The sequence below is a fragment of the Bidens hawaiensis genome, unplaced genomic scaffold, assembly GCF_021521415.1.
Source record: "Bidens hawaiensis isolate Kalapana, Puna unplaced genomic scaffold, B.hawaiensis_p1.1 tig00002602_1, whole genome shotgun sequence".
NCBI classification, from domain to species: Eukaryota; Viridiplantae; Streptophyta; class Magnoliopsida; order Asterales; family Asteraceae; genus Bidens; species Bidens hawaiensis.
Window position 1 is genome coordinate 1382283 of NW_027491141.1, and position 72089 is coordinate 1454371.

General features: G+C 34.5%; 1 protein-coding gene across 1 annotated transcript; it reads left to right on the forward strand.

The window, feature by feature from the left end:
• The first annotated feature begins 29176 nt into the window (after positions 1-29176).
• On the forward strand, positions 29177-37929 carry LOC143620547 (putative 1-phosphatidylinositol-3-phosphate 5-kinase FAB1D). Its single transcript, XM_077092222.1, has 13 exons — positions 29177-29265; positions 29636-29802; positions 29875-29908; positions 29986-30465; positions 30553-30697; positions 31473-31814; positions 32196-32927; positions 33551-33885; positions 34279-34402; positions 34533-34667; positions 34752-35939; positions 36500-36754; positions 37578-37929. The coding sequence occupies exons 2-13, from the start codon at positions 29712-29714 to the stop codon at positions 37896-37898; spliced, it is 4182 nt and encodes a 1393-aa protein (XP_076948337.1). The 5' UTR covers positions 29177-29265; positions 29636-29711; the 3' UTR covers positions 37899-37929.
• Positions 37930-72089: the final 34160 nt, after the last annotated feature.

Consider the following 72089-nt stretch of genomic DNA (forward strand, 5'->3'; position numbering starts at 1 on the left):
AGAATTAAAGTTAAGGATTTTTAGAGAGAATTGAATACCTTAGGGCTTAGACTTAACTTATTTAGGTCACATACCATAATGGTATTTCCCTTACATATATTATTATTATTATTATTATAATTATTATTAGCTTTTATATAGCTGTTAAACTGTGATCTTATTATTAATATTATTATAAGTAGTAGTAGTTTTTATATAACTGTTAAACTTTGATTTCCATTATTTTGCTTCATACACATGTTCTTAGAGCCGAGGGTCTCTCTGGAAGCCACCTCTTTATTCCTTTGGATAGAGGTACGGTGTGCCTACATCCCACCCTCCCCAGACCCTACTTATAGCTTTGCTGTCGGTGGGATTTTACTGGGCATGATTGATATAATTGGTTGTAATCAAATTGTTTTAAATCTTATAGTTGTTTGGAGTTCAAAAATAAATCATGTTTAAATTTAATGAATTGTTTTGTAAGTTGAGAATTTATGTTGAGAACTTCAAGTTAAGATAGTTAGGCTATGTGTAATGGAGAGGCTATAATTGGGTTGTGACACGTGGCGCTCAGTCAGCAATAAGTGGAAATTTGTTTTTGGGGTGTAATGGTGTAGGGGCTACAAGTTGGGCCCACAGTGTGTTATTTTATTATTTTCTTTTTATAACTAAACTAATTAAATAAAAACCAATTTATTTAGATAATTAAATAAAAATGCATTAAATTTAAAAAGAAATACAAAAAAATTAAAAAACATAACTAATAATGCATTAAAATTAAAAAAAAAAATACATAACTAAAAATATTAAAAAACATAACTAGATAACATACTAATATTCATAATATTTGCGTATTTTTTCAAATCGTTGTCGTTGCAATAATGCAGCATCTTCGTGTAACCCGGCCACTTTGAGGGATTCGTATTTTTCACTCAATTCCCGCAATTCCAACATTTGGTCAATCTTTTGGTGTTGTTTGCTAGTTTCTTTCATGACATTGTTGAGTTCCTCGACACATTTTTTTTGTTTTTTTGATGATTTCTCTCATGGTAGCGGCGACTTCCACGAGTGTCGGTTGGTTCGGGTTGTTTGTAGGATACATTTTGCTAATTTTTTTGAAGAATTTGGGGTATGAATTGTGTATGAAATGGAGAAGAAGGTGTATGTTTATATATATATATATAGTTTAAATTTTTTTTATATATATAGCCGTTACCCCCAACGGTAACATTATTATTATTATTATTATTATTATTATTATTATTATTATTATATTATTATAATTCAAGCGAGCAGGCGACAAATTATTCCCGCCCCCGCCCCTTTTCGCCTAGTTATCGCCCGGGGGGCGGTGTTCATCCCCTTTATCGCCCCAAATTCGTCCAAATTCTCGCCCAGTAGGTTTGGCCTTATGTAATGATCAAACAGGTCATTTTGTCAAAAATATGAATATGACTCTATGAGCAATACACATGGGTTATAAGTTGTTTAAATCTCTAATTTAAATCATATATAAGAGGGTATTTGAGATTGTCTTGTAAAACCATCACTATGTTTACATGTTAAAAGGTAAGTTTTAATGGACTCACAAATTTTAGGTAATATTAATAAAATAAATAAGGTCTTTCAATAAAACTTCAATGTATTGTACACATCAACATCAATTAACATGATGTTAATTAAATAAACCAATTTCTTATTTTTTAATTCTTTATAAACAATGAAGATAATAAGTTTGAATAGTCTCTAATACTTATAATTATTATACATATTAGTATTAGATGAATTCATATGTGAAAACTCTTTTCGCTATAGAATATGACATAGTAAATATTTTACAAGTTTCTGTCGCCAGAAAAATCGATTAATCGACTAATATGAGTTAAGTAACTTTAATTGGAAAATAAATAAAATGTAGGAGTTAGTACAACTTAGCGTGACTCGATTTTACTTGCTTGCTCATCGACTAATAAGGTAAGGTTTCTGGTTTCTTTCACTCATAGTATAATTATATTCCGTTACCTCGTAGTAGGGTTTCTGTTTTCTTCAACTCATAGTATTGACTCTAATCCGTTACTTTGTAGTACAGATTTTTGTTACGTGTCAGTTATATTTGAGTTCAGTTATCTATATAATATATTTTTGTAGCATGCAATAGTTTATTTATTTTGTATTATTTATTGCATGTTTCGGTTTGAATATGTTTACTTACATGGTTTTAGCTTTAGTACTCTGTTACCCGAGCATTTTCTGACTTGTCGTTGGGGCGTCAACGACATGGCACTTGTCGTGACTGTGCGTAATTAAATATCACGACGTCTCTAACTAGTACTTGTGTAGTATTAGGGCCACTTAGGGACGTATGGATCGATCCTAGTTTTGTTTTGATTTCTGACTTCTGATTTGTGGGGGATGGAACAATACGTGTATGCCACACGTACCATCTCATTGGTGCCTAGATTAGCTAACTGTGTACCCTCTGTTTCTGGCTCTAGGTTCTTATGTGTACACGACTTATTTTGTGGATATATCATAGTCGTGTAGTTTGATATATGTTTCTGCATCTGTTTCTGTATTCGCTTATTATTATTGTTTTGTATCCGATTCTATTATATAGTAGATTGGGTTATATCAGCATCTGTATTAGTATTACATTTAGTATATGTATTAGTTTCAGTTAGTTCGGTTATGGTCTAGTGCCAGTTCTATTTCTTTTGTTTTTTCGTAAGTTCGTCTTTACATGTACTATTGTTCTATCCGTTACTGGGCAATTTTTGGCTCAGCCGTGTTTTCTTTGTCTGTGTTTTCTTATTTGTTCACAGGTAATCCAGGAAATCAGGGAAATCGGTGATGAGAGTAAAATGAAGTTCAAGAATAAAGACTTTAATTTATTTTGTTTATTTCAGGATTTAATAAATTTGACTTAGGAATTTCTTTTGGTGGTTTTTAACTTGCTGGTTGTCCTTGGATTTTATTTCTTTCTTTTAAATGGATTATGTTTGGTTTATGATATTTGTAATGGTAACACGCCAGCCTGTTCCGGGCTGGGGTGTTACATTAGGTCTGCCTCTACTCCACATCCCCTCCACAATGAGGGTTTCTACTACTCTAACTATCACAATCTTCCCTCTTTTATCTAATCTGATATCCTATCCACCCCTAGCCTTTCTCTAAAATCCTCATTTTTTATTCGGTCTAACTTTGTATGCCCACACATCCACCTCAACATCATCATCTTTACTACCTCCATTTTTCGCACGTGTGTCTTCTACAAGGCCCAACAATCAATCCCATGTAGCATAGACGGTCGATCCGTAACCCCATAAAACTTCCCTTTTAGTTTAGCTAGGAAATTCTTGTCACATAGCACCCCCGAGGCCACCCTCCACCTACTCCAGCCTGCTTGAATCGATGTGATACATCACTATCTGTATCCCCGTCACTCTGAAGAAAGGATCCTAGATACTTGAATTTTGTTGGTCGGGGGATCACATACCCTCAATGATGATTTGGGTATCCTCCTCTCCAACAGCATCCCTAAATAAGAGTGAAGATACTTCGTCTTGGAATGGCTAATCCTTAGGCCATTGCCTTCCAAAGCCTCCCGCCACTCTTCTAATTTCTCATTTAGGCTATGTTTGCTCTTTGCTATTAACATAATATCATTGGAAAAGAGCATGCACCACGGAACTACATCCTGGACCGACTTTGACAACTCGTACATCAGAAGTGTGAAAAGAAATGGGCTTAAAGCAGTCGGTATCCCCAGTCGGCGCATGCACACTTGTTACCGCCCCTATCATACATATCCCTAAATAAATGTATATATTTTTTCGGAATCCCTCTACTTCCTAAACTATCCCAAATCAATCTACGTGGCACATTGTTGTGCGCCTTTTCTAAGTCAATAAACACCATATGCAGGTCTCGCTTCTTTATTTACAAAATATATAGAGTAGGGATCTTTAGAGAACAACCAGGAAATTGTAAAAATCAAGAACTATTTTAGACTTTTTTTTGAACGATCAACAAACAGAGAATTGCCTAGGTACTTCTTACGGGGTGACCCAATGACAAAAGGCTCAACCAAGCTATATGGAGCCCTTAAGCGCCTCTAATTTATCCCTGGTTCTGGGAAAAATCTACCCGCCCGAAGGCCACCAGTGGTAAAACTCGGATGCCCTCACGATCTCCGGAGATTACAATGATCTCATTGTTCCTTCATTGAGCCACCCAAGCCTTCCTAAAATGTTCACTGTGGGCTTCAAACCTGGGTCTCCATTGAGAAACCCATACTCTATTCAAGCAAATTTTAATTTATTTTACTTTATATTTTTATAAAAATAAACATTTTTGAGAAGTTATTTTTTATTAATATTATTCATTTAAATTTATACACGTGTATAAAGAACATGCTTGTACACACCAAATAATAAGAATGATTATATACAATTAAAAGAATGATAATATATGTATATATACAACTAGCTTTTAACTCGCGTGTTACGCGGGTTACTTTTAGTGTTTTTTTAATAATGATTATTTTTTAATTATTATTTATATATATTTTTCATGCAGGATGTGTTTAGGTATTAAACTTAAAGGTTACATGAACTTATAAAATATGTTATATTTATAAGTTGTAGTTAAAGTATAGTTTGTTTTGTTTTTTGTTTATATCTCAATTGGGTCTCATTGGTCTAGTAGTTAACGTGACTCAACATTTTGTTATTTAAGATGCGAATTGTTCGTCTTAATATACATGAATGCATAAAGAAATTTATATGGTTTGTGTTATTTTCGTTTTATTGAGTTGTTACGGTTCGTTGGTGATGTAGAACGTATATAATGTTTAATGGATCACCAAAAATGGACTCTCATGTGTCTGTCAATTAATGTAGCCCAACATTTTGTTTTTCATTGTTTAAAATATGTATTTTTTTCTTGATAGTGAATTATGCTTTTAAAAAAATTGATTTATTTGAATTTCTATAGGACAATTTTATTTCCACGTCTATCTGAAATGGGTGCTTCATGTGTTATCATTTCATTTTTGGGTGAGTTATTTATTTATGACATTTTTTCTAGTATGATGTTTAGTTTGTGATTTTCTTATTATTTTGTATGTATTTGTTGTATTTATAGATTTTGTTAATTAGTTTTTAATGTTATCAAATATAATAGAAGTTATATTAGTTTATGAATTATATTAACGAAAATTTTATGATCATATGTAAAAACTAAGTTTTAAAAAAATTATTTTTTATCAATAATGTATACGTTTTTAATATTTTATACATAAACTTTTGTATTATGAAGTTTGTAGATTTATTTATTTTTTATGTTTTAAAATGGGTAATAACTGGAAGCCATCATTTGAAAGTGACGCTATAATGATAATAAACCGTCTTGAGAAACTCTCTTCTCGCCTTCTTTATCAATCCTTCGTTTCATCTGAAACTGCAAGACCTCACGAATTAAAGCCACATCGATAATAATCGTCTTGGATTCCACCTTAGCCTCAATGTGATTCTCTTATGGAACATACTTAGCAGTATTCCAGAAGGCTTTGATGATACTAAAGTATATAGGAACACCGGATGAAATGGAAAAGTTGATCCTTGAACGCCGTAGGAAAGAAATAACATCTCCGAACATCGGTCGTCAAATGAAATCTTTTGTCAAGAACTCACAAATGTTGTGCTTCTTGTTGTATAGCAACTCAACTATCTGAGCCTCCTCCTCTACTTGAACAGTAGGTTTCTCCTAAGCCGGAGCATCAACGTTCATTCCATCATCCATAACTGTAAACACTGAACATTAGTTTTGGTTTTATACATTAAAATCCTAAAATTCCAAGACTTGGAAAATTTTTAGATTCTGATCAAAATGTCCTCTCATTCGTTAATATAATCTACTCATTCGTTAAAATTATCAACGAATGGCCTCATTTGTTAAAAGTAAACTAAACAAATGACCATATTCGTTAATATGTTTTAAAAGAATGAACACATTCGTTAACAATTAAGTCTCATTCGTTACAGAAATTAACGAATGACACTTATTCGTTACATATCACAACTAATATGTTGACATTCGTTATCAGTAACACGAATGAAGTATTAATTCGTTACCGAGTACGCATGTAACCCAATGAATGGTCTCTTTGACTTTAATTAGTAAAAAGTCAAAAATACCAAGTACACTTTAAAGTCAAACATGCATTTTGAATTTGCAATTCATTCCAAACATTATGTATATATATTAAAATTAATATCAACAACATTGATATGATATTGATAACAACCCCTATATATCTAATTGATTAAAATGATTGGTTATACTGGTCCATTATCCAAGTTTGTATACGTTATGGGCTTTGTCCAATTATTCCTTCCATATTGGATCAAAAATCAAAACAAAACTATAAAAAGACTCGCCCTTACCTTATAATCAATGTTAAATCGATCACTCAAACAAGGTTAAATCGATGTTAGGATGTCTGAGTAAAATCGGCGATAGTTTCTCTCTGTATTCTCGAGTCTCAATGTAAACAATTGTGAACGAATGAGAGTCCGTTCGTTCACCTAGGATTTATATACCCCGTACAACTTGGCACAAACCCATAGGCAACAAATAACCTCATTCTTTACAAATATTTAAACGAATGTCCCATCATTCATTTGTTCATTCGTTAACACAGTTAAGAGATTCTCATACGTTAAGAATAACGAATAGCCTTTTATTCGTTACTCATTCGTTAAAACATTTTAACGAATAAACACTCATTCGTTATCAGATAGTGGAAGCGAATGTGAATGGGTCACGAATGTAATACGCTCGTTATTTACTTTAACAAATGGGTGTCCATTCATACACTATAGTAACGAATGGTGTAATACCATTCAAAATGGAAATTTTACCATTTCAAAACAATAAATAACCGTAAAAACCAAAGTTTTAATATATTTACTTTAAAAAAATACATTGAAAATTTTACCTAAAGGTAAAAAATTTACGTTAAAAATGCTTACTTTAACAAACTTAACTTATAATCGTGGGAAAATCTTTTTCTTTTCAAATCTATTATCCACTTAGTTCGGTAATTGTCACACCCCCAACCTACGGTGGAAATGTTGGGGCGTGAACTGATTGACACAGCTCTCAAGGTATTATTATGCAATATTATAAGTTTCAATATCTATTAAATAAATTTCAAATGAAACAAATATTCATACAATACCAAACTAAACAAAAGTGCATCAACAATCAAAGATCATAAATAATATTGTCTCGTTAATTTTTCTTCTAGCATAAATTCTTAAGTAATCTTCTAACTTCAATTACTTTACATCAAACGATAACCTGCATATGTGTTGAAAATAAAATAGTTTTGTCAAAACAAGGTTGAGTGAGCAACACACCAGTTTAAATGTACATATAGTATATATAAAAATAAGTAGTGCAACAAGTCATATGAGAATAACAAATTAACCAAATGAGCAAATATAACTGAAATGTCGAGAAGCACAAAGTCTATAAAGACTGGCGTATGATCATACTATTCTGAGATTATGTTGAACCTCTCCGAATGCGGTTCATGTAAAGCATATAAGCACATAAACAAGTAAGGTATAAATTGTTAACACATAGACAATAGTTGCAGTTTTTTGTATAAGTATATATGAGAAATATAATTTACACATATGTCCCCAAAACGTAGAAAACAAGTAAAATATGGGGAATGTGGTACTCACCTGATCGAATACGCAATGCGAGAAAGATTCAGTAAGGAAGCAATAAATCAAGCTCTTCGAGAATTACCGACGAGAAATTTCTAAGTAACAATAATTACGAAATAAATAACTATGATCTCAATAAGGAATCTAAGGCTAGGTAGGCGTTCGATATTTGATGACTGAGTATAATCTTACGAAAGTCGAGTATCCATTATAAAAGTTTTATCGTAAATAACATAAATTAATTATAATAAATACATAAAAAGACTTAAATAATTATTTATAAAACTTTTTAGTTTATATAAAGAGATTAGTTTATTTAAAATCTAAAAATACATTTAATATATATATATATATATATCATTAATAAAGATTTATTTTAAATACTTATTGCAAATACTAGAAACTAAATAATAAATCATATTACTTATATAAAATATGGTTTATTTATACAGTACTTGTAACTAAATCTTAATACATTAATTAACAAGATTAAACTTAAACATATATTTTATATTAAAACCCTTTAACATTTTAATACTAAAACACATATACATATATATATACACACATTTATAATATAGGGAAAAGATCAAGAGGGAACTCCTAGTTAGGGAGAGAACTAGAGAACTTCTAAAAGGAGGGGTGTAATTGTCAATTTGTTTCCCAATATATCTCTTACGTCTGGCTTCCTCCCCTGTGCGATAGAATCCCAAAAACCAATTGACGCTTATGAACCCTAGTTATTGAGACAACACTTAGAAATTGAGACAAATCAATGATTTAGAACACTAATTGTCGAGTATATTGAAGATCGATTCCCTATTTGACGCCATCTATTCAATTACAGGAAATAAATGATGATTATGAAGTCCGATTCATGTAATTAGATTGAAAATTGAAGATCAATTCCTTATAGAAATCGTGCAAGTAAGTATTAAAGGCTCCTCTTCCTACTTCTAATTGAGTTTATGAATCACAATTTATGATAGACATGATTAGGACATAATTGATTTTTTTATTTATCAATTTTGGGATAATATATGTGGAGGCCTCCATATCCGTATCAGTATTATTGTTTATAAGAATAGGGTGTGATTACTTAATCCATACACATGTAGTGGCTTGTTGAGTTATTGTTGCTTTGGCATTCATATAACTCATGATTTTGCATGGGTTTGTAGATGATGTCATGGATATTCCTTGGAGAGATTTAGTTTTTAGAAATTAGTTTCTTGGTAATCATGTGCTAGGTCTTTAATTGCTTTAAAATTGGTCATGAAGGCAAGGAACTAGTATTGCCATCAATTGCTGCTCTCTTTCTTTGATGGCTAATGTCGGGCATATAACCATTATGATACCAAATCCTCTTGTTGAATATGTTGAATCAAAATCTTGGATCTCGGTATGTATTAAATTCTTCCCTTGAGTGATTGTTTAAATAAAGCTTATCATATTTTTCTTTTAATAAAATCCTTGCATATTTATGTCACATTAATAAGAATTTATTTTTTGGACAAAGTGATCGGGCACAACAAAATTAATTGTTTAAAGGAAAGCTAAAATTACTTATATTTAACTTCTTGCTTTCTCTACTTATATTACCGTTTTATCTCTGCATTTTTCAATGGTAATATAAAAGAAGTAATGTGCAGATGTTAGGTGTTATTAATATTTGGATGAATTTAATGAAAAAACTCGGATAATTCAGTGACCGGACATACATCAGCTCATAAATCAATGTTGACTTTTAATGGTAATGTGCAGATTTAGTATTACATACATGTAATAATACTACTAAGATTGCATAATTTTAGTAATAAAAAAACATACTAACATGTAATGTATGTATTACATATACGTAATAATATATATATATATATGCAGGTTGTTGACTTTTTAAACATTGTATTATGCAGTTTTGAAGTTGACTTATGATCCTACTGGTTGATATGTGGTATGTCGTATGCTGTTTGAGCTTTATACGGTAAAGGTTTGTTCCCGGTACACAAAGTAACCGTTACCATCACACCTTTAGCCGAAGTACTACACAACAATACAAATTCCACACAATCAAGTTATGAATGTACAAATAAATCAATCGTTAAAGCAAGCATATTACTTTGATGAGATGAGCAAGAGATATAGGTGTTGCATTGTTTACGAGGACTACCTTTTTGTTTAAATATTTGTAATAGAAAAACACAATTGTTATGAGTCCTCATTTTCATTTCCCAACTTTTTTTCTTGGTTACTTTAATGTCTAATATTCGTCATCGGTTATAAGTTAAAGTGAACAATTAGTGTTTATATATAATACATATATGTAATATTGTAGTAGTACATTTATGTAATACAATAGTATTGCATATATGAAATCCACTAACACTACGTATGTGTTATACATTTAATATAAACATATAATAGTGTTATAAAATATATACGTGATGGAAACATGGTAATATTGTAGTAGTGTTACATTCTGAGTATTACACACGTGTAATATTGTTATTACGTATATGTAATAATAAAAAAGAAATACATATACATATACGCAATAGTAGCATTATTACAAAAACGCAGTACTCAGTATTACGCATGTGTAATACATTAGTATTGCATATTTGTAGTCTATCAACATTATATATCCACATTGTACATAATCACTGCATAATTTTCACACAATTTTGTTTTATATATCAATTAAAACCACCACGTAAATATACCATAATATTCATATTCAAATTCCATCACGTGATCTAACCACCAACCAATACACAATTTCACCCTATACAATAACAAGATAAAATCAACTTTTAATATCCACAAACTACAAATAAGACACCCTTTAACTAGTCTCATTGCTGGATCTTCCATTTATGTTATTTTTTTTCATCTTCAATCGCCCCGTTGCCTGAATACATCGACATATAAAAACATAGTCTAGTGGTATAGAATATTCATAATCTTTAACTATCCAATCGTCCTAATATCTTCATCGCTGAAACAACAATCACCCATTGCTTGGATTCTTCATCCGTATACGTACTACAATAGTACTAGATTTATGCAGCATGCCTAAAAAATGTATTAACAGTAACATCACAATTTTCTAATATATATAGTACATATATGCAACATTAATAAATATGTGTGGTTACAATAATATTACTAGATTCAAACATATTACATATATATTGTATAAAAAGACATGAGCAATCACACATGTGTATTGCATATATCTAATACGCCACAACCGCATAGACATGTAATACATTAGTAATGCATATACGCAATACATCAGTAGTGCATATACGTAATACATCTGTATTGCATATATGTAATACATATGTATTGCGTATATGTAATAAATGTGTACTATGTGATGTGGTGTAAAACACACATGTTTTCCTAATAGTTTTTATGTTATTTTGTGCTTAAACGTTAACGATTATTTTGTTATTCTTGCATTAAATTACATGTTTGTGTATGTGATAGGTCCCATGTTTAAGAGAGCGAGAAAACGAGTCAAATGAAAAAAGAATCAGCTAGAACGGAGCTCGGATGAAGCCGGTACGCAAAAACGAAGATAAACGAGCTGAAAGTCAAAAAACGTCAGAAAATTTCATGTTCGAGCTACGCGACTAGGTCATACCATTCAAGAAGCATGTGGTAGATTCCAACATGTACCAAGGCAACCAAGAATGTTCAAGAATCAGCTACCACGTCTATTTTGTCTTCTAGTGGGCCTAGTGGGCTTGTTTTAACCTATTTTATATTAGGAAGGAGGTGATTAAACATATATATAAACCCTAAAACCCTATGAACGAAATTATTCAAGTTTCCAGCCATCCCACACCTTCTCTAGAGGAGAAACCAAGGAGGACAAGCTTACGGTTCTATCTTTTATCCTTCGGTTGTCGGTTTTTGACTATTTTAACGTTTGTGAGTTCGTTTTTGGTTTTTAAGCATTCAAACCTTTTGTAATCAGATTTATATGAACATGTTTATCATTTATATCTATTTCATCTATTGTTCATTGATTATGATTGGATAAACTTATTTGTTCTACCTAGGTTAGATGATTATTGTTAGGTTTTAGTGAGTTTTATGGATTGTTTGATTATCATAACTTGAATTGTTAATGAAAAGTTTGGTTTAATATTGAATTAGGTTGTGTTTAGTGGCTGTGAATTTATTAATTACACTCATATACCTCTTGCTTTGATAAATTGAATACGTTTTGATTGATTGTTGCTTGTTAGAACTCTTTACTTGGTGTTTAGGGTTTGTTTGCAGGGTGATCAACCGTAGGGTTTAAGTGAGTGTTTTAATTGAATATAATCAGCGGGTGAACATCTTCTTAGAGACCGAGAGGTGATAGGAAGTAAGGTCGTCTCATAGCTTTTACTTGTTAGGATTAGGACCACGCGAGAGCGTGTTCGGTTCTTGTCGGGTTTGGGTTTTTGAGCGATTAGTTGATCTAATTTAAGTTAAACTAAATTGTTTCTCTATCCTTGGTTGCGTAGTATTCGTCTCCATTGGGGTAGTGTGTCGGTGAGACCGAGAGGAGAGTCGACATTAGAGCACTTTAACAATTCGTTTCCCGGTTTGTTCTTAAAATCAACTAAGTGTAAGTTAGAGTTTGTTTGTGAGACGAGAGGTGATCTAGCTTCCTTGAGTGAACCTTAGTTGTGTCATCCTTAGGAAGCGGTATCGTGAGATTCTTCAATCCATTAGCTTGTTATACCCTCAATATGATTCTTACCTAGGTAGACGTTTTCTCCGATTGCAGTTAAGTTTCTAAGTTTCAAGTGTTCAGTTAAGTTAAGTTAAGTCTAGCTAATTAATTTAGTTAAAGTAAGTTAGGTTAAGTAGTTAATTATTAAAAATCATTTAAATATTGTTAGGAGAGTCTTGGTAAGGGTTAAGTATCATCAACGTTTTCAAGTGTCCTTGTGTTCGATACCCGGACTTCCTTAGTGCTATACTATTAGTGATCGGTACACTTGCCGGTTTTGTGTGGTTTCTTTAGGATTTTCGTTTAATAAATTGTGAGAGCATCATTATACACACATCACTATGCATACATGTAATACACCTAAACCGTGTATATGTGTAATGCATCTGTAACACGTATATCTGAAATAGATCAGCAATGCATACACGTATAGTACATCAACAATACGTATATGTAAGGCTTGGAAAATCGTGTAAAGTGCAAAAACGAATCAACATGTGCATAATTTATAGCTTCACTTATAATCGATATATTACTTAATGTTCATCAATGTTATACGATTATTTAATGAAACAAAAAAGGAACAAAAACAGAGCCAACTAAACATGATAAATCTGTTTGTGCTTGATTGGGTGCATAATAAGCCTAAACGACGAGATAATGAGTGAGATTTAACATCACAGTCGTTTACCTATTATTTTTCTTCAGATTTATGTTCTGTTTCGCACCAGATTTGAACAAACTAGACGATTGAAATAGCGTTTCTTAAAGATCTAATCGTCATTCCTTGCTCACACTTTCCCCTGTATTGGTGTCAATCTGCATAATATTATCCAAAAATATACCACATGTCTACTATACCTAAATAAATGTTGTAACATTATCATCACAACTGAATTGCTCGTAATCGACACTTATAATACGCATAATAAACACTTAAAATATGCCTAATCCATACTAAATGCACAAATCGTTCAGAATCGAAGCAATATACACCTAATCGACACTTATTATACAAATAATCGATAATACATATACAGCCCGCTCGGAATCAATGTGATATACTCCAAATCGGAACTCATAGAATATGAAAACAACTATTGCGATCGTTTACCTGCTAATAATCTTCTGTCTCGTTCTTGATTTTACCACCGATTGTTGGATTTTTGAAAACCCTAAATGTCCATTGGAGTTGGAGAAAATTGCAGAGTAAGAAGAGTGTGAACGAGGAAACCTTTTCTGATTTTATTTTTTTCTAATTCCAAGTTTACCCTTTTTATTTCAAGACCCCGCCTCTTTTATTTTTATTCACTTTTAGTATTTGAGCCTTATATCAATTGAATCTAATGTGTTTATAGGAGTTCTCTCATTAAGAGGAGTTCTCTCTCGATCCCACCCCTATATATATATATATATACACATATATGATTTATAACCATGAATCGGAAAACGTGATTAGTTAACAAGTCGTTTTAAGAAAATAATAATTAATTACAAGTTTCATAATATTTATAATATTTAATTAGGTGAATTAACATATTAATATAGTTATTAAAACAAGTTTAAAAAAAATCAATAGAGATAAAAACGGGGATGTGGGGGTTTGAACCTGTGCCCCCAGGGCCAAACCTTTAACACAAACACAACCAGCCACCTGAACTAGCTGAGCAATTTGTTTATATCTCAGAAACATGAATACATATCCAGAAGACTAAACACCTAGATAGAAACATGAACCCTAACAATTCAATCGATCGATTCGTTATATTTTAGTTTAGTCAATCATAGGGTTAATACTAAGTGATGAAAGGCGATTAGTAATACGTAATTTGTTGGGTTTTAACAAGATTACCAAAGTCATATAAACCCATTTATATGAAAAATGCCGCGGAAAAATAAGTTTTAAATCTTGTTAATTTGATGAATATATAAAACCGATTTTATATGCAAAACCCAAACCACGGATCCATATACGAATTTGCATGCTTACCAATATAAACAACCGTAGGGTGTTCATAGCATACTACCTTCAAGAGACCAAGAAAATGAAGGAGATGGTGATATGAAGGGCGAGTCTCCAAGATAGAAGAACCTCAAGCTTGTATACCCTTCAAGCTTCCAACAAACACCTTGATTTTGCTAGGATTTACACTTGGAAAACTCTTCCTTGATATTTCTTTCCTTGGCCGAAATCTAGAGAGAAAAACCAGAAAGTTTACTTGCAACTTGTGTATGTATGTAAGAGAGAGTCATAGTTGTGAGTTACCAATGCACTATTTAATCAACCAACCACCACTAATGCATGTCTTCGAATAAATAAAACAATTAAGTGAGGAGAGAGCAGGGGGGAAAATTTGCAGCCAAAGATTCCTACCAAATTCAAACTCAAGTAATCTATTTTATTTATTTAAGTTATAACATAACTTAACATGCAAATCCAGTATGCATTGCATATTTTTATTTAACCAACTTAAATAACTTCATATATGCAAAGTGCAAAAGCGGTAGGTTTTGCATATTGTTATTTAACCCATTTAAATAACATCGTATATGAAAAATGCAAAAACAGTATGTTTTGCATATTGTTATTTAACCCATTTAAATAACATCGTATATGCAAAATGCAAAATCTCTCATAACATAAATTATCCATATAATTTATTTAGTACACAAGTGCAAATATTTAGAAATTCAATTTCCAAATATTCTAAGTATTGATATTTATTTGTTAGATCATATCTTAAATAAATATCGTGGTGTTTGTCTAGCTTGTTATTGGGAATGACCCGACTTGGATCATAACGTACTAGCCACATAACTCTTTATAATATTTAAATGAAATATCTGAGCCACCAGATAGCATCTAATGACTATAACTCCAATCTTCTATTCCTTCTTGCTTGTTTGTTCTAACCTTTCTTGTTTCCCTGTAACATGGGTGGGAAAATAGGTCAGCACAAAGCTGGTGAATAACGCTGACTCTAAAAATATCTTTTGAATACCTTTGTGAAACCAACAATAATACCTTTGTGACTACTCATTAGGCACCCAACTAAATTGGGATCAAATTACCCTAAGTACCTTATACAATTAATTATATACACAATATCATTTCTCTGAACAGTCCCGTAGACCTTTAGAGGCATGTTGATGATATGCATGGCCTCGGGGAAATGCCGAGTCACCATGTATGAATGGATCCAGTCACATGTATACTCTTAATCAGAGTGTCCGTTTCTTATTATTGTAACACAAAGTTTTAAGGATTCGTAAATCCTATGCAAACATTTTGACTCAATATAAAAGGTTTGGGGCGTATTCACCTTTTCTGTTTATAATCAGTTTCTGTTACCGATTCCTGTTTTCTGAATCTGCTTCTTGTTTTGTCACCTCGGACCTATAGTACGAGAATAACATTTTGTATAAATAACTAGATCATCGATCTAGCTTCAGACCTTTAGTCCGTTTTGTATAGCTTTAACCTTGATAAAATCATTTGTTTATATAAAACATTTGGACCTTTAGTACCTTTCTTTAGTTACCAATTATATGCTACGTTTCTTCTTCAGGAAGAAACGTCTATACTGAGTTTCTTCTTCAAGAAGAACCATTGATTTCTTAACTATAATTCCTTGTATAAATATTATATTTCTTAAAGAAATACTATTTTAACTATAACCTTCGCTTAATAAAAGCTATATTATTCTTAATCGTAAATCAAGGTTCGGGCTATACCCCCGACTATGGTCTAAGCCATTTATAATAATAAAATAATAACTTAGGCAGAACCCCTACCTCGCATGGGTATTTGGAGTTAGATATTCCTAAGTTTATACGGGCAGCACTTCTACTCTATATGCATGTTTATCGAGGCGTTCTTGATCAACTCTTCTTGGCACGCAAATCGAGACGATGTTCAGATGTCGCCGGGTCGTGCACGTACTTCGAGGCAGAATGTCGGATTATTTGGGTGGCACGCACTTCGAGGAAACGTCGGTATTTGGCATGGATTACGAGGTAATATTGTCGGGTCGGTGGCACGCAAACCGAGGTAGAGAGAGTAATTTTCTAGAGAGAGAGTGAATGTGGGTGTGAGGGAATGAGCTGTGAGGCTCCCCTTTTATAGCCAAAATCTGGTCCCGATGGGCCCCTAATTCAACACCGCCGCGTATCGCGACGGGTACCTTTCTGAGATCGTGCCACGTGTCGCCACGTTGCCTGAAACGTCTTTCCACGTGTCGCCACGTGGTCTGACACGTCTGCCACGTGTCATGACCTGCTGTCATGTGTCACCCGGACGTGTCACGTGTCCCTGAGTCATCACGGGTCATCGCGGTAAGCGATGCCCGTCTTCTTGGACTCATCGCGTAGCGCGATGGGTCCCTGGATATTATTTTTCAGTTGTAGTCCATTATCTTTAGTAGCTTGTCACTTCTGGTCTAATTTTCGTTGTCCAAAATACTAAGGCGGCTTGCGATGATGCGAGCGTGCGAAGTGAAAAGTGCGCCATCAAGCGCCACATTGCGCCCAACGCCCTTTGCCGACGCCGTCGCCTTCGCCATCGTCCTCGTCGTGCGCCATCGAAGCGCCACATTGCGCCCAACACCCTTCACCGTTGCCTTCGCCATCGTCCTCGTCCTCGTCCGAGCCCGAGCGCGTGCGCGTCGGGTGCTACGCACCCTCCGCTAGGACCACTTGGTGCATGATATTCATAAAAGAATATTACTATGGAAAATCTCTTCCTTATAAAGAGCTTCCATTTCTTCACCACTTTCCATGTGGGATGGGATTTATATTCCTTATTTATACCCAAGTAAAGTGCTTCCACTTTATTACATCTTTCCATGTGGGATGGAGTTTCCTTATTTCTTTCTTATGGAAATACTTAACTTAGGAAATATTTTTATTTCCTTATTTTACTTATATTTCTTTATTTAATATTTTCTCATGACTTGTCTTGATATTATTTTTGATCCCTCAACTTTCCTAAGTTGTTAAATTTAGATCGAAAATTTGGAGATGTTACAGATTTAAACATGCTAAAATGGAACATAACTCAAGAACATGACCGTAACCAAAACCATATGATTGAGTTAAAATAAAATTGTTCCGATATCCAAATACAAATTTTTGATCAAATCCAATCACTAGAATATCGAATTCCTAAGGCACAAGTATGACCCTCATGCTTCGGCCTTTCAAGGATCTTCGTGAGTGGATCCGCAATGTTTTGATCAGTGTGAACTTTGCGAATACATATATTTCCCTTTTCAACTTCATCCCTTATGTAGTTGAATCTCCGCTCAATGTTCCTAGTCTTTGGATGTGCACGGGGTTCCTTGATTTGAGCAATCGCACCCTCGTTGTCACAAAAGATTTCTAGAGGGTCCTGAATGGTACGGACTACCCCTAGATCGGCCACGAACTTTCTGATCCATGCAGCTTCTTGAGCTGCCAATGAGGCGGCGATGTATTCAGATTCAGTGGTGGACAATGCTACCACATCTTGTTTTGCACTCTTCCAAGAGACAGCACCACCATTTAGAACGAAGACATATCCCGATTGTGATCGAGAATCATCACGATCAGTTTGGAAACTCGTATCAGTGTAACCCTTTACAACGAGTTCCTCCTCACCAGAGCCATATATCAGAAACATATCCTTAGTCCTCCTAAGGTATTTCAATATGCCCTTAACCTCCATCCAATGGCTGGTTCCCGGATTTTGCTGGTATCTACTTGTCATGCTCAAAGCGCATGACACATCTGGTCTGGTGCAAATCATGGCATACATAATGGATCCTACAGCATATATGGGATTCCATTAATTTTGTCTTGCTCATCCTTTGAGTTTGGACATTGAGAAGCACTCAATATTGTTCCTCTTTGAATAGGTATGAAACCTTTCTTAGAGTTGTCCATCTTGAACCTTTTCAAGATTTTGTCAATGTATGCACTTTGATTCAAACCTATCAACCGCCTTGATATTTCCCAATAGATCCTTATTCCCAGAATATAAGCGGCCTCACCAAGATCCTTAATGGAAAAACAGCTTCCAAGCCAGGCTTTTACACCTTCCAAGGTTGGAATGTCATTTACAAACAGTAATATGTCATCGACATATAGCACTAGAAAGGTAATGATGCTCCCACTAGATTTCTTATACACACAAGCTTCATCAGCGTTTTTGATGAATCCAAATTTCTTAACTTGTCATCAAAACAGTGATTCTAACTTCTAGATGCTTGTTTCAATCCATAGATTGATTTCTTCAACTTGCATACTTTATTAGGATGTTGTGGATCGACAAAACCTTCAGGCTGAACCATATAGACATCTTCTTCAAGATGCCCATTTAGAAAAGCAGTTTTGACATCCATTTGCCATATCTCATAGTCATAATATGCGGCTATGGCAAATAATATCCTTATAGACTTTAGCATTGCCACGGGCGAGAAAGTTTCATCATAATCAACCCCTTGAGTTTTAGTGAAACCTTTTTTTACAAGTCTAGCTTTATAAGTATCCAAGTTTCCATGCATATCAGTTTTCTTCTTGAAAACCCACTTACTTCCAACCAGTTTGGAATTAAGAGGTGGTATAACCAAGTCCCATACTTGGTTATCATGCATGGATTGCATCTCAACGTTCATGGATTCCAGCCATTTATCACAATCAAATTGCGACATTGCATATCGGTATGTGGTGGGTTCATTCGAATCTACCATGTAGCATCCATCCATGAAAAATTCATATCTTTCAGGTGGGGTGCTAATTCTACCAGACTTGCGAACGCTTTGTGTGTTTTGATCAACCATTTGATCATCATCAACAACCTTTTGTTGATTGCTAGTATCAACCAAACGTGTATCGGCTTGTGGTTCTCGATCCTCTTCGAGTTCCACAGTTCTATTAGCTCCTTCCCTAAGGAACTTTCTTTCCAAGAACACAGCCTTTCGAGAAATAAACACTTTATGCTCGTTTGGATTGTAGAAATAATATCCCATCGAATCTCTGGGATATCCTACAAAAATGCACATAGTGGATTGGCATTCCAGTTTGTTTCGGGTGTGGTTCTTAACATAAGACTCACAACCCCATACCTTTAAATATGATAATGATGGAACTCTTCCATGCCATATTTCAAAAGGTGTTTATTCCACTTTCTTGGTTGGAGCCATATTTAGAACACGGGCTGCGGAGATCAATGCGAAGCCCCATAATGATAGAAGTAATGTGCTTCTAGCCATCATGGATCGAACCATATCCAATAGAGTTCGATTTCTCCTTTCAAACACACCATTATGTTGTGGTGTTCCAGGTGGAGTAAGTTGTGAGACAATCCCACAACTCCTAAGATGTTCTAGACACGCATCATTGAGGTACTCACCTCCTCTATCGGATCGTAGTACTTTGATTGTCTTGTTGAGTTGATTTTGTACTTCATTTTGGAAGACTTTGAACATTTCAAAGGCTTCATCTTTGTGTCTTAACAAGAACACATACCCATAGCGACTATAATCGTTGGTAAAGGTAATGAAGTTCTTTCACCATTCCTTGTCATTGTCTTAAAAGGACATCATACATCCGAATGTATGATACCTAATAAGTCTTTCGCCCTTTCATTAGTTCCATTAAAGGGCTCCTTGGTTATCTTTCCCAATAAACAAGATTCGCACTCATCAAATGAATCATCATTTGATTTCAAAAGACCATTCTTTTGAAGTGTATGTTTATGTGACCAAGGCGACAGTGCCAAAGAAAAGTTTTACTCAAATCCAATTTGAGTTTTTTTTTTGTTAGCTTGGTACAACGAGTTATCAATGGATATATTATCATGAACCAATTCATAAATGCCATTAAACGACATTGCTATAAAATAAAAGACATCATTCATGAAAACATAACACCCATTGTCTACAAACTTGAAATCATAACCAAATTGTCTTAATACAGAAACAGAGATAATATTCCTAGTCAAACTAGGAGAATACAGAATCTTTTTCAAAAGAACTTCCAAACCATTTGGAAGCTTCAAAACATAATCTCCTCGGGTTTGGACGTCAACCTTTGCTCATTGCCCATGAAGAGACTTATATCTCCTTTCTTGTAATCACTTTTTAATTTGAACCCCTGCAATGAATTGCATATATGAGTTCCACATCCGGTATCCAATTCCCATGTGTTAGTAGAAATAATATTAAGATCAATATGGATCATGAAAGTTGTACATGATGTTTGCCCCGCATCCCTCTTAGCTTTCAACTCCTTGAGATAGGTCGGACAATTTCTCATTCAGTGACCTATCTCCCCACAACCAAAGCACGGATCCTCAGCGCTAACCTTTAGCTTCTTGAGTTTGGTTTCCGCATTTGCCTTTCCTTTGAACCCTTTCTTGACTTGACCCTTACCAACGGCAACCTTTGCCTTTGGTTCCGGGTGATGCCTCTTTTTCAAGCCACCCTCATTGATCGTGATAACGGGTATAACCTTTTTACCCATTCCGCTTCGGCTGTTTTAAGCGTTGCGTGAAGCTCACCAATGCTTTTGTCCCATCCGTTCATGTTGTAGTTCATAAAGAATGTCTCAGACCTTTTAGTTAAGCCGTTTAGGATCAAATCCGTGGCTAACTCTTTTGAGACGGGACAGTTAAGACGTTCAAGCCGATCAATGTGGCTTTTCATCTTAAGTACATAAGATGAGACAGATTGGGTTTCTTCCATATGACATGCATGAAGTGCTCGAACCGTTTCGAAACGCTCCACCCTTGCTTGAGTAAGGAACATTTCCTTAAGCTGGGTTATCATGTCATACGTCCCATGATTCTCGAAATCCTTTTGGATCTCGGGAATCATTATTCCCAACATGAGGCAAGAAACTTGCACCGAATCCTCGGTGTATTTTAACCAATTTGCATAGGCATCCAAGTCATTTACATCGGGTTCATCAGGAATAGAGTCGTCTAAAATGTATGACTTCTTCTCTTGCTTGAGAACAATTCTCAAGTTTCGATACCAGTCAATGAAATTGTTAAAATTTAGACGATCCTTGTCCAGAATGGATCTCAGTGATAGATTATGCACATGAGGGATAATTGTGTTCGGTGGGTTGTTTGCGGCCATCTATAAAAGAATTTAACAAAATTCAATTTAGTATTTTCGATATAAATAAATTTTAATCGTTAATACCCTTTAATGTCTCAAAGACAATTAATGATTAAAATCTAGAATCCAACGTTTCATTCAAATAGTAGTTAGGTGACCTTTATCCCACTATTCAAATTAACAAGGTAGTCAACGTTTGACAATTGCAACCTTTGCAACTTCTAGTTTTATGGGATCGGTTAAACATCATATGTTTAGTTGGCACGTTTAATCCCATCAACACCTTTGTATGCCATGTTTCGGTGACCCTATAACCATGGTTTCTAAATCAAGTTGTCCTACTTACACACACGTGTGAGTTTACACATACAAGTGGTTAAGTGACCCTCATCCCACAAGTATTGCAAAACCACCTCAAGATCACAAGTTTTCTTAAATGTGGTTAGGTGACCCTTACCCCACATCAAGTCTACAAGTGACTTAAGTGTCGTATAAAAGGATGGTGTTCAACTTGTTTTTAAAAGGGATTTTTGTTTTCTAAATGCTAGATTGGAAAACAATTTGCATACCTTCATTTTCATGCATTCAAATGCATGGTACTTTGTTTGAAACAACCAATTTTCAAAGTTCCTTTAATAAAACCCATTTTATTGTGAAACCATTGACCTTTATTAAAACCAATTTTGTTACCTAATGATTTCTAAGGAACCAATTTTGTGCAAGTTGTTGATTTTAAGTTTAACAATCCATATGCAAAACATAATACAACCAAACATGCATAAATAAAACAACCACAAGTTCATAACCATAGCCACCTAAACTTGGCTACACTTGTTGACCGAAACAAGTGTGCCAAAAGGTCTCTCCTAAGGGATGAGAATGACACAAGTCATGTGTCGGTGAACTCCCACTTGACCCCACATCCAAATGCTTCATGTAACAACTCGGGTTTTCGTATATATATATTTTTTATATTAAACACCCGACTCGGTTTGATGTTCGAGTTTCTTTTTTAAATATTTCGTTTATCGAGAAGATTAATTACTAATATATTATTATTATAAAATATAATTATGACTTTCTTAATATTACAATTTTAACCAAAACTTAAACTTTTATCTTATATTATACCCACCTTCAAACTCCCATGGTCCCTTTTGTAACTTATGTTATAACCCATTTATCAAACCGGGTTGTCAAGACCCGTACCCAAATCCAAACCCAAATCATTAACCCGATCACGACCTAGAATACTTGGACCTTAATTCTCGGAATCAATATGGAAATCAAATAATGTATTTTGTTAATCTTTCCTATTATGGCAAACCGACACTATGAATTGAGAAATTAGATTATATATCATAGGTATTGCTAATTTTATACGAGCCGGCCGTAACCTAAACATGTTATACAAGATAGGTATCGTAATAATGCAATTAAAATCATTCACATCTCTACAGAAGCCAGCGATCAAAACCCCTATAATCGATTTAATTGAAACAGCCTTCAAGTGCCTGTTCGTGATCACCTTTGGCCGACGCTGCTCTTGCCTAATTAACCCTCGTTTAATCATCAATACAGTTAATTAATTATACTGTCTTACTCGTCATTATATGTCGTTCAATAGCCCTAAGGTTAATTGGTCGTTCAATGATCGGATTGAGCGATTGTTAATCTAGGGTTCATAAGATTTCTGGGTTGCGTATGTGTTGTTTATAGTTATTTTGTTTGCGTGTTTAAAACGAGTTACAGGTCAGTCTAGTTGGTTGGTGAGCCTGTTAATCTTGGGTGGCTGGGGTTCGAACCCCCCAGCCCGTGTTTTTAGTTGTTTTTTTGTTAATAACACATATATTTATTTTATCAACATATTTAATTATTTAAACTTTAATAAAAATATTTTCAGAATACAATATTTTACAAAACCGACATTTAGCCGATTAACTTTTCCGAAACTTGGTTAAAACCATATATACACACATACCTATATAAATGAATTTATATATATATTATTTATTAAAAACTAATAAAGGTTTTTATAAAAAAGGGATACGAAGGTTTTGTTTATTTAAAATACATAATTAAAATATATAATATATCATATTATTTTATATAATTATTTGGCCAAATATTTTATAAGCCAGATGTATTTTTATATATAAAATATAAATAAAAAGGTAAATAAATCATTATTTACAATATTAATAAGTAAACTTTAAATAAATCATTTGTAACTCAAACAGCCGTTAAATCTCATATCTCTTTTTGTAACCATCCAAAATTTTATAAATATTTATTTGAGTATTTAGTTATAATTATAATTTTTCAGAGTTAAAATATATTAATTAATAATGAAATACTAAATAGCCTTTGTAAGAATACCCGATCCTCATCGAATCCCGAACCTCATCGAATCTCGAACGTCTTTGACTAGCATTTATATTTTAAGTGCATAGTTACTTATCGTCATCACTCGTGCTTAGGATTTTCCGTTGGACAATCTCGAAAGAAGTGACGTTTTGTATCCTTGTTTATCACGTTTGATTTCTAAACCAGTTGAGTAGCATATTCCCCTATTTTACTTGTTTTTCACGTTTTGGGGACATATGCGTAAATATATTTCTCACATATACTTATACTCAAAACTGCAACTTTGTCGTATGTGTTAACAACTTATACCTTACTTGTTTATGTGCTTATTTGCTTTATATGCTTCCGCATTCGAGAGGTCCAACATAATCTCAGTCTAGTATGATCATACGCCAGTCGTTATAGCCTTTGTGCTTCTCGACATCTCAGTTATACTTGCTCATTTGGTTATTTTGTTATTCTCATATGACTTGTTGCAGCTACATATTTTTGTTATATATACTATATATACAACTAAACTGGTGTGTTGCTCACTCAACATGTGTTGTTGACAAAAATTCTATTTTATACGCATATGCAGGTTATCGCTTGAATTAGTTGCAAGACTTTGTGAAGATTTAGTGAATAATTATGTTAGAAAAGATAAAATCAAGAATTAAATTTGTGTTTATTGTTTGTTTAATGAGTTGTATTTTGTATTTGATTTATTTGGAAATTGAATAAAATTAATAGATATTGTCATATAAATATTGCATGATAGTACCTTGAGAGCCGTGGCAATCAGTTCGCGCCCCGGCATTTCCGCCGTAGGTTGGGGTGTGACACTTCAAGTGTCCACCTTGTGTTGTGACTCTTCTACTTTATTTGGGCTCCAACTTTAGCTCCTAGCTTTCTTGGGCCTCCATGTTTGGGTTTTGGCCTTTGGGCTAAAATCCCATCTTGGACTATGAGGTCCATTAAGGCCCAAAACCAAAACCGTAACTTTGTTGCATCTTCTTTTACAAAAAAATATATCCTAATACATTATCTTCTAGTAAAAGAAATACAACTAATCTACTTATTATTTCAAACCAATAAATAAATAGGTTACAAACCCAAATAAATGAATATTACAACCATATTGAATAATTGAATGAATCACAACACAAACACACATTCAAACACAAGGTCATGGCTAGGTTATGAACATGCAAATGCATATCCGAATATGCAAACTGTGTAAATCCAAAATGGTTTCCCTTTTAACCCTTAAAGTTTTTGGCCAGGGTTAAGCAAACCGAAAACTTTGGGTTTTTTGTCCAAACAAAATAATCAGTCATCCAAATGATTTAATTCTTCAAGATTACCACATGCATGTAAAGTATAATCTTGAAAAACCAAGGGGTAACCAAAAGCCCCAAAACTGTCGACCATATGGTGAACCACACTATAAAACCCGAAAACTTTTAGATCTGTTGAAGCATGTATCCGTATAAGCGGCTCTTGATGCCATTGTTGGGTTTTAACAAGATTACCAAAGTCATATAAACCCATTTATATGAAAAACGCAGCGGAAAAATAAGTTTTAAATCTTGTTAATTTGATTAATATATAAAACCGGTTTTATATGCAAAACCCAAGCCACGGATCCATATACGAATTTGCATGCTTACCAATATAAACAACCATAGGGTGTTCATAGCATGCTACCTTCAAGAGTCCAAGAAAATGAAGGAGATGATAATATGAAGGACGAGTCTCCAAGATAGAAGAACCTTAAGCTTGTATACCCTTCAAGCTTCCAACAAACACCTTGATTTTGCTAGTATTTACACTTGGAAAACTCTTCATTGATATTTCTTTCCTTGGCCGAAATCCAGAGAGAAAAACCGGAAAGTTTACTTGCAACTTGTGTATGTACGTAAGAGAGAGTCATAGTTGTAAGTTACCAATGCACTATTTAATCAACCAACCACCACTATTGCATTTCTTGGAATAACTAAAACAATTAAGTGAGGAGAGAGAAGAAGGAAAAAGTTGCAGCCAAAGATTCCCACCAAATTCAAACTCAAGTAATCTATTTTATTTATTTAAGTTATAACATAACATAACATGCAAATCCAGTATGCATTGCATATTGTTATTTAGCCAACTTAAATAACTTCGTATATGCAAAGTGCAAAAGCGGTAGGTTTTGCATATTGTTATTTAACTCATTTAAATAACATCGTATATGAAAAATGCAAAAACAGTATGTTTTGCATATTGTTATTTAACCCATTTAAATAACATCGTATATGCAAAATGCAAAATCTCTCATAACATAAATTATCCATATAATTTATTTAGTACGCAAGTGCAAATATTTAGAAATCCAACTTCCAAATATTCAAAGTGTTGATATTTATTTGTTAGATCATATCTTAAATAAATATCGTGGTGTTTGTCTAGCTTGTTATTGGGTATAACCCGACTTGGATCATAACGTACTAGCCACATCAACTCTAATATGTGTCTTGGGCAGACCGATTTCAACATAATAAATTACCTTTAACGATGTTTAAACGATGGTTAGTTGTGCAAGAATAGTGTCGGCCAAAGGTGATCATGAACAGGCATCAACAAGTCACGTTAATCAAATTAAATAAGGGGCAAAGGTTGGCGATGATCTGAGGACGCTACCCGTACTTTTAATTGAATTATTATTGCTCGTAAACATGTAATATATAAACGGATTTAGACGGTTATAGGGATACATCAATACATGTTATAGATGATCTTGTTTCCTAAACACAATTGTCAGTGAGGGTCGATATTAGTAAGAGAAATCACAACATGATTCAATTTCCTAGTTTAGAACGATAATTGTAGCTCAAGCTAGCTAAATGGGTCACGAGTTTGGATCATGGGTTATGGATATGGGTTGGGGAAATGGGTTAATGACTTATTTGAATTATAAAATCAGTTTTTACACTTTGGCCCTTGATGTTTAGAGAGGGAAACATAATATGGTTAAAGTATAAGTTAGGGTGAAAATTATATATTTATCAAAGTTGTTATATATATTAAATAACTAAAATAATTACTCAATAAACGTGATATTTTTTGTTGATAAATTTTCCGAACGTAACAGCGGGTCGGTTTATGATTAACAAATATTTATTTAGAAAAACCCGAGTTGTTACAGTAATCAAAAATAATCCAGAAATAAAATCTTTTTGTGTTTTCAAGTATTTTCAAACTAAACACAAAAATAAAAACTAAACATAAACGAAAAATTGAAATGTAAACTATGAGAGAAGTACATATTTTTGTGAGTTGAGTAGGGAATCATTTTGATCAAGAAAATCGTCCGTAACAATTTTATATTTCAACGTTAATATGACCAGTGTTAAGTCAGTCATTGGTATTTTTATCCACTTAAATATTGTAACAAATGTTTCAGGAATTTCTGTGATATGATAAAAGATTCAACTAGGGAACAAGATATCAAAAACTCTCAGCCTCTAATCTCGAGTCTGGCTTAATTTGATTTTTGCCATGTCACCCCAAATTGACTTAAACCTTAAAATCAGTTGATCAAAATGCTTTGTTTTTATTTTAGAAAACTAGCAAATAATCCCCACTACAAGATATAACCCTGTTATCAAGCAATACTTCGAGTTCCTTTCTCACGGATGAGTATGCACGATTTCATATGTATGGCTTACATGCATTGTATCCCATGTGGTCTGTTTCTTACTGATATTAAGACACGAGCAAGGGAGGAACAATTATATGACCACAACGTGTAAAACATCAAATGTGGAAGAGAAGACAAATGTGTTTAGTGGTTTTGTTAAAGATGAAGTTGATGGCAAAATGATATATGATGTTAAACATGTAACTCTTAAGTTGGAGAAGGTTTCAAAAAGAATGGTTATGATTACCATTTATTAATTAATAAATAAACACAATGATATGTTTTTATTGTTATATTTTAAGATTTGGAGACTTTTTTTTTTATTTGGAGACTAATTTCATTCGTTTACTTATTGTACTCTTGGTATAAGTTATAAAATGTTGTAACTTTTTCATTTATCTCATTTAACTTTGTTAGTTTTCATATGTTTTTGTATTTGAATAAAAATAAGTTATGATGTCTTAGTTCATGTAAAATTATTATTTATATATAAATACGACATTTGCATTTCATTAAATTTATATGATTTTACATATATATTACGTTTTATATATGTTCCATCCGAGTGTAACACGTGTACTGTCCTAGAAATGTATTATATTGCGTAGTACCGACGCCACATTTTCACTTAACTACCTACTACCACGCCACATCTACCATACCACTGTTATCTTTTCCTTTCACCTGTCGCAACAACCTTTAATGACCATGCCATGACACTGTGTACATGTATTTGTATGCATATTTGTTTACATGAATATGAATGTATTTGTATTTGCATGCATATGCATATCTATGTTTATATTTGTATTTGTATGTTTATTTGTGTATTTATATGTATATATGGGCATATTTATTTGTAATTGATTGTGTATATTGTATCTAACATGCTAGGTTTAGCCAGTGTGTTCTTATGCTTAAACTTTACTAATGGCCCTTTGATTTCTATTTTTTATTTCCATCCACAACACTTAAGGCGTTTTTGTAAGTTTTAAAACCCACATGAACTCCTAATACTTTGAGTTAGTTTATGATCCCCTTTTCACAACACAAGCGTAAGATGATAAGTTTATTTAAGTTTTTAATACATTTGCTCCTGTTTATACTCAGTATCGATTTAAGTTTTTGTTGGATGTGAAGCTATTCCAAATGCAATGATTGCCTTCTCCCTAAACATGAGATGTGGTAAAACGTATATAGCATCGTCATGCGAGTTCAAAACAAAATACCGCTATGAGTGACGTGCTAAAACCGAGTCTCAACTATATATTTGACTACATAGAGCGAATCTTCAATCTTGTAAGACAGATAGATCATAATGAGAGAAGTGGTAAAAGCGAGTGTAGACCGCTAACCAGACAGACATTTGAATTTAATATCTAAAAACAAACATATTCGAACAACAAGATCCCTAATTTGAAGGGTGTGAAATGAAAATATAGAAACAAGTATAGAAAAGATACATACATGTCACCAACTACTATCCATAACATATGTCAGTCAACCTGCGTTTGATTCCCATTTTGAAATTTCTTTGCTTCCGCGACTGTACAACTGTTGGTTCTACTGGTGGGTCCCACATTCATCTCTCTTGACTACATATTATCAAACAATCTGCACTCAGAGAGAGAGATAGATTTGGCAAGGATCCACAGCGATTGATTGATCGAGGTCACTATCTCATCATTCTTTTTTTCTTGCTTGCAAAATTAGGGTTTTGTTGATGCAATGCCTCACAATTCGTTCTATTATATTATATTATATTTTGTTTGTGAATTCGGATGTACGTTGACCAGGAGATCACGTTCATCTCGATTGATATAACTACTACTAGTAGTATATGTTTATCATAATATTAATAATTTGATCTCGTTGATACTTGCAAATGAAGCAGCATTCATTTTGGTTCAATTATTAGATCTATATTATTTTATACAGTATGCTTGAACTAGGGACCATGAGTACCAAGTTTTTAAGATAATAACCCTAAAAGAACTTAATTTTTTTTATTTAATTAGTATGCTGATTGATTATGTTGCAGGATCCCTAACTCTAAAACACCCATTTGTGATGCCAGTTTTCTAGTGAAGGTGAATAAGAATAAATAAATAACGGACATGACTTATGATACTTTAGTTTCTCCACCAGCATCATCAATCAGTCCGGCCGTGTCTCTCGCCAAAACCGATAGTACCATTTCATTTTACAGTAAGTATGATTTTGCAATTCTTGCATACGGTTTAACCATTTAAACACCTCTGATTGATTGTTATATTTCAGATGAGTACCTTGTTGATGATCCCTCAAATGAAAGGTAAAATCAAGAATAAAGTTAGATAGACCATGTATTTGTTGGTGGGCCCGTTTATGTGATTGTTTGTTTACTTTTAGGTTTCTCAAAGAGGGAACAAGAGTTGATACTTGTAGTTTACAACAACCGTATCTAGCAAACGGAGGTATAGATTCCCATATTTGGTTCCCCCCTGAACCGGAAGACAAAGAGGATGATATGGAGGGCAGGGTTGCTAATTTTGATGATGATGACGATGACGATGATGTTTATGGTGATGGTATGAAATGGGGCAAACCGAGTAATCTTAGCAGTTTTGGTCAAGAAGGGAGTGGGAGTTTTAGGTTTAGAGAGGAAACACGAAAGGCGTTGAATGAAGTAATGAATGGAAAGTTTAAGGCACTTGTGGAGCATCTTCTTAAATCTATGAGTATAGACAGTGATAATTGGGTGGATACAGTTACTGCCTTATCTTGGGAAGCTGCCTCGTTTTTGAAGCCGGATTCTATTCAAGGAAAAACAATGGATCCTGATGGATATGTAAAGGTCAAATGTATTGCAACCGGTACTCGAAGTCAAAGGTTGTTTTATTCTTAGTACTGCTTCTATTTACTCACCTTGTGTACGTGTTCATATGTATATGTTGATATTATTTTTATTTGATGCAGTGAAGTTTTTAAAGGGTTAGTCTTCAAAAAGCATGCCGCTCACAAGCACATGCCAACAAAGTGTAAAAAGCCCAAGTTGCTATTGATTAAGGGTGCGCTTAGTGTGTCTTCTGATGGATTGTCATCGTTTGAATCAATGAAACAGGTACATAGGAACAGAACGTTTAGTCAACGTGGCAATATCAAGTCTAGCCCAGTAAATGAACCGAACGTTCAGTGAACAGTTTGTGAACCGTTCGGAGGGAAGTCGTTTATTCAATAATCGAACTAACGCGAACAACATATTTTGTTCATTTGGTTAAATGAACGAATATGAACACATGTCTCATTCGTTCATTTATGTTCGTGAACATTGGTTTATTTAAATTTGTTTATGTTCGTTTGTTTACGTTCATTTATGTTTTTTTTAGTTTATTTTTTTTTTGACTTCGTTCATTTACCTTTGTTAAAATATTTTGGTTTGTTACAACTTTGTTTAGTGTAAATCTTTTTAGGCCCAGCACACAATTTTTCACATCACTTTTAACTGGTTCTAGCTCAGTTATGTTCGCCCGTTTATGTTCGTGAATTGTCCGTCTACAGTCTACACTGTTAACGTATGAACATAAACAAACATGAACTTGTTCCTTTTCTCAACGAACAAACATGAGCAGGGTAACCCGTTCGTTTAATTGCTTGTGTTCAGTCGTTTACGTTAAAGTTAGATGAATGAACACGAACAAGCTCCGTTCGTGCTCGTTCATTTACAAGCCTAATTGAATCATCACAACAAAAACAGCTAAACAGGGCACAAGTCAAACGGGTTAAAAGTCAACTAAAGTCTGGATTACAACATACATCCTCCTAAATTGCTTTATTTATAAAGTTGGATTATTACTGTATCATCTTTAACCTTCTTTTGGTAAATTATGCATAAACAGGAGGCTGATCGAGTGAATAATCTTAATGGGATGATAGAGAAGTTGAATCCAAATGTTATTTTGGTGGAGAAAACAGTTTCTCGTGATATCCAAGAGTCTATTTTTTCAAAAGGGATGACACTTGTGTTGGAAATGAAAGAACACCGTTTGGAACGAGTTGCTCGTTGTACCGGCTCACCAATCTTGTCATCTGATAATTTGAGTGAGCAAAAGCTGAGGCAGTGTGAATCGTTTTATTTTGAAAAGATTGTTGAAGAACATGCTGATCTTTCTGAAAGTGGAAAAAAACCAAAAAAGACATTAATGTTTCTTGAAGGATGTCCCACACGAATGGACTTTACGGTCAGTTCATTATGTCTTTATTGATCAGAGCTTGTTTAAATCTATCTATTAGTCGTAAATTAGTGCAGAATCCCATTCTAATCCCAATACAAAGTCCTTACCTCAATGATATACTAATGCTAATTCTTAATAAATAATGACTAATATTTATCCATAATTGAAAATTAGTATTATCTAAGGCCAAAACCTATTATATCCGAAATAATAAGGCTACTTTGTTCTCTAATGCTTAAAACCTCTAAATTGCCTTGATTACATAATTGTTGTGACAATATAGTTTTTACAATCTTAATCAGTACATTTGTTATCCTAAAATAGACAACAAAAGTTCTTCTTTAGCTAGTTCAATATCTTCTTTTGATCTAACAAGTTTTCATGCAGATTTTGCTGAAAGGATGTCACAATGATGAACTTAAAAAAGTCAAATGTGTGGTCCAGTTTGCAGTTATCATGGCCTACCATTTAATCCTCGAAAGTTCATTCATTCTTAACCAACGAGCGATGTTCTCAACAACTGCCCCCAATGGAATGACTATATTTTCAAACGACGATGAAGAAACAAATCTTGATGATACAAATGCTTCAATAGTCAATGAGTCAACTCCTGAAACTGATTCAGTCACGAACATTGATATTCCCATCTCCACCCATTCTGAACAAAATGGGTCTGACAATTTGGGTCTAGAAGGGTCTACTTTACCATCATATGAAGAGTATGACCCGATTGTTATCTCAGGCCTATCTTCACTCTCGACCTCTTTGCAGAAAGTTGTTGGGGTCCCGCTTTTCGATACTATGGGCTACAATGATGTGAAGATACATAATCATAGCGAATCCAACAGTCAGGATTCGATATCTACCGAGACTATTGATGTTTCTGATGTTGAAGTCAAAGTTGGCCCTGATGAAAATTTAGAAAACTGTAAAGATGGTGTACAACGTAAGGATGACATTAGGGCAGTGTTGGATTCAGAAAGTATATTGGTTTTAATGTCTAGAAGGAATGTGACACGTGGGACTACTTGTAACCAAAGTTCGTTTTCGTGTATCAAGTTTTACAGAAACTTTGATGTTCCACTTGGAAAGTTTTTGCGGGATAATTTGCTTAATCAGGTCTGTTCAAACTCAACATTCTTTTTTAACTTTCTGAGTTAAATACGGTCTTAATCCCTGTGGTTTGACCAAAATAACCCTTTTAGTCCATTAGTTTAAATTTGACTTTTTTGGTCTAAAATTCATTTTCGTATCAGTTAAAGTCCAGCCCACTAATTCCATACAAATTTTCTGTTAAACTATCTATTCAAAGACCAATATACTCTTGGATTGTTTGTGTTATTTAGTCAAATTATAAAATCTTTATGACAAAAATAAAATATATCAATACCGTAGGTACAATCTATTAGGCAGAATATATTTAGTTTTTATTGTTATTATATTTTAAAAAAGCTTATACATTCTGCTTAATAGATTATACCTATGGCATTAATATCATATATTTATACGTGGGTCCCAAAGATTTTTTATTTTGATTAAGTAAGACCATGAACCAAGGGTATTTTGGCCTTTTAATAAAAAGTTAACAGGAAATTTGGATTGGGTTAGTGGGCTGGACTTTAGTTGATATGAAACTGTTGGACTAAAAGAGTCAAGTTTACACTATTGGAATAAAAGAGTTATCTGGCGCATTATGCATAATAATAAACTTGTAACTGGTACTCATTTGTAACTTTATGCAGAATCTTTCGTGTGGAACGTGTAATGAACTACCAGAAGCTCATCTTCACTATTATGCACATCATGACAAGCAACTAACGATTCAAGTAAAACGTCTTCCATTAGATAAACATTTGGCTGGTGAAAATGAGGGAAAGCTTTGGATGTGGAGTTGTTGTGGTCAATGTAAACCCGTTAATGGAAGTTTAAAGTCAACCAAAAGAATATTGGTTTCCATTGCTGCTCGTGGTTTATCGTTTGGGAAGTTTCTAGAACTTGGATTCTCAAACTACTCTTCATGGGAGATACCATCTACTTGCGGACATTCCTATTATATAGACTACCTTCATTTCTTCGGGTATGTCAGTTTCAGAATAATAATAAAAAATTAGCTTAAAAGCTATGTCAAACTGGCTTTTTTGACGCATGCAACTTTTTGAATGGCCCATTAAGCCTTAAATATATATAAAAATTGAAACAAGTTAGATTACCTACTGTTGTTGGGCTTTAGGTTCAAAATGGTTAAGTATACAGCTATTGGGCAGGCCTTAGGCCCAATCATCGGCCAGGAAACTACGTCGATGATCAGTCAATGTGGCTTACTAACCCTATTCTTTTTCACCTCTATTTAATCCCCGAATTCTTCATGTTTATTTTCATTCAATCTGTAATATCGGAAAAAAAATAAAAGTTATTTTGTTATTATATTTGGTACACTATTTATTTAAAATTAATATTTTGAAACTTGCAGTTTGGGCTCAATGGTTGCAATGTTTAGATACTCCACAGTAGCTACTTACTCTGTATCTCTGCCACTTTGGAAGGTGGAGTTTAGTAAGACAATGGGAGATTATCTCAAAGAAGAAGTTGAGGATGTATGTAAATTCTATTATTATTTGTATTATTATTATTATTATTATTGTAATATTGTTATTACTCTTATTATTATTATTATTATTATTATTTTGACATTTATTAAATTAATTTCACCTTTGGGGTGTTAAGGTGTTCCAAGAAGGGTGTTCAATGTTAACTGAGGTTGAGAACTCTTTGAAGAAGTTGGAGAATGAGTCTTTTGGATCAGGTAAAAGATTCTCTGACATTAAAGAGATGTTGAAACAAGAGCGCTATAAGTTTCAGGTCAGTTATTTAACCTTTTTTTCATCAAAGAGATAATAATAATAATAGTAATAATTCGTTTTAGTGATGCATCTATTTCTGTAGGATGATATGAAAACCCTCACTTCTGTGAATGGTTGGTTACAAAAGCCTCTCTATTTGAACCATATTAGATGGGAACTTTTTCTTCATTCATACATTTGGGATGAGCGTCTTCATTCGATTCTCTCATCTGATCATGGTACAACTGGCCCTCGAATCACTGATGAATCCGGGAAAAAGCTTTCATCTTTTGAGGAAAACGACAATACTGCCGTTGAAATAAACATTGAATCGGTTTCTGCTGATGCTTCTTATCAAAAAACGGATATACCGGAAGAAAGTGATGACATACCAAGTCAAGTGATCACAACCGAAATTAGTATCGAATCATCAAACTCCGTTCAAGAAAGCGGTGTCCAAGATAATGATGAATCTTCTTCAACTTCAACACCGTTATCTGATCCTAAAGGATGGATGTGGACATCATTTTCACAAATACAAAACATTCATTTAAGCGAGTATCAAAAAGGGTACTTACCAAAATATGAACCCATTAATACCTATGAATCAGGATCCACATTATACAAAATAATAACCGAACAGGGTTCAAAGATTCATTTTCCATTAGCCACAAACAATCATATAGTCTCAGTTTATGAAGATGAATTATCTAGTATAATTGCATGCGCGTTAGCCTATCTAAAAGACGGGATGATTGCATCAGATGACATCATCAATGACACAAAATCATTTGAAAACACACACAAACTGTCATCTTTAAGTTCTCCAAATTGGTCATCTTTCACATCCACAAATTCTGATAGTTCTTCACTCGGATCATCTTCAGAAGAATCACGGTTTTCTAGCTTTGACGGATTAGAAATATTGGATTCGGTTGCTAATTCAAGGTATATTCATCCAGTGGTTTCAATGGGAAGATATGATAAGAAAGCTAAATATTCAGTGGCTTGTTTGTTTGCTAAAGATTTTTTGGATCTTCGTGGTCAATGTGGTTTGAGTGAACTGGATTATATTTCTTCACTAAGCCGGTGTAAACATTGGGATGCTAAAGGTGGAAAAAGTAAATCTTTTTTTGCTAAAACTCTTGATGATCGATTCATCATAAAAGAGATTAAAAATACCGAGTTTTGTTCGTTTCTTGGATTTGCTTCTGAATATTTTGGGTATATGACCCAGTGCTATAAACAAGGAAATCAAACATGCCTTGCAAAAATTCTTGGGATTTATCAGGTTTGGTTTATCTCAATGACTTCTAGTTTTTGCTATTTTAGAGGTGGCAATTTCAACCAGTTTACTTAGAAATGGGTCTACATAGGTATATTAACGGGTCATATTAAAAATAATAGCTGACAATGAAACATGTCTTTTTGGTTGAACGATTCAAACAAGTAGTGTTATACCTTCTAAGTCATGTTATTCACAAGATAAGATTGCTTAATATATTATATTTTTTGACTTGTTTACTTATAAATGGGTCTAGACAGGTATATTAGCGGGTCAAACGAGTCAAGTTTTTAAAATTTTTTGCATACAAGGAAACAAGTTAAATCGGTTGAATGAGTCAAATTAGTAGACAAAACCTTCTAAATTTCGTTATGTAAAAAATTAGATTATTCTTGAAAAAATATAATATCGTTAATCACAATTAACACTTCAAATCTTAAATTTTGGACCGGAATTTTTCGGCTAACCACACCTGTTTCAACCCGTACAAAAACGTACCTTTCCAATTTCCCATATCTACTATATTCATGTAGTATGCTTTTTCTTATAAATATTAATGGTTGCAGGTTAAGAAAATAAAGACTGGTGTAAAACATGATCTAATGGTGATGGAGAACATCACTTATTGCAGAAAAATTACAAGACAATATGATCTGAAAGGAGCTTTATATTCTCGTTATAATGCTTCTGTTGATGGTGGAGGAGACGTTCTTTTGGACCAAAATTTTGTAAACGACATGAACGTTTCCCCGTTATATGTTAACACAAAAGCAAAGAGGAATTTGCAACGGGCTGTGTGGAACGATACTGCCTTCCTCTACGTGAGTACTTATTAGTTTTTATAAATTACTAGTGTGAAAATGATTTATAATTTTTAATAAAGGACCGAACGTTCAGTGAGCCGCTCATGAACTGTTCAGCATGAGGTTGTTTATTTAATTGAACGAACGACAATGAACAACTTTTTTTGTTCATTTAGTTAATTGAACAAACATGAACAAATTTCTTATTCGTTTATTTATGAACGTGTGTTTATGTTCTTGCGTTTATGCTCTTTTATGTCCGTTAGTTTATATGTGTTTAAGTTTGTTTGTTTACATACTCGGTTCAATATTTTGGATGCACTACAATTTAGTCTAGCTTTTTTAAGATTTTAAGCCCGAAAGATTGATGTTTACATGTAAATTTTATTGGTGTTGGCTCGGTTATGCTCATTCATCTATGTTCAGTTATGTCTGTTCTGTTCGTTTATGTTCATGAAACCGTTCGTTAATACTATTAACAAACGAACATCAACGAACGCAAACACAATCAGTTTCTTTATGAACGAATACGGATAGGAAAACCCTGTTATTTTATCTGTTCATGCTTGATCATTTGTTCGGTTATAGACTTATAGTTAAACGAAGAACACGAACATGTCTTGTTTGTTTCCGTTTACGAGCCTAAATAGCGTGATTATATTGTATATAACATAATAATTATTTATAAAAAATTTGAAGGACAAATATACTTTACAGGTCTACCCTACTCAAACCTGTTTTTGTGCTTTTTCATTCGTTTATACCATTTTCCAACATCATTTTATGGGTTCGGATTACTTGTTAACTTATTTTGTATTTAATTTTTTTTGGTAATTTTCAGTCGATTAACGTGATGGATTATTCATTGTTGGTTGGGGTGGATGTGGAACAAAAGGAACTCGTATGTGGTATAATCGATTACGTGAGACAATATACATGGGACAAACAGTTGGAAAACTGGGTCAAGTCTTTTGTTGTTCCTAGAAACCAGCTGCCAACCATAATCTCCCCAAAAGAGTACAAAAAAAGATTCAGAAAGTTCATCGACACCCACCTGTTTGCTGTTCCGGATGATTGGTGTTCTCAACGGTCATCAAACCGTTGCAGTCTATGTGGCGTGGGTCCGGTTTCAATATCTCAAGTTCATGAGGAATTGTCTTAAATCTTTATAGAATTTTGGATATATATATATATATATATATATATATATAATACAGGATTTGCCACCCCCCCTCCCCTCCCCTCCCACCAATTTTATATATATATATATATATATATATATATATATATATATATATATATATTATGCAGTTTTTAGCAAATTTCTGGGGATATGTATAGTTCCAAATTTGTAGGCATACAGATGATGCATATATTATATTGTACAAATTTAATGTTGGGAAAGTTTTGTTTTTGTTTGCATTGAATGATAGAAAGTTGCAGTTCTTTATGAAGAGATTGTGTGTTTTCCATTACTTTCATTTCAGACCAAGCTTCACATTTTAAGTCATCTGTTTCATGATTATGTTTCATATGTACAGTGAGGCTACTTCTAGTTAGGGGTGTTTATTGGGTCAACCCGATCGGGTTAATCGGGTCGGGTTAGTTGGAATTTTCTTAAAATATATCTAACCCGCAACCCTATTAAGTTTCGGATTTGTCGGGTTAATCGGGTTAATCATGTTACTTTATAATTTAAAGTTGTTTTTTGTGTTTGTAACTTGTAGGTTGTAAAATTTCTTATTCCACTCAATTTTCAATTTCTTTTACAAGTAATGGTCTTATAGTTACATATACAGACTTGCAAACGAACCGAACGGACAAGAACAAAAGCATGTCCATGTTCTTTCATTTAACTTCTAACGAACACGAACACTTAATCGAACAAATATTTGTGTTCATGTTCGTTAGTTAAAAACTAAACATGTTCGTGTTCATTTATGTTCGTTCATTTAATATTTGAACGATGTTCACGAACATAAATCAACATAATTAAACAAAGATAAAAACATGAAAGAACATATATGTACATACATTAACAAACACAAACATACAGTCACGAACATAAATGAATTCATTTAAATACACACAAACAAACATATATAAAACATATTAGGGTGATATAATTACTAAATGCAAATAATATTTAATAATTTTCTATTAATATGTAAGCGAACATTGACGAACGTAAACAAACTTAAATGAACGATCATAAGCGAACATTCACAAACATAGATGAACGAGTGAAACATGTGTTCTTATTCATTCGTTTAATTAAAAGAACATAACATAAATGAAATTTCTGATGAACGGTTCATGAAGAAACAAAATAAATAACTCATTTATAAAGCTTACATTATTGCCTTTATAGTGCTTATTTCACCTTTTAATCATTGTATTTAAAGTTAAGTATCACCACTAATCGGGTTATTCGGGTTAACCCGAAACCCGACTTTTTTTTCTTTCCAAAAATTAACCCGAAACCCGACCCTATTAACAATTCCAACCCGAATTTGCTTATTCGGGTTCGGCTCGGGTCGGGTTAATCGGGTGGGTTCGGGTATTTGGACACCCCAACTTGTAGTGCAGGGCTATAAAATAGGAGGATTTTTGACATATAGGCAGATGAACTATTTTCATTTTAGAGTATGATGGTTTTTATGCCCATCACATCACATTGCCACGTCAGTTTTTTTTATTTTCTTTTTATAGTTAAAGTAAAATAAATAAAAACCAATTAAATTAAATAAATAAAAACATTATAATTAAATAAAATATTAAAATAAAAAAATACACCAAAGATTTAAAAAAATACATATAAAATTACTACTTTATGACTCGTCTTCAATTTCTTTGTATTGTTGATCGTCTTCGTCTTCAAAGGGACGATTATTCCAAACATGTTGAACCAAATCTGTCTTAAGTTGGTTATGTATCTCACTTGATGTGAGCTCGTTATTGTTTCGTGTTCGCTGTTCTTCGATTGGTTCAAGAAATTATTCTGGAACGCTCCCTGGTATATAGTTTTGGCATATTTGATTTGCCCCCGCCTTCTAAAATCATATTATGAAATATGATAAACGTATACATGACATTGCTCATTTTTGCCATCGACCATATACGACAGGGGTTTTTCATATAATGCCAATGTTTTTTAAAACCCTGAAACACTTCTCGATATCCTTTTGTGCAAAATCTCTTCTTAAAATATTCTCTTTTATCTTCGATCGCGTCTTGAAACGTTTTCACGATGATCGAGTACTCCGGATATATCCAATCTCCTAGAAAGTATCCGTGATGGTAGTAGGTACCGTTGGCATAAAATGGTAAGACCGATATGTTACGGCTGATGTAATACTCTAGAACGGGCAACACGTTGAGAACGTTTATGTTATTGTTGGACCCAACAGAGCCATAGTAGGCCGACCAAACCCAAAGGTCGTTTGAACAAATGGCTTGAAGACTAACCGTTGGTACTCCATGATCAACATGAGTGTAATGACCTCGCCATGCGGTTGGACAGTTACCCCACTCCTAAGTCACAATCTAAACTCCCGACCACGTCGAGGAAAGAATGTTTACTTTCGTGTACATCGTATATACGACTTAGGTCGTTCGTTGTTGGAGCCTCATATAACGATCACCGTATAATTGTATTATTTCAATTAAATAAATAATTAAAACAATTTAAAATACAAACAAGCTATATAAAACAATTATACCGATGCAAAAATAATTAATTTAAAACAAATTAAATTTAGCGATGCAAAAGTTCACTAACTTGTCTCGTGTCGTAGGTGTTCAAGCCAAAAAATCGCCCAAAAAACCCCCATTTTATTGTCCGCTACACATACTCTTACAGACATCGCCTGGTTTTAATTGACAAGTTTACCACTATAGTGCGAGCTTGAAATCTTCACATGTTTTGTTAAATTTCACAATTTTCACAGTCTTTAAATTAAAAATTTTCAAGGTATTGTTCGACAGAAGAATATGATAATCTGACTTTAAAAGTTTGCTCAAGCCTCAACCACACGGCTTAACGTTCTGGTTGTCATGCCCACAAACTCTCTCTCCTTATAATGAGAAAGCTGAGCATATGATTCTGTTGGATTTTAGGATTTTAGATGTCCGAGCATCAGTTTTAACGCTGCTATCAAGAGTTACACTTTGAAGTTTGAACAGCGAACAAGTAACAATATTAAGTAATAATATTATAGTTTACTAATACGGATTTATCTTCGATGATTAAGTATTTGGATAACTAATCTGAGGTTAACTACATGAGGAAATAATTGACAGGACTAAACGGTCAATCATTTAATAGTTAAACGATTGTGTTTTAATTTTTATGAGATAAAAGTTAAAACACGAAGATTACTTTGTAAATTAACTATTAATTACAACGGTTAGTTATAATTAATCAAAGGGTGTCGTTTGTAAATTGTTTTGTTATAAAAACATCTCATTTGCAAAATCTTAAAAAATTAATCAAGAACAGTTGGAGTTGCCTCCCCTCCCAGCCGCTGACACCAACTACCACTACCTGACCATCTTTGGCGTAGAAGACGTTTAAAGAGTAAAATGAAAGGAAAATGTTTCTTTCCAAATTGGAAGAAAAGTGAAATGGAAAGGAAAACAAAAGAGTAGAATGAAAAAGGAAAAACTTTCTTTTCCTTTCATTTCCATTCTTTCGTTAAATAAACTCGGGAACACAACGTAAAGTCTACTCATTCTCAAGTCTATTTATTTACTAGTCTTATTTTAAATGTTTGTTTGAATAAAAAAAATTAATTTTTTTTTCAAAAGTTTTGTTATGTACAATCCTCTGTCCTATGTTTTGTGGTGTCAAAGACCTGGATATTGAGTGAGATAAATATAGGAAAATAAACAACGTAAGATGGGACATGTAAGTCCAAAGTTCTTGTGTTTTTAGAAAATTTACAAAAATTAGACAGATTATATTAAAATAAAGTTTTTCTAACTATATAAGTGAAGTTTAAGTGTTGGGGTAACACATATAACATGGGACCAACTTAAGACATACTAATATACCTAAACATGGTAAAATATGTCAAGCCATATTTTCTAAGTAAAGCATGTGGTATGAGTTTAATGTGGATCAAGGTACTAGTAATCTACAAAACCAATTTAATTATAATAATGTTGGATGATGTATTGTGTTTTTGAAAAATATAATCTCATGTTGTGATCTTTTTCGCAAAAATATAAATTATCTTTATTGTTTACGTTTACTGTTTTAACTTTCATTTGGTTATTTGAAAACTCCAAAAAGATTTTAAATGTGTTTTGATATAAACTTGTAAAATTCAAAATAGTTTGCGTGTGTTTTAGCAAAAAAAAAAAAATTGAAAACCAAAAAGATTTTATTTCCAATTATTTTTTATCACCAACATGTGATGCACAATGGTAACTAACCATCCAAGCGCATGAAAGGCCATTTGCCTACACTGTTAATCTAAAAATTCCTTTGTACCACGTTTCTCGAGTTTCTTGAAATTTTATCAATTTTTTGGTATTTTCAGATTCCACACACGATCAACAAGGTAAATATGCAATAAATCATCATCAACATCATCTAACTAATCACTTAAAATATGCAACATATTAGTCCATACGCCAAAGTCAAATATGGCTATACGCTTATGCCTATTTTTAGGTGTATGAAGCATTTATACGTATAGAACAAGATTCATACGCACATGACATATTTCAGGTGTGTAGACCTATACGTGTGGTAATTCATGCAAATGAGGGTATACTTGTCAAATTTTGCGTGTATGAGAGATTATTAAGCGTGATTGATTCGTAACAAGTCTAATAGGTTTGTTTTTCTTAGTAATGACAGACCAAAAAAATGTACAGACACCAAAGCACCAAGTGTTGGAATACCGTATGCCCGAGACACATAATTAGGTTAATGTGGCTAGTTGTGTTTGATCCAAGTCGAGTCATACCCAATAACGAGTTAGACACACACCAATTATGTATTTGTTGAGATATGATCTATAAAACAAATACAGAACACGACACATTCAGAAATCGGGTTTCTGAATAATTACTTGAAAGTGTTAAATAAATTAATTGGTTAATTTATTTATTCAAATAATTATTATTGGAATGATTATTTAAACATGTGTTCTTTTATAAAATGGTTTATAAAAGAAGGGGTGTTTATATATTTTATAAGGTATAAAATATATATATCATTTAAAACATGAGTCACATACACTCCATACACTTGGTCAAAGTTGGTAAAGAGTTGATGTAGGTTGAGTAAGACTTACTTGACCAAGACCTAACCAAGGATTTGATTGAGATATGATCTCATTTTTAAATAGCATCAACATACTTTCAAGTAAGTAGAAAATATACAACACCATTCTCTTTCTCTCTTGTTTTTTTTGGTTCGGCCGAAATCAAGAAGAAAAGGTTTGGGTCTCGGTTTCTCGTGTTCAAGCTTCCTAACATAGCTCGGTGTGTGTTGGAGGCTCGGGGTATATTCTGTTTGAGGATTTTCCCTTTGAAAGTCTAGCATCAACATCATCATCTTCTTCAACATCAACTACACTCTTAAAGGGTTAAGAATGTAAGTGTTTATAGCTTTGATAGTTTAGTTTTTCCGTATCATTTGATCCTTGCTTCGGGTTTCTAATAAATAGATTATTGGTAATCTTATGACATGAATAAACTAGGTTGTTCATGAACACATCTTATATAAACTTGTAATATATACATATATAAACACATGGATACATATGTTTAGTTTGTAAATATCACGCTTCCGCCATTTTAATGACTAGTTAAATGGTTAACTAAGTTTATAAATTCCATAGAAACCCAACAAATGGCATCAAGAGCCGGGATACGGGAAACTAAGCTTCGGGTTTTCGGTTTTATATTTTTCCCCTTGAAAGATTTTATACAAAAATTAACATGCATGATTTTTTGTATTTAATCTTGTTATAATTTTTGGCTTTGTTCAAAAAAAAAATATATATATATATATATATATATATATATATATAAAACCGAGTAAATGGGCCGAAGCCCAATTCGGGTGAAATTGGGCCGAAGCCCACTTGTTTTGGTTAATGGGCTAACCGAAAAAAAAAAAGGGGGAGAAAGTGAAATGGGCCGAAGCCCATTTTTGGTTAAATGGGCCGAAGCCCATGAGACTTTCTATTGGGCCGAAGCCCATGTGTTTAGCACATGTGGGCCGAAGCCCATAATCAAATTATTGGGTTTGTCTAGGCCCGATAAGGTCAAGGGGTTTTGGAACGGGTTCCTAAGACATAACGGGTTTTGTTTGTTAAAACTAGACCGAGCCGTAGACCAAATGGATGTTTGTTGTGATTGTTATTAATTATTCAAAGTTTCGGTTTGTAATAATTAATTAGGGGCAGTTTTGTAATTATTTATTCATATGGGTATGTAATAAATAGTTTATTTGTAATATCTTTATTTTATAGAAAAAATGTATTAGGACATTTGTTTTGTAAATTTAAAGAAGATTGCAAAATTGGAAGTTTGGGCCTTATTGGGCCGGGTATGGTGATAATGGGTCTCACAAGCCCATTAAGGGGATTCAAGCCCAAAAGGACCTAAGCCCACCCATTGAGCCCAAATGGAAGCTTATGGAAGCTAAGGCCCAAGTTCAAGCCCAATGGATTACAACGGGGTTGAAGAAGATGCTTGACGCATTTGGATGCGGGATCAAGTGGGAGCTACAACATCCATGTGTCGTGTGTCCCTTAGGATCGGACCTAAGACACACACTTGTTTCGGCTAACAAGTGTGGTCTAACTTAGTGGCTCGTGTCTAGTATAATTGTGTATGCTTGTTAATTGATTGTTTGATTGTGTGGTTGTTAGATATTAGGATATCAACTTCGTCACATAGAATTAATTAACAAAGCATAAAACGGGTTCTAACAATTATCGGTAATCACGTGACACGTAGTTTAATAAAATGGATTTATTAACTAGCCGTCTCACGCCCATAATAAAATGGTTTTATTATAAATTAGAATTTTGAAAATGGTTTCAAAATAATCATGTTACTAAATGCATGTTAGAACATGATTTAAAGTTTTACAACTAGAATTATTAAAACTAAAAATCCCTTTTAAAATTAAGGATAACAAGTTAAACACCATCCTTTTGTATAACGCTTAACATATTAGTAAGCTCTTAGTGGGAAAAAGGTCACCTAACCGCGTAGAGTAAATTAATATGTTGAGGTAATATTGGCATATAAATGGGAAAAAGGTCACCTAACCGTTTGTATGTTAATATTACAAGTTGATACAAGTAGGACGACTTAAATTGGAACCATGTGAAGAGGGTCACCCACGCATGGGGTCTAATAGGTGTTGATGGGATAAACATGCCGACACGAAATATGATTTCGAACCGGTCCCATAAACTCTAGAAGTTGCAAAAGGGTTTGCAATTGTTATGAATAACTACCTTGATAAACAGACAATGGGAAAAAGGTCACCTAACCGGAGTCGGGTTTATCGTTGGATTCTAGATTTTAATTATTAATTATATTTGGTATATATATTAAAGGGTATTAATAATTAAAATAAGTAAAACACTAAAATGAACTTAATTAAAATTCTGCAGATGGCCGCACACGTCGACGACAACATAATCCCTAACGTCCAAAATGTATCTCTCCGATCTATTCTCGCTAAAGACCGTCTTAACCACAATAACTTTTCGGATTGGTTCCGAAATTTAAGGATTGTTCTAAAACAAGAAAAATTATATCATGTTTTGGAAACACCTATCCCCAATGAACCGGAAGAGGGAAGTGAGGTCGAATATATGAATTGGGTCCAACACACGGAAGATTCCATTCAAGTGTCATGCCTCATGTTGGCGACTATGGTTCCCGAAATCCAAAAGGATTTCGAAAACCATAATGCGTACGACATGATTACTCAACTTAAGGAAATGTTCCTTAAGCAATCAAGAGTTGAAAGGTTCGAAACGGTTCGAGCCTTGCATGCATGTAGAATGGATGATAATCAACCAGTTTCAACTTATGTACTTAAGATGAAAAGTTACATTGATCGCCTCGCCAAGCTCAATTGTCCCATCTCAAAAGAGTTAGCAACGGATTTGATCCTTAACTCCTTGTCGAAAAGGTTCGACACTTTCGTGTTAAATTATAACATGAATGGGTGGGACAAAAACATTGGAGAACTTCACTCAATGCTTAAAACAGCCGAGGTGAGCATGGGTAAAAGGGTTTTACCCGTGTTTGCGATCAATGAAGGTAAATCCAAGAATCGATCTCAACCCAATTCTAAGGCTAAGGTAGCAAAAAGAAAGGGTCCTCCTGTGCATCTTAAGGGTAAGGGCAAATCACCGGTTATGGCAAAGAAACAAAAGGTTGTGGAACTGAGGGGTCATAAGGATGATCCTTGTTTTGGTTGTGGGGAGACCGGACATTGGAAACGCAATTGCCCGGTCTACCTAAAAGAGCTAAGAGACAAGAGGAATGCGGGGCATGCCTCGGGTAATGTCTTTATGATTAATATTGAGCTAAATCTTATTTCTTCTAACACATGGGTATTGGATACCGGATGTGGAACTCATATTTGCAATTGGTTGCAGGGGTTCAAAAGGAATGAAGACTTAAAGAAGGGCGAAGTGAGTCTTTTCATGGGCAACGGTGCAAGGGTGCACGTGGTCGCTAGAGGAGACTTCACTTTATCGCTTCCAAGTGGTTTGGAAGTTGTTTTGAGAAATGTTTTGTATGCTCCTAGTTTGACTAGGAACATTATTTCCGTGCACCTTCTTAGACAATGTAACTTTGACTTTAAATTTGTAAAATCAGAAATGCATGTATCATCTAATGGTATCTTTTATTTTAAAGCTGTACCAAACAACGGTATTTATGAATTGGTTCATAACAATACCTCAAATAGCTCATTATATCAAACTTCCACTAAAAGACTCAAAAAGGATTTGAGTGATTCCTACATTTGGCATTGTCGTCTTGGACACATAAACAAGAATCGTGTAAATACTCTCCAAAAGAATGGTCTTTTGAAAACAAATGAGTTAGGTTCGTTTGATGAGTGTGAATCTTGTATTCAAGGCAAGATGACCAAAGAACCTTTTAAAGGTACAAGTGAAAGGGCTAAGGACTTGTTAGGTATCATACATATGGATGTATGCGGACCTCTCAAGCCCACTAGTAGGAATAGTGAAAGGTACTTCATTACCTTTACCGACGATTTTAGTCGATATGGGTATGTGTATCTAATGAAACACAAACATGAAGCCTTTGAAATGTTCAAGGAATTTCAAAATGAAGTACAAAATCAGCTCGACCGAACAATCAAGGTACTCCGCTCCGATAGAGGAGGCGAATGCCTAAGTGATGCTTTTCAATGTCATCTTAGAGATTGTGGAATTATTTCACAGTTCACTCCTCCTGGAACTCCTCAACATAACGGAGTATCCGAGAGGAGGAATAGAACACTGTTGGACATGGTTCGATCAATGATGGCACGAAGCTCACTACCGCCATCATTTTGGGGATATGCGCTACTTACAGCGGCTCGTATTTTGAATATGGCCCCGACCAAAAAGGTGGATCGAATACCCTATGAAGTGTGGCATGGAAAGGTTCCATCCTTTTCATATTTAAGGGTATGGGGATGCATAGTTTATGTTAAACGTGACACCCCAAATAAGCTTGAGGCTCGATCCATCAGGTGTATCTTCATAGGATACCCAAAGGATGATATAGGATATATATTCTATGATCCTAGTGAACAAAAGGTGTTTGTTTCACGCAAAGGATACTTCTTAGAAACTAAGTTCCTTATGGAAGGACCTAGTGAAAAGAGAGTGGAACTTGAAGAGGTTCAAGAATCACTGGATGATACACAGTTGGTCGATACTAGTTTTCAACACGAGGATGTTGAAGGTGATCAAATGGTTGATCATACACACGTTGCTCGCAGATCTAGTAGGATTAGTCGACCTCCCAAGAAATATGGATTTCTTGTGGATGATTGCTACTTGGTCGATTCGGATGAACCGATCTCCTACAAAGATGCTATGTCACAACCTGATTGTGACAAGTGGCTTGAAGCCATGAGCGCCGAGATGCAATCCATGCACGATAACCTAGTTTGGGAATTGGTTGATCGTCCACTTAACTCCAAAATGGTTGGATGTAAGTGGGTCTTCAAGAAGAAGACCGATATGCATGGAAATTTAGATACTTACAAAGCACGACTTGTAGCAAAAGGTTTCACGCAAACTCAAGGGATTGATTATGATGAAACCTTCTCGCCGGTCGCGATGCTTAAGTCGATCAGGATATTATTTGCCATTGCAGCTCATTTTGATTATGAGATATGGCAAATGGATGTCAAGACCGCTTTTCTTAATGGATATCTTGAGGAAGATGTCCATATGGTTCAACCTGAAGGTTTTGTCGATCCATCTAATCCTGATAAAGTATGTAAGTTAAGGAAATCAATCTACGGGTTGAAACAAGCATCACGGATGTGGAATCATCGTTTTAATGAAGAAATCAAAGCGTTTGGTTTCGTCCAAAACGGTGATGAGGCGTGTGTGTATAAATGGGCTAGTGGGAGTATAATCATGTTCCTTATTTTGTATGTCGATGATATACTTTTATTTGGAAATGATATACCAAGTATGGAGAGCGTTAAAGCGTGGTTGAGTAGTCGTTTCTCAATTAAGGATCTTGGAGAAGCGACATATATCTTGGGAATAAAGGTCTATAGGGATAGACAAAGGAAATTGATCGGACTCAATCAAAGTGCGTACATTGATAAAATCCTGAAAAGGTTCAGGATGGAAAACTCTAAGAAAGGTTTGGTACCTATTCCTAGAGGAACCGTGTTAAGCTCATCCCAAAGTCCTAGCTCTAAGGAAGAGCAGGATAGGATGAAGCATGTTCCTTATGCTTCGGCAATAGGATCTATTATGTATGAAATGATGTGCACCAGACCGGACGTCTCGTATGCTTTAAGCATAACGAGTAGATACCAGCACAACCCAGGTGACAGTCATTGGATGGCTGTCAAGAATATATTAAAATACCTTAGAAGGACTAAGGATATGTTTTTAATATATGGGTCTGGTGAGGAGGAACTCGTCGTAAAGGGTTACGTGGATGCGAGTTTCCAAACTGACCGAGATGATTCTCGGTCACAGTCGGGATATGTCTTCATTTTGAATGGAGGCGCTGTCTCTTGGAAGAGTTCGAAGCAGGATATTGTCGCGTTATCCACTACAGAATCTGAGTACATCGCCGCTTCAATGGCAGCCCAAGAGGCTGCATGGATGAAAAAGTTCATCATGGATCTAGGGATTATCTCTACCATTCAGGAGCCCCTAGAGATATTCTGTGACAATGAGGGTGCTATTGCACAGATCAAGGAGCCTCGTGCTCATCAGAAAACGAGGCACATTGAGCGTAGATTCAACTACCTAAGGGATGAAGTTGAAAAGGGAAAGATATGTATTCATAAAGTTCATACCGATCAAAATATTGCGGACCCACTCACGAAGCTCCTCGATAGGCCAAAGCATGAGGGTCATGTTTGTGCATTAGGACTTCGGTATTCTAGTGAGTGGATTTAATCTGTATTTAGTGTTTGTATAAGAACGAATGTAATGGGTATCTCATGAAAATTAATTATGTTTTAATTATTCAATGAGTTATGTTCTATATTTGCATGTTTAATCCATGAATGACTTATGTTGTTCTAAACGTCCGTAGTCGATCATACTTGTGGGAACAAGTATGAAGGTAAGACTATTGTAAACCCGGATTGGTTGATATTCATGTGATGAATATAGGGCATAGGTTTGCCACCAAGGTTCATAGATATTTGTGGGATACAAATATTGGACATGATCCGCTCTCAAGGATCACTGCATGGAGTTAGTGCAACTGATCATAAGTAATCCTTGAGTAAAGGCGAGTATCATTGTGTCCTTTGACCTGAGATGCATATTGGATCTGGTTTTTCCATCAAGTCTGATAACTTGACTCTCTTCTTTGTTATTTCGGTAACACGATGACGTGTAAGAAAGAGCTCAGATATCATATGAGATGTCAACGAGGATGTATGCAGTCAAGATGGGATTTGTTCCTCTTATGTGTTGAGAGTTTAGATGTCTAAGGCCTGTTAAGTTGAATCATTGAGAGAATGATCACTCTGTGTCTCTTCGATTTGACAGGACATCTAGTAACAAAGGGATGTAGTGATAAGACTTACCTATATCATATCAAGTATGGACTTGAAGGGGATGATGTTATTGAATGGCACTTAGTCAAACACACTAGGGGTGGTGACCTGTTGTTAGGCGGTATTCACCATTAGCATTAACTTCTTATGAGTCACGTGCAAGTGGGAGATTGTTGGAATACCGTATGCCCGAGACACATAATTAGGTTAATGTGGCTAGTTGTGTTTGATCCAAGTTGGGTCATACCCAATAACGAGTTAGACACACACCAATTATGTATTTGTTGAGATATGATCTATAAAACAAATACAGAACACGACACATTCAGAAATCGGGTTTCTGAATAATTACTTGAAAGTGTTAAATAAATTAATTGGTTAATTTATTTATTCAAATAATTATTATTGGAATGATTATTTAAACATGTGTTCTTTTATAAAATGGTTTATAAAAGAAGGGGTGTTTATATATTTTATAAGGTATAAAATATATATATCATTTAAAACATGAGTCACATACACTCCATACACTTGGTCAAAGTTGGTAAAGAGTTGATGTAGGTTGAGTAAGACTTACTTGACCAAGACCTAACCAAGGATTTGATTGAGATATGATCTCATTTTTAAATAGCATCAACATACTTTCAAGTAAGTAGAAAATATACAACACCATTCTCTTTCTCTCTTGTTTTTTTTGGTTCGGCCGAAATCAAGAAGAAAAGGTTTGGGTCTCGATTTCTCGTGTTCAAGCTTCCTAACATAGCTCGGTGTGTGTTGGAGGCTCGGGGTATATTCTGTTTGAGGATTTTCCCTTTGAAAGTCTAGCATCAACATCATCATCTTCTTCAACATCAACTACACTCTTAAAGGGTTAAGAATGTAAGTGTTTATAGCTTTGATAGTTTAGTTTTTCCGTATCATTTGATCCTTGCTTCGGGTTTCTAATAAATAGATTATTGGTAATCTTATGACATGAATAAACTAGGTTGTTCATGAACACATCTTATATAAACTTGTAATATATACATATATAAACACATGGATACATATGTTTAGTTTGTAAATATCACGCTTCCGCCATTTTAATGACTAGTTAAATGGTTAACTAAGTTTATAAATTCCATAGAAACCCAACACCAAGAACAACAAGCACCTGTACATCTTGTTGCAAACGAAGACAACAAGTTATGTGCCTATTTGGGATAATCTTTACGTACCATGAGTATTTTGATGATATTATTGCATTCTTGAATAACTCCAGGACACATCGTGCAATTTCTCAAGATACAACTGTCTATTATAGCATAATCAGACCTTTCTGGAAGACTACCCAGCATGATTGCTCTGTTGATCCACCATGTATTAGAGCTACAATGTTAAACAGAGAGGTAGCTATCACTACACAAAAAACCAGAGATAATATGGGATTCGTTGATCAAGATGATTACTCGTTCAAGTCCTAAGATTATCTTATTCGTTGCTTATTCAGAAGAATCAGATATAATGGAAATCTTACTGGCACTCAATATACCAAAGCTTAGTTATGCCATAGTACAAGTACTTAATGCATGCACTTATTCAACATTTAAGTCCAAGAAAGGCCGGATATGACAAATGCATAAACACAATACAAGCTATGGTGGCTCTGATCTTGAACAAGAATTTTAATTTCTCGGGCATGATCTTCTACTATAAGAAAGAAAATTGTATAGTCAAGAGGGACATATTTTTGACGGACCCTAGATTCATTCATATGATGATTGATTGTATGTATCGTAATTTGCCAAAGGCTATTTAGGATAATATTGTTACAAGCAAGATGGATGCTACAACTATCACACCCCAACCTACGACGGAATTGCCGAGGCGTGAACTGATTGTCACAACTCTCAAGATTACTATTATGCAACATTATAAATTTCAATATCTATTAAGTAAATTCCAAATAAAACAAAAGTCATACAATATCCAAACAAAACAATAGTGTATTAAACAATCAAAATCATAAATAATATTGTCTCAATAATTTTTCTTCTAGCATAATTCCTTAAGTGATCTTTTAACTTCTCACATCACACGATGACATGCATATGCATTGAAAATAAAATAGTTTTTTCAACACAAAGTTGAGTGAGCAACACACCAGTTTAAATGTATGTATAGTATATATAAAAATAAGTAATTGCAACAAGTCATATGAGAATAACAATTTAACCAAATGGCAAGTATAAATGAGATGTCGAGAAGCACAAAGCTATAACGACTGGCGTATGATCATACTATTATGAGATTATGTTGGACCTCTCTGAATACGGTTCACGTAAAGCATGTAAGCACATAAACAAGTAATGTATAAATTGTTAACACATAAGACAATAGTTGCAGTTTTGTGTATAAGTATACATGAGAAATATATTTACGCATATGTCCCAAAAACATGAAAAAAAATGAGTAAAATACGGGGAATGTGGTACTCACCTGATCAGATGAACGAAATACAAATAAGGATGATGAGAAAAGTAAACCCTTCGGGATATACCGTCAAGGACTCCTAGTTAGATAATATTAATATGAATTAATTATAAATGATATAACATACTTTAATGAATTAAGATTTCGATATGATTTGTGTTAGGATTGGGATTAAGATATTTATTGATTAATCTCTAGGGTCATTGTTTTTAATAGTCTTATTAATTATACTTTCTCCAATAATTACCCATGATATAATATATGATTAGATACTTAAACAATTTAAATAATATAAGATATGCTTAAAATAATAAAATATAAATAAATAAATGATTTAAAATATAAATAAAATAAAATGATTTAATTAAGTAGAAAGTGAGATATATTTTTAATTATTTAAATAAAGAAAATACTAATATATAATTAAATAGATTAACATAATAATAATGTGTAATTATTTAAACATAATATGTAGTAAAATATAACTAAATACTTCGTTTGAATCTTTTAATAAAATCTATTTAATATGTTCCTTATAAATATAACACACACACACACATATAATAAATATGAGCAAAATTTATAAAAACATTCAACGACGAGAAAACATAAGTATTGGTGTCAGGTTTTACATAAAAAGAATTAGGTTTTATGTTATTATTAGAATATACTTATAATGCATACACATATATATACACACGCGCGCGCGCGCTTAAACGAGAGTTTGTAGCGGGATTTGACAAAAGATATAACTTAACGATGTCGGTTTTCATAAGATATTAATTATTTACAGTTTATTATTAAATTATCATTGTTAGAATTAATTATAATAAATAATGAAACAACTTAAAAAAATAAAACTGAGAACCCTGGTGGCCGGATTCGAACCCACGACCACCAAGTCCCTGCCTCAACACAACACCCAAAACCAACTGGACCAAGCTAACAAGTGATTAAAGAATGAAAATTATATATTATATACAACACTGTTTTTCTTTTATCCCCAAATTTATATAAACCCTAGATTATGAACTCGATCAATTCAATGTTCGTTTGATTAATTAACCATAGGGTTAATGTTATACGGTGAGTGATGATCATAAACAATATATTAATTACCTAAATTGATGATGGATTGAACGTTAACCGGAACGAAACAGGAGCGGCCAAAACGAACACCAAAACTTATATAAGCAGACTGTTAAACATCAATTCCTTCTAGGGTTAGCTTCGCAAGGTCTAAGAGAACATGTACCCTAGTTTAATTGAATATTTGTAAGCTCTATATGGTATAATGCTAACATGATAATAACGGGTTTAGTTATTCTAATAAACGATATCAAATTGATCTAGTTTCTTAAAATAATTATATCGGTATGAGTCGGTGCACTCAAAGTTCATCGGGTAATTAGGACCAGCAGCGGGGGTCCTTGGGAAATGCAGATGAGTCGGTGCACTCAAAATTGGATGCATTGATGAAGATTATGACAGATCATCAGGCTGAAACGAAGAAACAGTTCGAATTACGGGATAAATCAGCAGAGGCAATGTCAAAACAAATTGATCAGCTCGCAGCAGATATGGCAAAATTTTAGAAGAATGCGGGCCAACTCCCGAGTGATACTACAGTCAACCCGAACCACTATTGCTCTAGCTCTAGGAAGGGAAATAATGTGCACATCAATGCGATAAGTCTTTTACCTAATTTTAAAATTTCTAGTGTTGAAGTTAATTCACCGCCACAGTTTGTTGAAGGGGTGGTGGAAGATGTTAGTAATGAGAATGATTGTGTAGGTCAAAATGAAACGATTTTCCAAAATAGCTCAAAATTAAAAGCAAATGTAACATCTTTTTGTGAAAATTGTTCTTGTGATAAATGTTTTAATGAAATATTGACCAACATAAGGGATGAAGGGGTGGAGCATAATACCACTCTGAGTAAACTCCAAGATCCAGGAGTACTGTTTTTATCAATTCAAATTGGGGAATTGAAAACTGATTAGGCACTTCTAGATCTTGGAGCATGTGTTAGTATCATGCCTAGTAGTTTATATCATCAGTATGAATTTGGCCCGTTAGAAAGGGTAAACACCACCGTGGTGTTGGCAGACCAAACTTATCTACTTCCTCGGGGCATGATGACTAATGTAATGGTTCAGGTGGAGGAATTTTTCTACCCAGTTGACTTTCTTGTACTTGACTATGTTAAACGTGTGAATAATACACAACCGCAAGTCATATTGGGTAGGCAATTCCTTGCCTCAACACATGCGAAAATTGATTGTGCTAACGGAGTTTTGGGAATTAAGTGTGGAGACCGTGATAAAAGGTTATCATTGTTTGAAAATGCTACTAACCCTCTTGTTGACAAGTGTGTATCCTTGGACAAGGATCACACAAAAGAGGAATGTTTTATGATTGACAGGACATATAGGAAGGAATTTGAGAAACAACATAGTGAGAAGGTGGTAGAGAAAGGTAGCCGACCAAGAAAGAAGAAGGTTAGGCATCCACCCAACCAAAATGATCGAGAGTGGAGATTGAAACAAACGATTGAAGAAAAGTATGCTTATAATGAGAAGTTTGCACGGGAGCAGGCCAGACGCCCACCTTGAATGCCATAAAAGTTTCAAAAGGGTGGTAATTGTACATTTTGTATATTTTTAGTTTGCATTTTGTTTTAGTTTTTATATTACTAATTGTATTTTAAGCGTACCATCAAAGCAAAAGCTAAGTGCGGGGATACTTCATGAGAAAAGTTGGGATTTTGATGTGTTCGATAAAGTTTTTGTCAGAAAAAGAGGTTTCAGTTTAGCTACCCTGAGTGCTTTCATGTTCTTTTTGCTGTGGTTAATCCAGGTACGTGTATATTTTGTTGTATTTTGAACTTTGTGGGTGTTGTTCACTATAAACCCTCACGATACCTTACTCGTCCACCCGAGCTACCAGAGGGTTTAAAGGGCCTGTTGCGTACGCTAATTGCAATCATGATTCTTAGGAAAGTGAGTTAGGTCTTTTAACGTTTTAACTTGTTTAACAAAATTTTTTATGAAATGACTTAATTTGGCTCGGTAATTGTTTTAATAAAATGAATTAATTTCATATATATATCCTTACAAACCTTGAAAATATCATATATACCCAACCAAAAATGGTAATATTATATATACCAAAATTTAATAAACTTTTACTTAATGACTAATTTACCCTTTTCTATTATCTTATTTGCTTATGTTATATACTTTTTATTTTGATTTTAACAAATTAAAATATTAACAAAACAATAAATTTACATATATTATAACTGGTGGCCCACGACCATCACAACCTTCAACATCTCTAGTTCCTTCCCGCCGGCAACGAGCCCCGTCACCATCACCGTCGTACTCACCACCATCACAGCCTTCCGCACCCTACTACCACCACCAAGACGGCCGGAAACAAAGAGCGTTGGCAGATGGATAGAACTGGACCAATGGTGTGGTGGCCGGCGATGATTGCGGCTACAAATCTGATGGGTGTCGAACATGGGTTCCACCTCCCAACGCCCTAATTTTTCTCTTTACTTTATCGCCTTAAAAATTCATGGAAGCCCGATATTGCTCATGTGGGTGACGACGACGATGATGGCAGTTTCCGATCTGACAGGTGTCGGGCTGGATTTATTTAAGATTGCCCACGTTTTGGCCGTCACCAACTATGCAAAATTGGGTAAAATTATTTATGTGAAGTACAATAATTGAAAATGGGTTCATTCATGGTGAAGAAGAATATATTGTAAATTGGGTAAGGGATGAAGTCAGGAAGAAAACAAGTTTTCTGTTTTGTGTTTTATTTTAAACCAATATGCTTATGTTTAAATAAAGTGAGGGTAAAATGGTCTGATATTAAATTGTTTAAAATAAATTGGGTATATATGATATTTTTGTTAATTTGCAAGGTTATGTATGATATTTTTAGTTTTGTATGGATATATATGATATTTTTAACTTTTGTAAGGGTATATATGAAATTGCCCCTAATAAAATTAACAGAAAATTATTTTTATAACTCTTAAAAGACATATGTCTTACACTTATGAGAAGCTTGCTTCTACACGTCTCGAGATTTTGCAGGTTCGGTTGTCAGTTTTGGTAACTGGTTGAGACGAGTGTATACGATTGTTTACGAGAGTTCGCGAGCCGATAGTTCCATTCTGTTGGTGATGATATCAGGTGATTTCAGTTTCATAATCTATTTTGTTTTTATTAGTTTAAAGGTTAAAAGTGTAATTGTATAATTATACAATTGCTAGTAGAACCATATAATTCGAGCCCCAAGTTTTAAATTGTTAAAAAAAATCAATTTCAACCCCGTCCCTCAAATGTTCATTAATTGTTTAAATATTCTAACATTGAGGACAATGTAAGCCTCAAGTGTGGGGATGGGGGAAATTTGAAAAGTTTTAGCCCGATAGTACCTCGAATAGTGTTCAGAAACCAAAGTTGTTAACTGTTAATTATTGTCATTAATGCCAAGTTATACGTTTCTGGTCGTGGTTGGTTTTTCAGCTTCTTGATAGTTTTACTCACAAATGTTTTTAAAGAGAGAAATTGAAAATGGGGTCGTTTAGGCGGGGATAACGAGTCAAGGGGACGTGTATACATGTTTCATATTGGCAGCACATAATTCCAGGCATATTGTGAGATCCCCCCTATACTTAATACACATATTATATAATAAATATAAAACATGTATTATCATTTATTGAGGGAAACCGATATGTTTTACAGAGTTAGAACTTGCTTGTCACATGCTTATCAAGATCTTAATACCACCACCTGTATGGAGATTGAGACTTTAGAAAACCCGCACATACATTTTCCCCCACTAAATAAATTTCCTTAACCAACATTATCCCCTTAGGAGCCCGTTTGGACCGTATTCCTTTTTATTTGCTAAATCGAACATTACACACTATTTCAGCCTTTGCCTTCATTTACTGTTAACCCTGAGTGATGAAATCTAGTTCGTTATCGAGTTTTAATTATTCAGTTGTAGATCATATTACACAATGTACTTATGTCTCGTTAGAGTTGTAAATATGTGATTGTCAGAGTTGTATATATTTATTTCAGTGTATTGTTTATTTAAAAAAATATAAAAATAAAAAATAAAAAAATTCAAAAAGAGGTTATCAGTTATGCTCAGTTTATGTAATTAGCAGTTTGTTTGTTTGTTTCTGGTTAGTTGTGTATGTATTTGTTAAACTGGGTTTCATCCACCTTAGTCACTAAATATGCCTAATCCGCACCCAAACCTTAGCCCCAGCAAAACCCCAGTCCAAGTCTTTATGCAACCGGTGGGTAATGGGTGGAGATAAGACTGGCCTGCAAGCTTATTACGTTGTAACTCATACTTGGTATTTGAGGGCAGACACATATACTGGCACATCTTTTGTTAGTCCAGATATTAAACCGATCGAGAGGAGTGTTGATAGTGTAAGGGGTATGAACATGTATGCTCTAACCGAAAACAAAGTACACTTGTCTAGGCGCCTCTATTGTTTTAATAGCATCATTTAACCTTACTTGTGGGATGTCAATCTAAAAAGTGTCAGTCTGGGAAACTGGGTATGACCTTAAACCTTACTAGTATTAATGGCGATAATTCACATACCTATGATGGAGGTTAATGTTTACTTTAGAGTTTTCTTGAGTGAAAGCAAAAGATAAGTCTGTGGATGTGATGGTAGGGTATTTTGTATATATATTAGTGTATTAATTATGTATTTTTATTAAGTATATTGTTAGAACTTTGGTACTTCATACGTGCTTTTATATTTCTGGTCATTGATCGTTAAAGATGCTAAATAGGAGACCTGTACGAGCATGGAATGATATCTCGGGAAGACCGAAGAAATATTTGAAGTCTAAGGAAGTGTTAGAAGGATTCGGGAAGAGTATGGATGAAAAATCATAAGCCGATGCTTAAACTGTACAAGATGGGTTTACAAAATGCGACCAAGAAGTAAAACGAGCATATCCTGGGCTAGAATATGAGTTACGTGACCCATAATATATGTATTTTTGTTTCTCGACGAGAGGAATCTAAGTATGAAGTTATCTTTGGTCATGATACGCGATGGCATGAGGTTATGACCTTCGCGTATCGCTATGGACATAAAAAACGGGAAAAATCAGGTTTTGACCTATATCTTCTATTTTACAAACCCTAATCAATGATAACGATTGGCAGAAGCTATTAGAAGATTTTGGGTGAATTCCAGGGCTACCAATCATCTCTTGATCAATGCTAATGGCCTTCCTCATCTTAATTGAAGATCTATCGATTACGATGCTCGGCTAGTCTTCTCTGAATCATACCCGGGATGTAAAGTTCATATTATTTTCGGTTTTCTCATGTATTAAGAACGAATACTTTGTAACTATTATTGATTAATCTATGAGTATTGATGTTTAGTATTGTTGTACATTCAGTCGGTTTAGGTTTATGTTGATTAGAACGATTAGTTTGTCGGTTGCTATAATAATTGCTCATTGGACTGTTTTGAGTAGTTGAATTCATTGAAGCATGCAATTTCCCTTAGTTGAGTCACACTGGTAGGGATTGTTTGATAACTAGTGCCGTGTGTTAGCGATTGTTGGTGCCTAAGGTTTAGCTCGTTAGTCAGTCTGTGTTAATCAATGATAGTTAATCTGTTAGGTTGCATGAGATTACTGTTTGTATGCATACTTGAACTTCGGGTGTGATTTACTTTTATTACTTGATTGAAACTTGCTTACTTGTTAATTTGCTTAATTCTAAACTAAAACTATTTGCTTGTGTGATCAGCACTAAAACTTGCTACTTCATAATATTGAAATTGTTTACACGATTTGCATTGACCACATACTCCTGGTGGATACATTACTTTACTTATCCTATCTAATTGGCGGTCATCAATGTGGTGCCATTTCCGGGTAGTTAGTGCGCTTAGTGTTTTTCGTGTTATTTGATTTTTGTGTTTATTTTAGTTTTAAGTTTAGTTTTTTATTTTTATTTTATTTTTCCATTTTACACGGGGTGTGTTGTTTGTGCAGGTAACAGGTTTATGTACACCCGTCACTCGGGCAGACAGTCACAACTTGTTTTCGATCCCGAAATTGAGAGGTTAGCTCGGCAAAACCGAGCTCAGAACAGAACCTCAGAGATGGAAGATCAGAACCAGAACCACAACCCAAACCAAAACCAAAACCAAAACTAGAATCAAAATGAAAACCAGAACCCAGACCCGAACCACATCCAGAAAACATGCCTCCACCGTTTGTTTCCAACCAGCAAAACAACCAGAATAACTCAGCTCATTTTTCTAGAATCTGAAATCGAAACCGAAACTTTGATCAGGCTAAACCACCAGCCCCACATAACACCCCTAGACGTAGAGTTCGGATTGATCTTGATGACGATCGTCCCGTTACTCATACTGAAGATGAAGAAGAGCGAGGTGAGAATGATGTGGGCCAAGGTTTTGAAGCTGATAACAAAGTAAATGGGCGATTTAGAAGGAATGAGGTTTTTGAGCCAGAAAACGAGGGTGATGAAAATTGGGATGAAGTGGTGGAAGAACCAGTGAATCAGAGACAGGGTGATGCAGTTAACAGAAATGGGGGAAGAAATGGTATGGGGCGAAAAAGAGTTAATCGGGCAGAGAGGGCCGAAAGAGTTCGAGGTATCAGGTGAATAGAGGAGGTTTGGTAAATCCCGAGGGCGAAGGAGGAATTTTGTAGCCCCGGTTCAGGGTGTTTGCAGTCGGTTCAGACCGGCTATTTCAGATGGAGCATCCCCGATTGTTCCATAGGTGCAAGTGCCAGGACAACAAACTTTTAAGTCCCGGCCATCTTACATCAACATCGTGCCACATTTACACGGGATGGCTTCTGAGGACCCGTATTCTCATTTGTCCGATTTTCAACCATTTGTGGGTTGATTGGTGACGGTGCGTTTGACCAGGATGAGGTTTGGTTGCGGTTATTCCAGTTTTCACTAAAAGACAAATCAAAACACTGGTTTAACTCACTACCGATGCACAGTATTACAAATTGGCCCGAGATGCAGGAGGTGTTCCTTAACAAGTACTACTCACAGCCGAAGACAAACGAGGCCCGAATGGAGATTCGCCACTTTTCACAGTTATCGGGCGAACTGTTTCACGAGACATTCACCAGATTCAAAGAGATGATCAGAAAATGCCCACACCACCAGATTGAATTGTGGGAATTGGTGAAGTGTTTTGTGGATGGGTTAAGATACGAGGACTGAAAGCATTTAAAAGCCTCGTGTAATGGTCAATTGTTGAACCAACCCGAGGAAGATGACTTAGATTTTCTGGAATTTATTCGTGAAGACTATAAGGCAGAGGCAACAACAGAAAGACGAAGACACCAGACTTCTTCCAGATCAGTAAAGTCAGTCACGAGTGAATCCGAGAGAATTGCTGAATTGGAACGTGAACTGGCCGGGTACATAAAGGATAAAAAGGAGGTTGGTAAAGTTGGAGTGAAATTCCCGGTTTGTGAGGAATGTCGTGAACTCGGGCATAATTCAGAAAATTGCCCCGAGTTTTATGATGTCGAGGAGGACGAGCCCGAGGAGGTTACCTATTCTTACGGGAATTCCAAGGGCCAATGGTTTAATTCAAACATTTATCACCCAGGCTTGAGGAATCACCCGAACTATCGATACGGGAATGCGTCCACACAGTTAAACCCGAACTTTCAGGGATCGACCCAGAACGGATCGAAGGGAAATTACCATCAAGGCGCTTATCAGCAGCAACAGGGTTCGTATAATCATAATCGGGGGTATAACAGAGACGGTAACCGAGGTGCAATTTCATTGGGTAATCATGTGCAGCAGTGAGGATCCTCGGGAAATGCAGATGATTCGGTGCACTCAAAGTTGGATGCATTGATGAAGATTATGATAGATCATCAGGCTGAAATGAAGAAACAATTCGAGTTATGGGATAAATCAGCAGATGCAATGTCAAAACAGATTGGTCAGCTCGCAGCATAAATGGCAAATTTTCAGAAGAATGCGGGCCAACTCCCGAGTGATACTACAGTCAACCCGAACCACTATTGCTCTAGCTCCAAGAAGGGAAACAATGTGCACATCAATGCGGTAAGTTTTTTACTTAATTTTGAAATTTCTATTGTTGAAGTTAATTCACCACCACAGTTTGTTGAAGGGGTGGTGGAAGATGTTAGTTATGAGAGTGATTGTGTTGGTCAAAATGAAACGATTTTCCAAAATAGCTCAAAATTAAAAGTAAATGAAACATCTTTTTGTGAAAATTGTTCTCGTGATAAATGTTTTAATGAAAGATTAACCAACACAAGGGATGAATGGGTGGAGCATAATACCACTCCGAGTAAACCCCAAGATACAGGAGTGTCGTTTTTAGCAATTCATATTGGGGAATATAAACTGATCAGACACTTCTAGATATTGGAGCATGTGTTATAACCATGCCTGGTAGTTTATATGATCAGTATGAATTTGGCCTGTTAGAAAGGGTAAACACCACCTTTGTGTTGGCAGACCAAACTTTTACACTTCCTCGGGGCATGGTGACTAATGTAATGGTTCAGGGGAGGAAATTTTCTACCCAGTTGACTTTCTTGTACTTGACTATGCTAAACATGTGAATAATACACAACCACAAGTCATATTGGGTAGACCATTCCTTGCCTCAACACATGCGATAATTGATTGTGCTAACGGGGTTTTGGGAATTAACTGTGGAGACCGTGATAAACGGTTATCATTGTTTAAAAATGCTACTAACCCTCTTGTTGACAAGTGTGTATCCTTGGACAAGGATCACACAAAAGAGGAATGTTTTATGATTGACAAGACATATAGGAAGGAATTTGAGAAACAACATAGTGGGAAGGTGGTAGAGAAAGGTAGCCGACCAAGAAAGAAGAAGGTTAGGCATCCACCCAACCAAAATGATCGAGAGTGGAGATTGAGGATGTTCGGGCCATATCATGGCCTATCTGAAGACCGGCAACAAACGATTGAAGAAAAGCGTGCTTATAATTAGAAGGTTGCACGGGAGCGGGCCAGACGCCCACCTTGAATGCCATAAAAGTTTCAAAAGGGTGGTAATTGTACATTTTGTATATTTTTAGTTTGCATTTTGTTTTAGTTTTTATATTACTAATTGTATTTTAAGCGTACCATCAAAGCAAAAGCTAAGTGCGGGGATACTTCATGAGAAAAGTTGGGATTTTGATGTGTTCGATAAAGTTTTTGTCAGAAAAAGAGGTTTCAGTTTAGCTACCCTGAGTGCTTTCATGTTCTTTTTGCTGTGGTTAATCCAGGTACGTGTATATTTTGTTGTATTTTGAACTTTGTGGGTGTTGCTCACTATAAACCCTCACGAGACCTTACTCGTCACCCGAGCTACCGGGGGGTTCAAAGGGCTTGTTGCATACGCTAAATTCAATCGTGATTCCTACGGAAGTGAGTTAAGTCTTTTAACGTTTTAACTTGTTTAACAAAATTTTTTATGAAACGACTTAATTCGGATCGGTAGTTGTTTTAATAAAATTTACAGAAAATTATTTTCATAACTCTTAAATGACCTATGTCTTACACTTGTGAGAAGATTGCTTCTACACGTCTCGAGATTTTGCAGGTTCGGTTGTCAGTTTTGGTAATTGATTGAGACAAGTGTATACGTTTGTTTACGAGAGTTCGTGAACCGATTGTACCATTCTATTGGTGATAATATCAGGTGATTTCAGTTTCACAATCTATTTTGTTTTTATTAGTTTAAAGGTTAAAAGTGTAATTGTATAATTGTATAATTGCTAGTAGAACCATCACATTCGAGCCCCAAGTTTTAAATTGTTAAAAAAAGTCAATTTCAACCCCGTCCCTCAAGTATTCATTAATTATTTAAATATTATAACATTGAGGACAATGTAAGCCTCAAGTGTGGGTATGGGGGAAATTTGAAAAATTTTAGCCCGATAGTACCTCGAAAAGTGTTCGGAAACCAAAGTTGTTAACTGTTAATTATTGTCATTAATGCCAAGTTATAGGTTTCTGGTCATGGTTGGTTTTTCAGCTTCTCGATAGTTTTACTCACAAATGTTTTCAAAAAGAGAAGTTGAAAATGGGGTCGTTTAGGCGGGGATAAAGAGTCAAGAGGACGGGTATACATGTTTTATATCAGCAGCCCATAATTCCAGACATATTGTGAGATGGCTCCCCTATACTCAATACACATATTATATAATAAATATAAAACATGTCTTATCATTTATTAAGGGAAACCGGTATGTTTTACAGAGTTAGAACTTGCTTGTCACATGCTTATCGAGATCTTAATACCACCACCTGTATGGAGATTAGGACTTTAGAAAACCCGTACATACATTTCCCCCCACTAAATAAATTTTCTTAACCAACATTATCCCCTTAGGAGCCCGTTTGGACCTTATTCCTTTTTATTTGCTAAACCGAAAATTACACACTTTTCACCCTTGGCCTTCATTTACTATTAACCCTGTGTGATGAAATCTAGTTTGTTATCGAGTTGTAATTATTCAGTTTTAGAGCATAGTACACAATGTACTTATGTCTCGTTAGAGTTATAAATATATGATTGTTAGAGTTGTATATATTTATTTCCTTAGATTGCTTATTAAAAAAAATAAAAATAGAAAATAGAAAAATTTTGAAAATTAAAAAAAAAATAAAAAATCCAAAAAGAGGTTATCAGTTATGCTCAGTTTATGTAATTAGTAGTTTGTTTGTTTGTTTCTGGTTAGTTGTGTAAGTATTTGTTAAATTGGGTTTCATCCACCTTAGTCACTTAATATGCCTAATCCGCACCCAAACCTTAAGCCCAGAAAAACCCTAGTCCAAGTCTTTATGCAACCAGTGGGTAATGGGTGGAGATAAGACTAGCATGCAAGCTTATTAAGTTGTAACTCATACTTGGTATTTGAGGGCAGAGACATATACTGGCACATCTTTTGCTAGTCCAGGTATTAAACCGATCGAGAGGAGTGTTGATAGTGTGAGGGGTATGAACATGTATGCTCTAACCGGAAACAAAGTACACTTGTCTAGACGGCTCTGTTGTTTTTATAGCATCATTTAACCTCACTTGTGGGATGTCAATCTAAAAAGTGTTAGTCTGGGAAACTGGGTATGACCTTAAACCTTACTAGTATTAATGACGATAATTCACATACATATGATAGAGGTTAATGTTTACTTTAGAGTTTGCTTGAGGGCAAGAAAAAGATAAGTGTATGGATGTGATGGTCGGGTATTTTGTATATATATTAGTGTATTAATTATATATTTTTATTGAGTATATTGTTAGAACTTTGGTACTTTATACGTGCTTTTGTATTTCAGGTCATTGATCGTTAAAGATGCTATATGGGAGACCTGTACGAGCATGGAATGATATCTCAGGAAGACCGGAGCATGATTTTAAGTCTTAGAAAGTGTTAGAAGGATTCGGGAAGAGTATGTATGAGAAATCATAAGCCGATGCTAAAACGGAACAAGATAGGTTGACATAATGCGACCAAGAAGTAAAACGAGCATATCATTGGCTAGAAAGTGAGTTACGGGACCCATAATATATGTATTGTGGGTTTCTCGATGAGAGGAATCTGAATATGTAGTTATCTTAGGTCTCGATACCTGGTGGCAAGAGGTTATGACCATCGCGTATCGCTATGGACATAAAAAACGGGAAAAATCAGGTTTTGACCTATATCTTCTATTTTACGAAGCCTAATCAATGATAACGATTGGCAACAGCTATTAGACGATTTTGGGTGAATTCCAGGGCTACCAATCATCTCTTGATCAATGCTAATGGCCTTCCTCATCTTAATTGAAGATCTATCGATTACGATGCTCGGCTAGTCTTCTCTGAATCATACTCGGGATGTAAAGTTCGTATTATTTTCGGTTTTCTCATGTATTAAGAACGAATACTTTGTAACTATTATTGATTAATCTATGAGTATTGATGTTTAGTATTGCTGTGCATTCAGTCGGTTTAGGTTTACGTTGATCAGATCGATTAGTTTGTTGGTTGCTATAATAATTGCTCATAGGACTGTTTTGACTAGTTGAATTCAATGAAACATGCAATTTCCCTTAGTTGAGTCACACTGGTAGGGATTGTTTGATAACCAGTGCTGTGTGTTAGCGATTGTTGGTACCTAAGGTTTAGCTTGTTAGTCATTCTGTGTTAATCAATGATAGTTAATCTATTAGGTTGTATGAGATTACTGTTTGTATGCATACTTGAACCCCGGGTGTGGTTTACTTATTACTTGATTGAAACTTGCTTACTTGTTAATTTTCTTAATTCTAAACTAAAACTATTTGCTTGTGTGATCAGCACTAAAATTTGCTACTTCATAATATTGAAATTGTTTACACGATTTGCATTGACCACATACTCCTGGTGGATACGATACCTTACTTATCCTAGCTACTTAGGTTAATTAGGTTTTTGCATGACTCAAACGACGGTTATCAGCAACTTTTTAACGTTTTCGTGTCGGTTTTCGCGACACGAACCGTTTAGGACTAAGTTTTATTATCTTGTCCTTTTCTCATGTATTAACTTATGTTATACATGAGTATTTTACCACTTTAGGGCTTCAAAAACAATCCCTAATAGTCGTGTCGGTTTCGTTTAAAAAGCCGATTTTTCGACTATTAACGTACCGACAAATTAAATAAGTTGAAAAAGTCTATACTAATCATCTTATGAACTAATCACACATATAATAACACATAATACACCATAAATTCCAGTTTTGATTATATAGTTTCACAAGACACGTTTAATCGAGTTTTAAGTTCATAGTTCATATTCTAAATTCATTAACCATGTTACTAATTAAACTTGTTTTTATATGTGCAATTATTATTAAATACTCTAAAAGTCCAGATCTTTATCCCATTTTATATGTTCATAATAATCCAAAACATTACTTTTTAATAAAGGGTTCTTATTCTATTTTAGAAGAATCTAATTTCATGATTCAAATATTGTCCTTTTTCAACAAAGTCAAGTATGAACTTTTAGATGATCTATTATATTTAATCTATCACTTTTACATCATTCCTATCTTTATCAATCTCTAATCAATCATTCACATCCCAAGATCATGGATTTTTATAAACTTTCTAAGTGTTGTTCTAACAAAGTTTCCTATTATAGTAACTTTTAATATTTGATAATTTTAATTGATTTAATTCTTCCACTTTGATTAAGTACAATTCCAACTTTAGTTCATTCAACTAGTTTGATAGGGTTTCATGCATCCTAGGTGTTTTATTTCCATTTTATTCTTTCAATTCACCATTCAACAAAGTTTCTATATCTAGTAAGTTGTTGTTCATTTTAACCAATGTATTGACTAATCCATATTTCTAATCATACACCATATCTTAGTTTTAGGCTGTTATTTATCATATATTGATTACATTCATCACAAGTATTCACATTATAATCAACATTTCAACTTTTCTTAAATTAAAGTTTTCATATTTAGCAACTTTAACAATCTTTGTTAATCTTCGAGTTTCAACTATTAATTCTATCATATAACCTCTCTTAATTTCAATTAAGTCATTCCATATCACTTTTTGATTCAAAAATCCTTTCAAACCCCCTTAATTAATCCCAAAACCAAAATCTCCAATTTTTCACTTATGAACAAGTTCTTGTATTAACAACAATCTTCAATAATTCAAATCCATATTATCAATTATTGATTCATTAATTATCCTAAATCCATTCCAACAACAAACCCTAACATTATGTTCATCCAATTTCATCTCAAGTATTCAAGAGATTAACAACACTTATAATCAAACTTAACAACCAATGTAGGATCTTTAGGAAGTATGTATGCATGTGTAAATGAGTTTGATCCTCCCCTTTACACATACTAATGTGTGCTATGCGTGTGATGAATTATAAAAGATGGGATGATTTGATTTTGCACAAGATCGTGTTTTAAATTTATAAAAGTGATTTCTACGAAGACTAAACACACACAAAATAGGCAAGTGTACCTATCTTATATGTAGAATAGTATTGGTAAGAACCAAGTATTCGATCAGTGGACACAAATGTTTCTAATAGTAAATCGTTGTTTTACTTTAATCGGAGGTTTTAATCATTTTGGGGTGAATTTTCAAACTTTTTATAAAAAATGAATACTTATATATAATATGTAGGTGGCCAGGACGAGAGATTCTAAACGAGTAGTTCAATTATATGAAGGTTACCATCTAAAATCAAGAATCCACTCTATTTTATCATTGATAATTAATATGTAAACATGTGGTAAAACTTTCCGTAATAATATATGATAGATAGCTCCTCATTTCTAAGCGAGCATCTATGACAGAAAGGGAGTAGCATGCATATTTTAAAGTCGACCCTTTCCTAATGTCATGCTACCTCGAGAATGCCAATTTAAGTTGGCAAGTAGTTTTGTAAAGTAGAAAGATTAGGATTGACTTCGATTTCTCAAATACCAATTCTAACAACTTCGGGTGGTTGTAGCTTAGTCACACAACCTCCCCTTGGTTGATTTAAGTAGGTTATAATTACACATTCCGTTAACATATGATTTCTTTAACTTGCAAGATATCCTAAGCAATGCCATTTTCGGATTACCAAGACTTAGAGAAATAGATCATAACTTATATCTCATCATTTCTAAATAAAATATAAGGATCCATGTTTCGATAATTTATCAAAGTATTTCTATCTTTCAAGAACATGAATCGATCATGAATGATTGCCAATAGAATTGACAATCACCAACTTTGAATTGTTGAATTAAGATGGTGAAACATTTCTCATCAAAAGATAATTGTAAGATAACCATGTACTTTAGTAGACTAAACCACATGTTTTATATAATTATCAAGTAAAACCAAGCTTCTTCATAGATATTAGATGGTAAATGGAGTTTAGATCATAATGAGCATTATTATGAACATTAGAATGGATGATAATAACAAACACATGATTAAACTAGAAAAATCTAACCAAATATGGATGAATCTTCCTTCTTAATGATGATGATGATGATGATGATGGTTAATGATGATGGTTGATGATGATGACCTCCAAGCCTTCAAACTCTTCACTAGATCTTCAATGTGAGTGTTAGTGCGTGTTTTTATAAGTGAAAACCGGATATAACTCTCTTCAAGGCACACCAAATGATTGCAACATGAGCCACTATTTATAGGCAATCTGGAGTGTGAAGCACGACCCCGTGCTTACGTAGGCACTCCCCCGTGCATTTTTATGACATGTGCGAAATTCGTTTTGTCTTTTCTTGTAGATGACCACGGCCACGTGGGGAAGGGGCACGGCCCCATGCTTTTGTTCCCAGTTTTGTTCTTTTCTTGTAGATTTTTGTCTTTTCTGGTGTTCAGAAACATGGGGGCGTATTTCTTGAGGCATGGGGGCATGTTTCTTGTTTTTCTTGTGTTTTCTTCCGTTTTTCTTCATCTTTTCGCTTGTTTCTTCGTTTGGGGCTTGGTTTCTCTTGAAATTACATTTTATTATGATAAGTAGCCTTATGTACTATGTTATTTGATAGAAATTGCAATTTTTAGAGATTATTTGATGCTGAAAGATGTATAATTTTATGTACATCAAACATCCCCACACTTGAACATTTCTTGTCCTCAAGAAATCTATTTATAAATACTCTCTAAAAAAAACAAACTTGGTTTATAGCCTAAACATCCCCTAAAAGAGTTCCAAGAAAATGGAGACAAAATAACCAACCTTAATTCATAGGAATATATGTAGTGATAAATGAAAAGGCAATTTTATTTTTATGAGCTTCGATTTATGCAGAACGTCACGTTCTCACAATGTTCACTCACACTCGGTTTTATATCTGATCATACTTGTGATGTATGTATGTGAAAACTCTTAGTCAATATGCAACCTGTGATAAATAAGCTTGTAACAAGTTCAAATCTCCATCTTTTTGAAGGGTTACATAAATCAGAAGGTAATAATGGTTGGTCTTGGGTGAGTAGGGATTTTGGTATTGATGGTTTGAGGGTTTAGGTTAATGATGGTGAGAATGGTAAATACAACTTGTGTTGATCGCCGGGAGTCTTAAGATGTCTTCAATGGTTAGCTCTTTCTCCCAATTGCTGAAAATTTATTTATTTATTTATTTATTTTATAAACCTATTGACTCTTTTAAGGTCAGATCGTCAAGACCAGTTTTATCGATGATGTGGATTAGTTCTTCCTCAATCCTGTTCTGAACATAACTTCCAACTCTAGTGGATTGTTCGGCTTTGAGCCTATTAGCCCCCACCCTCATTAGTTCGGTATATTTATGCTGAGACTGAGTTTGACTTTTTCTACATCTTCCTTCGTGGGACCAGTTTCCGCATCCTATGCATCGTTCGTATTTTTTGCTTATATTTTCATTGCGTTTTTGGAAATTCCACAATATGGTGGCATTTTTTCGTCTTGGCGCCACTTTTTCCTCACCTCATTGCTAAAGAGAAAGATTCTCTCCCTAAGTTATGGAGGCAACCTAGGTTTTGCGAAATGTATGCAGCAAAGGAAATTGAAATCGAAAGAATGCATTTCCAGTTCTTTAGGGTCTGCCTGTAAAAGACCAGTGTTTTATTTTACCGGTGAGATGGATAAAGTGGTAAGGTTTTGGTTAAAGTTTTTGGGGAATGGTTTGAGTGAATTGTGATAATACATACTTGCGACAAGTTCTAAATCATATGAAACATCTGACTCACTCAAATCTTCCGAAAAAAAATATATGTATGGCATGAGGTTTTATCTCACAGTAACGGAGGAATTGGGTATAAACGCCATATTTTGCATAAATTTCTTCTCAATATTAAAAAACTTCTTTTTACTTTTTCACATTTTTAGTTATAGTAGATTAATATTTGGTTATTTGCAAAAACTTTTCTTGGATTTTTCTTTAGGTTTTGTTGTAAAAATAGTCTTTGTTTGCTGCAAAAATTTCGTTGATTAGAGAATTTTTATAACTATTTGAACAAGCATTTGGTCAAGTAATTTCCCCTCCCCATACTTGAATCTCACATTGTCCTCAATGTGCAAAGATTCATTGAATGATAAAAATTCTAATTAAGTATGGTGGGTTAAAATGGAGAGGTACTTCCCTACGAGCTAACGAAATTTCGACAGAGCGTCCCCTGTTTATTGTCCGTTTTCCGGTTTTGTACCTGTAGAATATAAAACTGCAAACAACCACAAACAACCAAGCATAATTTGCTGAAAATTGGGTATGGAATCATCCATCCCTTGCCCTAACGGGCTAAATAAGTACATACTAATAATGTCTTGGCACCCACGGCCATAAAAGTGTCCAACCAAACACACACATAAACAAGTAAACAACGGAATGTAAATTGTTCAAACAGACATAATAATAATAATAAAAGTGTCATGAAAATACTACCAACCCATGCATGCCCATACCTAACCTACCAGTGCCGCGACTCATCAGTTACCCGTGTCCGGGTAAAATGGCCCCCACTACCTGTCCATGCGATAGCCCAAACGATCAATCTCTCACATCGTCTCTGCATATTCGGCTGCTCGTTGTGTAACTGAGGCAGCCATCTGTTCTGTGATTCTGTCAAACGAGGCGGTAGTTCTTTCTGAGAACTGATCAATTTGGCCTTACAGGCCCTCGAATGACTATCGGCTATCATGTGACGAACTGGGGCCGGCCCCTGATGAAGATGGGCCTCCTCTCTGATGGTAGGGGCGGCGTCGGTACTGTCTGGGCGGTGATCCTCTCCTCTCGGGAACATCCTGAAACATCATCTATGCTGGGTCTTCGGGGTCCCAAACCTGGTTATACTTATCACAGAACCTCCATACATCCGGGTTCTGACCGATTCACTGAACCAACTGCATGCTAATACAATAATCAATGGTTAGAGCAATCGAATCTGGGCTTCGGGTACCTTCCTTGTCCTCATAGAGGTTATAGATCCATGGCCCGCCAAAGATTGGGGTGTTTCCTCTGGCATTTGCATTTTTCGTGAACAGCTTGCAGTATAAATACGTGATGTTGCATGAGACGTTGTTTTTCATGCAATAAAGTGCCCAAAGATCCTTTAGATTAACAAACCCTTCACTTTGACCTCTAGCAGTGACAGTGTGACTGAGCAGGCGGTGGATGTATCTCATAAGTGGTTCACGTATTGCAGTGCTCTTTGAAACGCTTGCATTATAGCTCTCAGTTCCGTAACTCAGTTGTTCCCATGCCTCTAAACGTGTGTTTCCAGCTTTAGCATCATCGTCACTGTCATCGTCTACAAATGATGCTTCTGCCCTGAACCAGATTTCTTGGTCTGTGTCCTCTTCTGTGTATATTCCCAAATCGATACCGAGTTGAGTTAAAGAAGTCGTGTGCCATATACCCCCGCATCTGAATTCAATGGCGTCTTCATCCCACATATCCGGGTTCTTGGTTTTTATTTGGAAAGAAGCTAAAAATT

Coding starts and splice junctions, on each gene's coding strand:
- LOC143620547 (XM_077092222.1), top strand. CDS start 29,712: ATGACTTATGATACTTTAGTTTCTCCACCAGCATCATCAATCAGTCCG. Junction 30,466..30,552: donor ACCGGTACTCGAAGTCAAAG/GTTGTTTTATTC, acceptor TATTTGATGCAG/TGAAGTTTTTAAAGGGTTAG. Junction 32,928..33,550: donor GGGATAATTTGCTTAATCAG/GTCTGTTCAAAC, acceptor AACTTTATGCAG/AATCTTTCGTGTGGAACGTG.